Source organism: Sturnira hondurensis, unplaced genomic scaffold, assembly GCF_014824575.4.
Source record: "Sturnira hondurensis isolate 20B ecotype Veracruz unplaced genomic scaffold, ASM1482457v3 Scaffold0001020, whole genome shotgun sequence".
NCBI classification, from domain to species: Eukaryota; Metazoa; Chordata; class Mammalia; order Chiroptera; family Phyllostomidae; genus Sturnira; species Sturnira hondurensis.
Genome location: NW_028073651.1, coordinates 1,071,362 through 1,141,583, shown reverse-complemented (window position 1 = coordinate 1,141,583; position 70,222 = coordinate 1,071,362). Strand labels below are relative to the sequence as shown.

Here is a 70,222-nt window from a genome sequence, read left to right as displayed (position 1 = left end):
TCCCAGCAGGGGATGCACAAAAGGCAACCATACATTGACGTTTCTCTCCCTCTCTCCTTCCCCTCTAAAGATAAATAAATAAATAAAATCTTTTTAAAAAAATTCTATGGGAATTTAAAAAAAAAAAAAGGACCCGGTGGAAATGGATACACTAACTAGAATGAAGAATAATCTACAGGGATGAACAGTAAAGTAGAATGAAGCCACATCACATCTATGATTTGGAATATAAGGAAGCAAAAGACATCCAAACAGAACAGCAAAAAGATAAAACTCCAAAAAAAAAAAAGAAAAGAAAAGAGAGAGAATATTGTAAGGAGCCTCTGAGACAACTTCAAGTACGCCAACATCTGGGTCATGGGAATGCCAGAAGAAGAAGAGAGAAAGCAAGAAGTTGAAAACCTATGGGAAAATAAGGGCAGAAAACTTCCCTAACCTGGTGAAGGAAGTAGACGTACAAATCTAGGAAATACAGAGAGTTCCAAACAAGATGAACCCAAAAGGCTCTCACCAAGACACATTGTAATTAAAATGCCAAAAGCTAAAGACAAAGAGAGAATCTTAAAATCAGCAAGAGAAATGCAGTTAGTTGCCTACAACAAGGTCCCATAAGACTATCAGCTGATTTCTCAACAGGAACTTTTCAGGGCAGAAGGGATTGGCAAGGGATTGGCAAGGAAATATTCAAAGTGATGAAAAGCAAGAACCTCCAACCAAGATCACTCTACCCAGCGAAGCTATCATTTAGAATCAAAGGACAGATAAAGAGCTTCCCAAACAAGAAAAAGCTGTCGTTCATCACCACCAAACTAGTATTACATGAAATATTAAAGGGTCTTGAAGAAGGAGGAGGAGGAAGAGAAAAAGAAGGAGAAGCAGTAGTTAAAATTTTGCACAATAAAATGGCAATATATGCATATCTATCAATGACCAAATCTAAAAAAAAAAAAAAAAACAAGCAGAACAGAAAAAAGGTCATGTTTGATAGTTGCCAGATGGAAGGGGGGGTAGAGGAATCAGGACTTGTAAAATTAAACTCTGAAAACAGTTAAAATACTTTGAAACTCTTGGAGGTGATTTTTTAAAAATCAGAATGTAGAAAGAATAGGCCTCATTCTCTATAATCAAGAACCCTCAGTGTTGAAACCATAGCAGATATATGTGGCTGTGCTCAGGAGTCCTGCCTGAGTAAAGAAGTGTAGGAACGCTCACTGAACTCTCTTGGTTATTGAGCCGGAGAAGCAGAAGCCGCATTTCGTTCTCAGCCTTCAGGTCTGGTTAGTCAACTCACAGCACTGTTCACTAATTAGACGAAGCAAGACTCAGTACGTTTAATCCCATAGGAAAACTTGTGTTTTTATTTTATCCCATGGAACATTTCAACTAAAAGAACACAAATATTTATTCTACATAACACAGGAATTTTATTTTCATCATCTAATCCCAAGTGATAAGAGGTTGAAATAGGAAAACTAAGCAGGTAACTTTGGAAACAGGTCATGGTAACAGTTTCTAAAGGTTCAAAATATATATAAACACCCACTTTGTGAAAACAATAGTCTTGGACAGACTATACTGTTGACAAAGGAGATTACTATTAACATCCATCAGTCTTCATAGAAATCTCCATTGCTCACGGGATAAAAACAGTGATAATCTTCTGGCATGCTTACTTTCACCTTACCAAAACAGAATCTTTGATAAAAATTATATTGTAGAATTATATATTTTCCCATGGACTCATCTCCTTTATGGCCTCCTTCAAGACGTGTTAAAATCTGAAGACTGTTCTTTTAAGGTTCAATGCTATCATTTAACTAGGTAGCTTTAAGTGCCAAAAATAAGCATGTGGAAATCAGTTTCACTGGTGGACATGGAGAAAAGATAGCCACAATTTTACCTCATTACCCTGGAAAAGGAGAAGTTGGTATTAACCTTCCACACACCTCATTCAGACTAAAGACAGCCCCAAATTCAGAATTCTATACACAGGTGATTGCTCTCCCCTCAAGTCCTGCTGCCCTGGTACTTCCCTTTGTTTCTCCAACTTCTCAACAATGTGTTTGTTTCTAAGTTGTCGTAGGATGTCTTCTTCCCCTTTCATTGAAACTTGGACAAGTGTGTACTGTTCTAGCTGCTTCAGGGGCTTTCCTCCAGCTGAAGATGTGCCATTGGCCTGCTTCCACTTGGTAACTTACTCAAACACCGCGTGGCCCTGGCAGGTGCGGCTCCGCTGGTTGGAGCATCGTCCCACACCCGAAAGGTTATGGGTGGCGTTCCCACTCAGGGCACACACCTAGGTTCCACACTTGATCCCATTTCAAGCCTATAGGGGAAGGAACCACTCAATGTTTTTCTCTCTCCCTTCCTCGTTCCCTTCCACTCTTGCTTCCTCTGTCTCCAAAAAAAAGCAATGAAAAAATGTTCCTGGTGAGGATAAAAAGTACATTACCTTGCTCAGAGGTGCCCTGCATTTTAAGCCAATCTAAGCCAACTTTCTCATGCAACTCATTGTTCATTATGTCAATCACAGGAAACATCAGAAAAATTTGATACATGGCTATCTCCCACAAGGACACTACCAAGGTTAAATTACAGCAACCTCAGACCATAATATACCACACAGACAAGCAGCCACACTAAATACACTTTTTCAAGAAATCAGTAGGCTTTTAAAAAAATAGCCATTTTAGGCTTATAAGAAATTGAGCAGAAAAGAGTCACATTCTGTGACCTTTCAGGCGCTTTTTCTCTGACCAGCACCTCCCATAAGAGGTGCCACCCCCGAGGCGGATGTTCCAGACGCACGTTTCCCTCACTCTCACTGTTGACTCAGCCAGAAAACTTATTTCCCAAGGGCTGCACACAGGACGATGTACTGATCTCTCCTGAGCATCCTCTGTACAGGAGAGAGCTGTGAGCTGTACTACGTAGATCTTCATACTCTGTACTTGCAGGAGTGGGGACCCTTCCCCATGTGTCCTCACTGACTTGAAGCACAATGAACTCCGCAGCTAGGAGGTGCCCAATGAGGCCTGCTGGCATCCGTCACGTCTCTTAAGTCAGGACACCTTAGAGAAGTTTCAGCAAAATCTAACACATGCTGGAAATTCTTCCCTGGGTAAGTAGATGCTGGAAAATGTATTATTTGAGCGACAAAATTTCATCAACGTTTAATAACAAGTTAACCCATGGAGCAGAAGAATTATGGGTAACCACAGTCTACGGTACCTCCCTGAGACCCTTGGGTAAAACTTACAAGCAAGAGTGGTAAATGAGGTTGGAGTGACAGAAAGCCCAGGGAGGAATGAATAAGAGCCTGGGCGGACCACACAGTGAAGGACTTTGGGGAAATCAGTGGGCAATCAGCTTACGTCCCTCTGAGGTGTTAATGGAACAGAATGAAACGCTGCTCTGCCCGACTCTTCCTTCTAGCCCGCATTCCCCCANGTTTAATAACAAGTTAACCCATGGAGCAGAAGAATTATGGGTAACCACAGTCTACGGTACCTCCCTGAGACCCTTGGGTAAAACTTACAAGCAAGAGTGGTAAATGAGGTTGGAGTGACAGAAAGCCCAGGGAGGAATGAATAAGAGCCTGGGCGGACCACACAGTGAAGGACTTTGGGGAAATCAGTGGGCAATCAGCTTACGTCCCTCTGAAGTGTTAATGGAACAGAATGAAACGCTGCTCTACCCGACTCTTCCTTCTAGCCCGCATTCCCCCACGGCCCGCAGGCCAACAGCTCCTGCCGTAGATGTGCCAATTTTGCTTAACGCTGGAGCTTCTGGCCAAGATTTGCAGCAGCCTCAAGTGGAGGGGCTCAGACCCGCAGGGGCCAAAGGACTGGGAACAAAGAGGTTTAGAGATCTCTCTCTCTCTCTCTCTCCCTTCCTTGGACCCCTGTTGGTGCCTGTGTGTCCGTGGTCATCACACACCTCTTGCCCCGCCCACTCTCCTTGCCCTTGACATGAAAGAAGCCTGCATTCTGGGCCCTCTGAAGATGGATTTGAGGAAGCCCCTCAGGCCCTCCCTCTTCTCCAGCCTGGGTGTCTTACTCCATCAACAAAACTTTCCTTACTCCACACTCTGCATTTTGAATGTTGGACTTGGGAGCATCGGGCACAAGGACCTTGAACCCATATCACGAATCCCCAGCTTCCTTATCCCCTACACTCAGATTCTGAGGCCTGTTCTGTGCCAGTCTCGCCCTATCGACAGCCAGTGTTGTGACTGCACCCGCCCTCGGGGTCCTTACTACGATTGCAAGATGCCTTCAGTAATAACCACCCGGGAACGTTACAAAGATACAGGCATTTACAGTATTTACAAGACCTGGCAGCACACAGCGCCCCTGGGGCCCAGAGTGAGGTCACTGGGAGAGAGAGCGAGCGGGCTTGGGCTTGTTGCTGGCTGAGGTCTACGGTGGGGGCCTAGGCTGTTGAGGGTTCACTCTTCGTTGGTGAATCTAGAACATAAGAGCAAAAAGAATGTGTAGAGACAGACAACACTGTGGTAATTTCCAGAGGGAAGGGAGGGTGGGGGAGGTAGAAGAAAGTAAAGAGGGATAAATGGTGGTGAAGGGAGACTTGACTTGGGAGAGTGAACACGCCGTACAGTGCAGGGGAGACGTGTTATGGAGTTGCACACCTAAAGCCTATGTAATTGTATTTACCAGGGTTGCCCCCCAGAAGTTCAATAAAAAGGAAAAGAAGAGCAGGAATTGAAAGGGAGGAAGGAGAGGAAAACGACTGGTCCAAATGCTCATTAACACAAACAAGGGGTGGGGTGGGAGGCTGGCTGTTTATCTCGCCTGTGGCTGGTGATGTTGTCCAGTCCAGATAGCCCTCTCTGAAGTGGGTGCCTCTGGGATCAAAGCTAAGGTCACAGGCACCGGCCTTACAAGAAAGAAAAGCCAATGTCAGGCCTTGCACTACACTGCCCCGGCCTCTCGGACCAAGCTGCCTTGGTCAAAGTTCATTTTCTTGGATATCCATCTTCAATTTCCTCCAGGTTTGCACTGAGAAAACATCTTTCTGCTGCAAGGGGAGACCAGGAAATTCTGAAACATAGACCAGAGGACGAATAGGATTTGAATAACTACTAGAAATTAGGCTGCAGGGAGTGACCTGGACTTCCAGACTCCCCTTCTCATTTCTGTCACCTCCACCACCCCCTCTCCACAACCAGGGGCAGGGGATGCACCTAAGTGACCTGTCGGGGGTCCACCAGGGGCGCCGCAGAGGGCCCGACTCCCCAGACGGTTCCTAACACCCAATGAGGCGGCAGCAGCAGCTTGACGCAGCTTCAGAACCACGGGGCAGAGCCATTGAGGAGGACCTCAGATCCACACAAACTCAGCTGCGGTCCAAGTTTTCGGACACCCGATAGTGGCACTAGCCACTGAATGGTGACATGGACACAACCACTGGGACAGAAACTTTTGGGCCTGTACCGCCGCCTCCTGCTCTGCTGGAGGCATCCAGCACTCAATTTACTAATTACTAAAATTCTGCAGTCACCAAAAAATATATTTTTGCCGATCTTACAATAAAAATAGGTATAATCTTGATTCATCCACACATTGTTGTCTTGGCTATTGTCATTTTCGATTTGACAAACCTAAGGGAGGTGAGGCCAGGGCCCCCGACAAAACACTCGGGTACGGCATGTTCTCAAAATTCGCGTGGCACACGAGTTTGAAATCTCTGGGCTCGTGTTGACTACTGGGAATAGGGTCTCAAAAAACAAGGAGGTGGTCAACAGGCTTTTTTAGAAACACTATAAAAGTAATGCTGTGTAAATATCGAGTTCATTTTGAATGTTATTATTTTAAAAAGGAATTTTCTAAAAAAACAAGACCCGTTGAACTCCATGGAAGTCATTTCGTAGGACAGGTCCTGTGACGCCTCATTTGATAAGACAGGTCCTAATGGTCTCTATCAAAGTTGTTGGCTCTGGCTGGTGTAGCTCAGTGGATTGAGAACAGGCTGCAGACCCAAGGGTCACTGGTTCGATTCCTAGTCAGGGCACCTGCCTGGGTTGTGGGCCAGTTCCCAGCAAGGGACACACAAGAAGCAACCACACATTGATATTTCTCTCCTTCTCTCTCTCTTCCTTCCCCTCTCTCTAAAAATAAATCATAATAAATCTTTTGAAAAATAAATAAATAAAATAAAGTTGTTAAACCTCCCTGGCTGGTGTGGCTCAATGGATTGAGCACTGGCCTGCGGACCAAACAGTCACCAATTTGATTCCCCGTCAGGGCACAGGCCAGGTTCCCAGTTAGGGGCACATGAGAGGCAACCACACATTGACGTTTCTCTTCCTCTTTCTCCTTCCCTTCCCCTCTCTAGAAATTAAATAAAATCTTTTAAAAATAAAATAAATAAAGCCCTGGCTGGCGTAGCTCAGTGGATTGAGCACAGGCCTGCGAACCAGAGGATCGCGGTTCGATTCCCAGTCAGGGCACATGCCTGGGTTGCAGGCCAGTTCCCTGCAGGCCAACTCCCAGCAGGGGACGCACGAAAGGCAACCATACATTGATATTTCTCTCCCTCTCTCCTTCCCCTCTAAAGATAAATAAATAAATAAAATCTTTAAAAAAAGAATACCTTTTAAAAAAAATAAAAGTAAAAATAAATAAAGTTGTTAAACCAAATCCATGATAGTTTGAGGGGAAAGGGCTTCACAATAAGTAGTAGCCCCTCGTCCATGGTAAAGTGGCCTCATGTGACCTTCTCAGCTGCCAGGCTGTGAGGAAGCCCAACTAGCCCTGTGGAGAGGAGCGAAGGCCCCTGGCCGAATGCCTGGCTGTAGCTCCCACGGGACACCCAGCTCCAGCTTCCCAGGCACATGAACGAGTCATTCCAGAAGCAAATCTCCCGGGCCAAGTCAAGCCAACCCAGCTAGCTCTGTGTGATGGAGAAATGAGCCTGCCCAAATTATACATGACTGTGAGAAAAATAACAGTTGCTGTTTTTTAAGCCATGAAAAAAAAAAAGAATGAAGATGCTTTGTAGTTATGTTCTGGGGATCAAGCTTTTTTAGAAAAATTACTTTATTTAAGTGGGACCATCTCACTTCTCACTGCAGAAAGTGCTTGCAGCCATTCCGAATAAATCTTGGTCCAGAAAAAAAGTAGAGATCATGCCCCTGTGATCCATGATTTAGGATCCTGGGTGTAGACAGAAGAGCGGTAGCAGAGTGCTCGGACACTTGCCAAATGTCCGACACAGAGGTCCCAACATGAGTCTCTCTCGGGCAAGTTTCCGTCGGCAGGGACTGGGTGGAGAATGGCTCTCAGGGCCACGAGTTGCTTTGATCTCTGGCACTTCTTCTGAGCCGGATACGGTGGGTGAGAGCTATGCCACCCTGTGCTTTCATGAGCACGTGCATCGTGTTCTGGGAATCCGTCTGCCTTTGCACTTGGATTTGGCCTAAAACCCGGGCAGCTGTCTTTGGGTGGCATAGTTCGGTTTCTTGTGATACTTGTCTGTATGTAGCGCAGCCACACAGCCAGGGCCACGCCAAAGCTCAGGAGCCTGGATACATGGTATCGACAGAGGAGGAGCTTCCATCTGTGATCGGAGAGAACAAAGATGCCCATCAGGTACCCTGATTGCAACTCTAACGAGTGGTATTGTCAATATGGTCAATTGTCAATAATTCCCTGTACATATCATTGAAAACACTTTCTGACTTGCTATTCTGAAATATTTTAGACTCACAAAAATGTTAGAAAGACAGTGAGATCTTCTATCGTTCACCAGCTCCCCTGGTGAAAGGAGAGTAAATAAAATTCCATTGTCTGTATGTTATTTTTCAAAACATAGAAGTAAATCATCTCTCTATGTTACTTTGCAAACGTTGGCATCTTACATGGATCAAATACAATTATTGCAACCAGGAAACTCAGGTTGGCATGATACTAGTGACTCATCTACAGACCTTATTTTAATTTTCCCTTAAAATAAGGGAAAATGTCCACTGCCTGTTCAGGATCCAGTCCAACGTCCCACAATGCATTTGGTCACTGTGCCTCCTTTGTGCCCTTCCATCTGGGACAGCGCTCTAACGATGTTTTCTTAGAGTCCGTATTTATTTATTTAGGATCCACTAATTATAGGCCCAAATGAACCACCAAAGTTGCCTACATCTCCCCTGTAATCCAGTGTCCATGCTCTAAAACACTCCCTTTAGCCCTGGCTGGTGTAGCTCAGTGGATTGAGCGGGGGCCTGTGAACCACACGATAGCAGTTAGATTCCCAGTCAGGGAAAATGCCTGGGTTGCAGGCCAGTTCCCAGCAGGGGACTCATGAGAGGCAACCATACATGGTTGTTTCTCTCCTTCTCTCCTTCCCTTCCCCTCCAAGAATAAATAAAATCTTTAAAATAAAAAAAAAATTTAAAAATGAAACACTCCCTTTAGCTACNTATCGACAGAGGAGGAGCTTCCATCTGTGATCGGAGAGAACAAAGATGCCCATCAGGTACCCTGATTGCAACTCTAACGAGTGGTATTGTCAATATGGTCAATTGTCAATAATTCCCTGTACATATCATTGAAAACACTTTCTGACTTGCTATTCTGAAATATTTTAGACTCACAAAAATGTTAGAAAGACAGTGAGATCTTCTATCGTTCACCAGCTCCCCTGATGAAAGGAGAGTAAATAAAATTCCATTGTCTGTATGTTATTTTTCAAAACATAGAAGTAAATCATCTCTCTATGTTACTTTGCAAACGTTGGCATCTTACATGGATCAAATACAATTATTGCAACCAGGAAACTCAGGTTGGCATGATACTAGTGACCCATCTACAGACCTTATTTTAATTTTCCCTTAATGTCCACTGCCTGTTCAGGATCCAGTCCAATGTCCCACAGTGTATTTGGTCACTGTGCCTCCTTTGTGCCCTTCCATCTGGGACAGCGCTCTAACGATGTTTTCTTAGAGTCTGTATTTATTTATTTAGGATCCACTAATTATAGGCCCAAACAAACCACCAAAGTTGCCTACATCTCCCCTGTAATCCAGTGTCCATGCTCTAAAACACTCCCTTTAGCCCTGGCTGGTGTAGCTCAGTGGATTGAGCGCAGGCCTGTGAACCACACGATCGCAGTTCGATTCCCAGTCAGGGCACATGCCTGGGTTGCAGGCCAGTTCCCAGCAGGGGACTCATGAGAGGCAACCATACATGGTTGTTTCTCTCCTTCTCTCCTTCCCTTCCCCTCTAAGAATAAATAAAATCTTTAAAATAAAAAAAATAAAACACTCCCTTTAGCTTCTCTACACACCAAGCCAATATTTCTTTCCCCTGCTCTGGGAACGTCCACCAGAGCCAGAGCCAGGTGCCAGACAACCGGAAATCACCCCGAAGCCCAGAGCCACCAGCACTGTTCGGAATAGCTGATCCCCAGCTGCTTCCCCTGCCCTGCCTTGCCTCTTCCTGAGAACACGCGATAAGGGCTCTCGCCTATGATTTCCTCTCCTTCCTGCTCCTGCCTCCTGACCAAAGCTGTCACCTGCCCAGGTGGCCCTGCATGGTGTGCCTCGCCTTTCCAGGGAAACTGTGAGTAACATCAGACTTCTTTTCATTGCATTGGCCTCTCTGTGTGATCACTCAGTCACCTCCATAAATTAAAAGCCCATGAGCACAGTTCGTTCTTCCCTGTTGCTCACTCTTCTACTCAGCTTTGGGAGACCTTGCCTGTGCGTGTGCAGCCTGGTCCTCAGCCAGGAGCTTTGCACAAACACACCACATGGACTTCCAGGGCTCCCCCTGCGCATTTGTTCTTTGATGCCGCACCTACGAGATACCAGCTCCATCCAGGGCCATGAACAAAGGACTTTCTGAAGGACTGCTGTGCTCCACCTGGTCTCAGCTGGAAAACTGTCTCCAGGAGAAAGCTCAATTGTCTAGCGGCTCACTTGTGATGTTCTCCCCTTTCCCCCAAGGTCAGGGTCTTATGTTGCTTTATCCATGAAAACAGTGGCCTCAGCTTTGCAGTTGTTATTATCAGGAAAATGAGTCTGGTGCTCACAGGACCGTAAGTGGGTGAATCTTCGCATCACTTTGGTCAGCTATTTTAGCAGGGTATACAATTTTAGCGTAACTGCCGTTTTCTTTTACCCCTTTAAAAACGTCATACTACCCCTTGTCTGTTTCAGTAGGAAACTCCCAATCAGTTCAGTTCGTATCCTTGGTCAACAGACCCTCTTGAACATTCAGGACTCCGGATGTCACACCACCTTCTCTCATGCAAGTCACCATTATCTTTTTCTTCTACTTCCCTGTCCACAATTTGACCGAGGTTGTTTCTTTCCTTGCATGTTTCTTTATTTGGTTTGAAAGTCCCCCAGGTCCCTCGGTGGGAAAGGAGCTGAACCAACTGGACAGAAAAAGGGAACTGGAACCTGGAAAGGCGGTGGTTTGGGGGGAAGAATATTGTTTTTCTAGAGACACTGTAACTTCTCTTCTTTCCCGCATGGTGGAGGGGAGAGGCAAAGTGACCGGGGCACAGGTCAGTCATACTGAGCCCGTGAACATGTGGACGTGCTCATGTGCCACTGGAGTGAGAGAAGGCACCCTGGGGAGGAATGCAGGACTGATGGAGACAGGTAGGGAAGGAACCAAGGTCGTGTCCTTGACTCCTGGTTCCCAGGGGTCATGGAGCCAGATCCCATCTGTGCCAACAGACCCCAGAGTCGGGACGGGAAAGAAGAGGCCACATGGAGGGCGGCAGGATTGTTGGGGACTGCACTTTGCTGGACAAATATCACGACCTCAGGCGAGGGCAGTGTAAAGCCACCACCCGAGTGAGCGCCACCTGGGAGATGTAGGTGATTTAACCCATGGAGGATGACTTTTTTCTCCCCAACATACAAAAACATGGAAAAAACACCTTAACACAAAGCACACCCCCCAAATACACCGAGTCCAGCTGTCCGATAGGAGCACTTCAGGCTCACCCTTGTAAGAAGGGAGCCGGAGCGGCGGTCCCTAGTCCCTTGGCGGCTACTGCGCCTCCACTGCTGAGAGGAGGTTGGTTTGGATAAAATGCAGGAGAGCAGGTGGGTGAGCCTAAGGATGTGACTCTCCGCGGTGTGAGTTAGCGAGGGTGCGTCTCCCCCACAAAGTCTGCACAGTAAGGTCTCTTCCCCTGGAAGGGACTGGGCGTTCTCACCCGGGCGAGGGGCCATGAAATCAGAACGGCAGGCCGAGCTGCACGACTCTGGGAAATCTCTCCAGAAGCAAAACCTCCGATGGAGACGTTGGCATCAGTGCCAAGTTTGTCATCAGCAATCCGAAAGTCTGCGTTCTGCTCACACATTGCTCAGTGCATCCTACACACCCTGCTTCCCAGCTCACCGCCCCCCTGCCCCCCAGCGCTGCCCCTGATGAACTGTCTCAAATACACACGCGCTTATGTGCAGGAGTATTTACCGCAGCATTTTTAGGGGAAGACCGAAAAACTGGGAACAACCCAAGTGACTTTAAAAAGAAAACAAAATAAATTACCATTTATTCATAAAATGAAATCTAGGCAATCATAAGAAATATTGGTGAGCTTTTAGAATTTCAAAGGGGTATGTATACTATTAACCTATTTTTTAAATACATTTTTTACAGACTTTATTTATTTATTTATCTTTAGAGGGGAAGGAGAGCGGGAGAGAAACACCAATGTATGGTTGCCTTTCATGAGTCCCCTGCTGGGAACTGGCCTGCAGGGAACCGGCCTGCAACCCAGGCATGTGCCCTGACTGGGAATCGAACTGTGATCCTTTGCTTCGCAGGCCCGCGCTCAATCCACTGAGCTACACCAGCCAGGGCTATTAATCTATTTTTATAAAGAGAAAAGTGTGGCATATATGTACACATATTCATAAGTACATAGATACTTAAAATTTACTTTAAAATATGAATGATATGTTGTGAACAGTTACCAACAGAGAGGGAAAGAGTTGTAATGACTCTTTTTGGCTCTCATTGTATAATCTCTAGCTCTCACCAGACGGAACCATTTTAGTGAATATATTTCTGTTGTCTGTAACATTATTTTAAGTGATGTCTGAAGATGGAGAAAGATAGGGCAAAGGTAGACTGAGAAAGGTGAGAGGAGAAGTCACAGAGGGCGGGAAGAGACAGAGCAACAGCAACCTCAGTGACAGAAAACCCAGGTGGACAGGTCAGGGGCAATGGCCGGTATTTTGTTATTGTCATTGGCAGTGGCTGGTCTGCCTCTGAACCAGCCCTGGAACGAAGCTCACCAATCCCCCTCTGGCCTGGGGACAGACCATGGCAACAGGTTTTCTCAGTCCAGAAGGCTTGTCCCCCGACCCCCTGATCTGGGCAGAGGTAAGCAGACAGCTCTCTTGCTTCCCACCTGCAACCTGGAGCTGAGACTCTGCGCCGTCCCTCCAGCCAGAATCTGAGAGCAGACGGGCAATGCGTTCTTCCATCACGCTCACCGGTGAGATCGTCCCTGAGGTGAGGACCTGGCTTGAGTGGAACTTCAGCCAGTTGGACAGAGAGATGCGGCTCCCAGTCCTGGGATGAACTTTGTGCTGACAGATGAATAGGGCCCCGAGGCTCAGAGGGTGAGAGATGCCCGAGTCATCAGAAATCCCCTTGACGACACCCAATGGCTCAGAACACAGTCTCGACAGACTGGCTTGCCTGGGGTTTTTCCCAACAATTCTTCAAAAGGAAATTGCGGGTGTCAGGAGTGCCTAACCAGGAAGAAAGGGTGAGAGCACTCACACAGACAATTCTATCTCTCCTAACATCACCCTCCCACAGGCTCCAAATCCCTCGGGCCCTAAGAGCACACCCCACCTTCGTGTAGGGCCCACCAAAGCAGGAGGACAAAGTAAGGAACAGGTTAGGTCTGATTACCTTCGATCAAAACGTGCAAGCAAATCCATCCAGAAAAACAACTCTTTTGTTTAGCCGAGCACACAGTTCAGCCTGGTGTGTGCACTCGGCATCGCTTCCTTTGGAACTGCGTCGTGAGGAGGTGGGACACACAGAGCCGGGGTCTCCAGGCCATCAGAGCGCCCTGCAGCCCTCCCCCGCCCCGGCATCCCAGGGCCAGGTCGGCCCCCAGCTCCTCTCCAGGCTGCTCGGGAGCCACCAGCTCTGGTCCCTCTGGCGGGTCTCTCTTCAACTAGAAACAGCGAGAGATTTGTCAGACTGGGGCTGGGCGAGACACAGATGGCGAGCAGGTAGATGAGAATCTGGGACCAGAGGTGGAGAGACAGAGGACGCAGGACAGAGCAGGGTGCCCTGCCAGGGGGACCCAGAGGTGGGAACCGTCCCCTGCCCACCCCACACTCCCTCCTCCAGCCTGGAGCACAGCAGCCCCCCCTCCCCCCGCCCTGAGGCATCCCTTCCTGACTGGAGCAGAGGAGCAGTGAGACGTCACTCTGGCACCTTCTGCCTCAAGGTCACCTTCTGGAAACCAGAGGGTTGGAGGCAGCACAGCGGGAGGCAGGGCCAATAGGTGCAGTTCTCTGTTCACACAGGTGACTCTGGACAAAGGGCACCACGGTCTCTTCCACCCAGAAGTTCTCCGTGGAGTCACAGATCTGACTACCACACCTGGCGGCTGGCTGGACAGGCAGGACCCAGAGTCTGAGGAGGATCCTGGGACGAGGAGCAGGTGTGGGACCCCGGGAGCCACAGACTTGGTTCCCACCCTGGGGAGATGCAGGAGCCCACCCCACCCCTCCGTGAGTGGCCTCCTCGCCCCTCTCTGTCCTCACCTGAAACTCCCTCTGGGTCTGAGCACAGGTGCGTGAGGATGCAGGCCAGCCCTGGGGGAAAGTCGTGGGGTTGGCGAGGGGACCAATTTGCAGTCACGTTTCCCGCCTGGGGTACGCTCTCAGGCTACTTCGGGTTCTAGCTACAGCTCAGTGCTGGTTTGGGGATGCTTCTTTGGGGTCAGGTTGGTGGACTGGGTTGGGGGCAGGGTCCCAGAGCTGGTCCTGGGCTCTCTGGGGCCCTGGAAGGGGAAGGAGGCAGGGATGCTCTACAAGGGCCCAGATGGGTGCCCAGGGAAGGGACTGAGTGTGCTGGTTGGTGGGAGGTGGTGCGGGGCTGCGGGGCTGCAGGGAACATGGGGGCAGAGGCGGGGCTGGGCTGGCAGTGGACGTTTGGAGAGTTAGGGGCAGGGGTGCGGTGTGTTGGGCTGAGGAGGTGGCTGGGGTCCTCCCTACCCCACACACAGCTTCTGGTCCCCATGGCTTTGCAGCAGCCTCCGTGAAGTGGGTGGGAGAGCATTCAAGGTGCCGAAACAGCTCCTTTAATGCAGCTGAAGGGCCTACATGGGACTCTGGGGGTGTCTCTGGTTAGCCTCAGACAGATCAGAGAATTTCCAGCTCTCAGGTCACTCCGATGAGGGTTGGACTGGACATGAGGAAACCTCACATGAGCTCTCCACTGGGCGGGGGGGGACATGCATTCAATCATGCTATGCCTGGTGAAGGCACAACTTGGGTGGGGGGGACACTGAGTGTTCAGGGGACTGAGTCCACTCAGCTCCCTCTCCCTTGGTATGTGAGCCCGCCCCAGGAAGCCCTGTTGTATGTACTGACACTGCGTGGTGCTGCTGGCGCTTCTGTCCACAAGCGTGTAAGAGGACACGTGTTTCCACATGTGAGATACTTAGCACAGTGCCTTTCTCTTGGTAAAGTCCTGTGAGTGATTGCCAAGTAATAGGAAACAGTCTCTTCACAGCTAGAACTTTCAAACATTTTAAATTCCACCCCAATACGCTCTTCGTCAGCGAGGTGTCTACATTGCGATCAGGACAGACGCACTCTGGGTGATGTAGTTAGAAAAGGCATTGATTGCAGGGACACGGGGGAGCCTGAGGATGGATTGGAGAACGCAGAAATGACACACAGCTGAGCAGTCTGGACTCTTTCCAAACTAAGTTGTTGATCACAGAGGGAGAAACTGTTGTCAGTATTATATGTGCCAGAAATGGGGTCTTCCTGCAGGTGTCCCCACCTGCAGCTCCGGGTCCTCTGGCCCTGGGTGCCACCCTGAAGCCACCATTAAGTCTGCGCCTGCAGCGTGGGAGTGAGACCTCTCCCACTGCAGCCGTAGCCTCCCAGCCACAGGCAGACGGGGTGCATCTGGTCGGCTGAGCTGGAGTCACCTGCCAGCACCCCAGCCGCAAGGAGCCTGGGAAACGGGATTCGGGTGTTGCACCTGCAATACTGGTGACACCTTTGGGCTCACCAACCCTCATGACCTCAGGTATCTCCAGATGCAGGAAAGTGTTCAGATCCTTCCTGGGGTCTTGTGCTCCAGGGAGCGGAAGGTGGTAGGGACAGGTGCTCATGCAGCAGATGCCAGAGTCCCCAAGATTGGATCCCCAGGGCCATTGCTTCCTGTGAGCAGATGGGCAGCGTGCATGCAGGTGGCAGAGGCGGCCTGTTTTCCAGTGGCTCGGAGGAGGAGAGAGGTCCTTGTTCCGTGGAAGGGGGAGTAGAGCTGCGATGTGTGAGTGAGGGTAAGAGTCACGCATGTTAGGTCTGTTCTCCATCCAGCACGCAGAGGGTCCTTTACGTGGGTCACTGCCCTCTTCAAATATAGCCCCCGTGTCTTCCCATCACACTGGGGCCTAGAGTCCCAGATCCTCCTCATGGCTTACATGACCCTGTGTGACTTCACCCCTGGAAGCTTTCATCACCTGGTCCCTTCTTCATAGCCCCTTCCTCCCCTTCGCTCTCTTCTTCCCGTCTCGAGCACATGGATCCGACTTCCTTCAGGATTTCTCACTCACCTTCTCCTCCTCCTACCCTGTCCTTCCCCCAGAGGTCTGCACTCCTCTCTGCCCCGTTGCGTTCCAGCCTCCTCTCAGATGTCAGCTCTGCAGACTGGCCTTCGCTGACCACTGTGTCTGAAATAGCCCCAGTCCACATCTGTCCTGATGCCTCCTGTAGCTCTGATGTACACGTGTCTGTTGTACTTGTTTCGGCCGCATAATATGTATGGGTTTGCCTGTTTCTGCTCTGTTTACACCCAGAGCTAACGTTCCACGATGGCAGGACTTGGTTTGGTTCCCAGCTGTGTCCTCAGCACCATGGACAGTGTCCAGCACAGCGGGGACTTCCCTAATTTTCTGCTGAAATAAGTTTGGACAGAAATGAATGAATGTGACTGGACCTAACGTCCCTGGCTGCCGTCAAAGGGAGCCCTGTCTGTTGTGAAATAGCACTTGGCTTAGAGGCTTGACCACGAGGGGCCACCTGCCACTTTCTGACTGCAACTCCCTTCAGGGGTCTTCCTCCCTGGAGAAGAAACCAGCAGGAGCTGGAGAGCGAAGAGGCTTCCTTGGAGAGAGGTACACAAGAAATAAAAATGGAACATTATCGCGAATGCATAGGGTTCTTCCCAGGGTGCCAGTGTGTGCAGCCGCACGTCAGGACCATTTTCTCTGGTGCCCGAAACCACAGTACCACGCTGCTCTGCCAAGGAGCGGGAGACTGGGCCCTTCCTCCAGGCACACGCCCACCCGTGCGAGCCCTTCCAAAGGGAGGGGCTTTCTGCTTTCTGCTTTCCCTCCGCCCTCGTCTGGGCTTCTCCTACTCCCCAGAGACAACCTCTGCACTCAGCTGGTTTCTGTGACACATTTTCTTCAAAACAACATGAAATATGGGATCTCTGAGTTGTGATCTCCAAAACGTGATTTGGCAAGGAGTCATTAAGAGCAGAAAAAGCCTCACTTAAGGTTCTGCAGTGAAGTACACGTGAAAGTGTTGACATAGGAAAAAAACATCAGTAAAGAACATGGAACTCTGTGAGGAATTAAATATAAGATGTACCAGATGAGATCTTCATTGCACAACTAAGGGTGTGTACGCAAATCTATCAGGAGAAAGTGATGAATTTTATAGATCATATCTCAAGAAAATTAATTAGAATGTGTGTTTTTCTATTAAGAAGGAAAATAACACCTAAGTAACACAGTTTGTTAGAGATATTGAGATTCCAAAAGAAAACATTGGCAAGAAAATGCTAGCATTTTTCTGACATGCACAAACATTAAATAGACACTTGAAGAATTCACGTGTGAATAACCACCACTCACGTCTGGAGACGGGCCATTTACACGTTTCAGAAATGCTTTCTCATTCCCCGTGCTAGTCAGTAACTCCACCGAGATTTCATACTGTGCAATTTTTATGTATCTTTTCAGGTTTACTTCTGTGCACTACCTATGTGCGTTTACTTTTTCAAACGTACAGTCACACTGTGAACACCATCTCTGTTGTTATCTGGTGCCACTTGGATCTGCAGCTTCCCTGGTGTGCCCATAGGCCTGTTACAACTGTGCAGTTTTCCACTGGACATATACACCGAAATTTATGAAATTCTCTGTAGCTATATATTTTTGTTTGCTAATATTTACGCATTCTAAAAAACACCTTTGTACCTCTCTCTGGTATAATTATTTTCTTAGGATAACACCCTGAAAATGGAACGCAAGGTCTAAGAGGTTATGAGCAAGTTCAAGGCTTCCTGGCATTGCTCTGGAAGAGGCTCTGCTACATCCGGCTCCCAGAGAAACCGCCGCGCGCGTAGCCCGTGCCCCGCCTGCAGCTTTCCGCACCGGTGAAGCGGCCAGGACGCCCCACTCAACACGCCTGCCCAGTCGGGGGCCTTTGGGTCGTTGGGCAGCTGAGGCAGGACCTGGAGTTTAAGTGTCCTCTTGGCACCACAGGGGCAATATGCACTAGCCTTTCCTTGAGGGAACTGTCACCAGGGATCCAGATGGGGGCAATCCCTCTGCCGGTAGCGTCTCTTCTGGTTCCAGGGCTATTTGAACGTGAAACTTCTGGAAGATTGTGTCTTCCCTGGACTCATGATTTGCCATGGAACCCAGTCCTTCCTCGTGTGCTTCACCCACATTCCCGATAGACAATCTCTGATTCATCTTCTGTTTGAAAAACCTCAGGTGTAATCTCATCTTCTGTTTCGATGACGATTTCAAATCATGGAAAGAGGAAGTTGCGGACTGGAACTGTGTTGTCCAAATTATCTGATTGTGTACAGCCCTGCTTATGTATGGTCTGCGGTGCGCATCCTGGTGCCCGTTACTGCGGTAACGCGCCTGGCGGCACCCAGAGCATGTCTGGGGCCCAAGCAGCCGCCAACCCCGCAGAGAGGAGCCCCAGACCTGAGCTGGGGGCCCGTGGATTCTCCCATCTCTGCAGGGTGGGGCCTGAGAGGGAGGCTCACCTGAGTAAAAGTCCTTTTTCCTGGGTTGCTGATTTCTAAAAATGTTCAGGACTGCTTTGCAGGTGGCGCGGGGAAGTGGAAGCCGGAAGTTCTTAGAGGCGAGGCTGAGCCCGGGCGGGTACAACCCTGCTGGGCGCGGGCCAGTCCTGCAGGCGGGTTAGCCAAGCAGCAATCAGATAACCTGTCTGGGAACTGCCGGAGGCTGGGTTCCCAGCCCGCCCTCCCCCAACTCCGCCCCTGGCCAGATTTATTGTGTTCTAAATACTGTATTTGTTGTATTAGAAATACTCTAACCTAAAAGCCATGAGATCATCAGGCATTTTCACTATTTTCAATGGTCCTAAAAGTATCAGTGTTGGCAAATTTCTGCTACTATATAAAGAATTACTTTTCCCCCCACATTCCATAAGAGTTTGCCCCTGTCCACCCAGGTTTTATCAAGAGTGTGCTTAAGGCCCTTCTAGTTTTCTAGAACGTTCTCTAGGTTCTTTCAGTGTCTGCCCAACCCCCAGTCCCAAGCCCCTACCATATGGTTCTATCTCTTTGTTTTCGCAGATCCTCATGGCCACGTACCAACTTCTGTTCTAGCGACAAGTAGTTTCATAAGAAACCATCACTGATGCAGTGACGTCACTGTTTTCATGGATTCTGTGGATCAGGAGTTTGGACGGGGCACGGAGGGAGAAGGGGCGCCTCTGCCCCTTCATCTCTGGGCCTCAGCTGGGAAGACCTGAAGGCCGGGTGACCCACGGCTGGGTCCGAAATTATCTGGAGGCCACTGTGCAGATGTCTGGCCTCTGGATACGTGGACTGAAACGCTTGGTGCGGCTGGGGCTCCAGCAGAATTCGGAGACATGGCCTCTGCATGGGCTCTGGGTGCTCTGGGTGCTTACCCACCAGAGGTGGGGCTCAGGGTGGGACCCCTCAAGAAGCAGCCCTGGAGGGAGAGAGAGGGACAGGATGTGATCTTTACTTGGCCACACCCCTTCGGCCACTTCTTGGGGACTGTGAGTCATTAGGGGTGACCCAGCATCAGTGGCAGGGGCGTCGGGCTCCATCTGCTGATGGGGAAGTGGCCAGGTCTCGCTGCCGCAGAGACCGTGGGAGAGGAAACACACTGTCCACCTTTGGAAAACACGGTCTGAGAAACACACTAAGGTAGCACTTGTGCCCTAGGGTTCCTCCAGGTACGTCTGCCACCTGCATCTTCACCAGGAATCCCAGCTGTATATCACAGAGAATATTGAGCACGAAAGACTCCGGTGGGTGCTGACGACCCCAATATCGCAAGCAGCGTTTACTTAATGGAGGGAGGGATCGAGCTTCCACCGTATTTATCATTTCAGATAAATACGCTGGGCGTGGTTAACCCCTCAATAGGAGCTAAATTCCGAATTCCAGGTCAGCAGGTCAGGACCTAGGGTGACAGCTGGTATCTGCGAGTTCAGCAGGACAAACTGATTACATCACACCACCGGACCCCACGAAATGGCTGCAGATGTTTACGCCCCACCAGCACCGCGACCGTGCACGACTCCCACTCAGGGGGCGCGTCCACCCCCAGCACTACCTGAAAGAACGCTGGCTTCTGCTTGTCCAGGGCTCCACCCCTCAGACAGAAACCAAAGCCCAGAACCACCCTAATCCCGGCAACACGCAGCCCGTGACAGAAGGAAGTCGCACCTGTCTGATCCATCACTGCGCCCATTCTACAGGTGAGTGAGGCGATCCAGGCTCGCAGCACCCTGCAGTCCGGTTTACTTCACAGGCCCAGGTGTGTTTGCCGCTTTCCTATTTTCTGAAGACGCTGTCTACTGAAAAATAAAGCAAGGCAAAAAAAAAAAAGAGATCAAAATCTTGGTTTATTTTAAATACTCCCATTTTAAAATTGATGCAATTGGCGCACCGCTATCCTACCATATTGCAGCTGTTCAGAGGGTTTACAAAATTATGATAACAGTGCCCTGCAGGGAGAGTTAGACAGGACAAGGGCACAGTTGTAGGATGGATTTGGCCCATCTCTCTGTGGTGGCATGAGTCACCTCCTAAGAGAAGGAAACCAGTGAGCCCCTTCGAGGGTGTGAGGTCTGAGCCAGGTGCACCTCACGCTTGGACTACCTGGGACAGGTTCAGCTGCAGCTTAGCAACAAGACACCCAGGAAGAGCCAGAGCGATGGGAACCGGGAGGGAGTTCCCGGACCCCAGAGCTCCCCTGACTTGAGGCCCTGGCTCAGGAATGTGCTCCGGGGGAGAGGAGGTCCTGGAGCACCTCGGGGACGGCTCGGCAGCCTGGAGGTTCTCTCCGAAGCAGCCGCTTAGTGAACCTGTGCTGTCCAGTACTGCAGGCACTGGACACACACTGCTATTTAACTTAGTTACAATTAAATGAAATTAGCCCTGGCTGGTGTAGCTCAGTGGATTGAGTGTGGGCCTGCGAACCAGGCGATCGAGGTTCAATTCCCAGTCAGGGCCCATGCCTGGGTTGCAGGCCAGTTCCCAGCGGGGGACCCACGAGAGGCAACCACACATTGATGTTTCTCTCCCTCTCTCCTTCCTTTCCTCTCTAAATATAAATAAATAAAATCTTAAAAAAAATGAAATTAATAACTCAGTACCTCAGTTTCACTGACCCCATCTCGAGTGTTTGACATCCTCGTGTGCTGGTGGCCCCCACCCTGGACAGTGCGGGCATAGAGCATGTCCATCAGGGCAGCAAGTTCTGCTGGACGGTCTAGTCTAGATGCCTTCAGGGGTGGATGCATATCTTATTAGGGATTGCACCAAAGCTGTCACGATGAAGTGTTTCTCCTGCAATGACACCCACAGTGTGTGCGCAATTGTCACCTGGGCGGACGACCTCTCATCACCTGTTTACCCTGCCGGTGTCACCGTCCTGGTTATTGGCCTAACCTGGATTTGCATAAATTTTTTAAAAAGTGTACAGACGAAAACTTCCAGCACGTTTTTTTGCCCCAAATGAAAAATAAAAGTCTTCCACTCCTATTTGACCTCCATCCCACTTATACTCCAGAGTCCAGTGCTGTCACCATCTTCTAGCTGTGGCAACTTGTAGTTGTTGGGGTTTTGGGGGTAATCCTTACCTGAGAATGTTTATTGATTTTATAGAGAGAGAAACATTGAGATGCAAATGTAACATCGGTCCGTTGTCCCCCATACGCGCTCTACCGGGGATTGAACTTGCAACCTAGGTGTGTGCCCTGGCCAGGGATCAAACCTGCAGACCTTTTGATGTAGGGCACGATGCTCTAACCAACTGAGCACCTGGCCAGAGCAGCACCTTCACAGTGTTAACTAACATGCTCACAATTCCCTGCCATGACTTCAGGGGTCCAACTGCACCACCTACAAGCTGTGGGATGTTGTCAAAACACGTAACACCTCACAGCTGCAGCGCCCTCTTCAAACACAGAGAAATAACAGCGCCCCGATGTTGGGACATGCAAGTATCCAAGCAAGTGAACACAGGTCAATCCGTAGATGCCATGGAATCGGGGGGCTCCGGGCGTATTCCTCAGAATCCAAACTGAGTCTCTTCTGGCACCATGTTAGATAGAAATGTTTCAGAACACAGGACTTGGATTCGACGATATTACTTTAATTGGCAAAAAAAAATAATGATTCATTTCTAGCTGAGTTAGCAGCCTCCAGTAATGGCCCCAAAATATCTCCAAAATACTCGTTAAAAGCCTAACGGGCCATCAAACGTTGCCACGAGGCACAAAGCAGGGGAAACAGCGACTGTGATTAGATGTCAGCCTTTAATTCCACACTGACTGCGGGCACCTAGAGTGAGAACAACACTGTGTGAGAGCAGAAACCACACCGCCTTTCCCTCTGACACACAAACAGTATGGGAAGATCTCCAGAGGTACTACGCGGCCCCCCTGAAGGCAGAGGAAGCCAAAGATGGAGCCCAGCAGCTGGAGAAGCTAAGGACACGCATTCTGCCTTGGAGCCTCCAGAAGGAATTGGCCCTGCGGACACCTGCCCTCCAGTCCAGTGAGACGGATCCCGGGACTGTCACCTGCAGGGCAGTGAGGCAGTCAGAGAGTGTTGTCTGAGGCGGTGAGCTGGTGTCGCAGCTGCCAGAGAAAACGAATGTAGGTCGCCGACCCTGAAAAAATTAAAAAGAAACCAGGTGTGTGGTAATGGAAAATGTATGCGAATGAAATGCGTTACAGTTACTGAAGATGATTTCTAGATTGGACCTGAGTAATTAGTGTTGGCAGGTATGACAGGTGCTCTAGGGGACTCATGCCAGGCCAACCCCTCAGGGAGGGGCAGGGAAGATGAGGGATAAAGCTCACCATGTACAGACAAGCCCGACTCCTTCCATTGAGGGGAACAGCTGACACAGGACTCACCTCCCTCCACCCCGGGCTCCTGGCTAACTTCCCAGTGCCTGCCCTTGTACATATCAACAGTTTTTTTTTAAAGATTTTTATGTATTTATCTTTAGAGGGGAAGGGAAGGAGAGAAGGAGAGAAATATCAATGTAGGGTTGCCTCTTGTGAGTCCCCTGCTGGGAACTGGCCTGCAACCCAGGCATGTGCCCTGACCGGGAATCCAACCGAGATCATGTGGTTCACAGGCTGATGCTCAATCCACTGAGCCACACCAGCCAGGGCTCACCAGTTTTGATTCAGGTTTCATTTCTTGGTTGAGTCTACTCAACTCCGTCTACCAAATGTATTCATAATACAAATTACATAATAAAGAATACCTGTACCTTGCAAAATCAAAGAGAATGTCATTTAACTTCATAAAGGCACTGGTTGTGTGAGGTTTCTAGGTAGAAGGTGTGGAGTGACCACTGATGCCAATAACAATCTCCCACGCTCCCAAAGTCCCTCTGGTCTGTCAGCACTAGAGTTCTTGTCTCTTCTCAGAACAGTTCCTCACACACACACACACACACACACACAGGCCTCGTGAAGCCCCTTCGTGGTCACACCTTCCCCCCACACCTGACTTCTGGCAACAACAATGTATTCTCCACCTTCATAGGTTTTTCCCAGATGTTACCTGAATGGAGTGACTCGTATGTAATCTCTGAGACCAGCTTCTCTCAGACCTAATGCCTCTGTGACCCAGCCACCTCCTCGGGCGCATCAGCGGCTCCTTGCTCCGGTTGCTGAGCAGCGTTCCATTGTCAGCAAGTTTCTCACAACTCGTCCATCAACTCACCTGATGGTGGACATTAGGGTTGGTTCCAGTTTGGGGCTATTACAAATAAAACAGCTGTAAACGTTCATGTAATTTTCATGTCAGACCATAAGGTTTTTGCTTCTCTGGGATAAATGCCCAAGAGAGTGAATGCCAAGTCATAGGATAAGTGAATATTCAGTTTTATAAGAAACTGCCAAAGTGTTTTCCAGACTGCTGGCCCACTCTGCATGTCCTCCCGTCATGTGTGGGAGATCTGGTTGCTCGGCATCCTTGTCAGCACTTAGTACTGTCCGCATTCTCTGTGTTTGAACCTCTCCTAGACGGGAGGTGATTTCCCTGTGGTCCTCTCTAGTCGCAGATCCCTAATGGCTAATGACACTGGGCATCTTTTCCTGAGTTTGTCTGCCATCTGCGCTTCCTCTTTGTAAAGTGCTGCTCCTCCTTCCCCATCTGTCCTCATTCTGTGTTGGCTTACTCTTTACTTTTTCCTGAAATCCTCACCTGAGGATGTATCTACTTGATTTTAGGATAGAAGTAGAGGGAAAGGGAGAGGGGGAGGGGAGGGGAGGGAGAGAGACAGAGAGAGACAGAGAGAGACGTCAACAGGTTGCCTCCCCTACACACCTAGACCAGGGACTGAACCCACGACCTCTGATGTAAGGGAAGGACATTCCAACCAACTGAGCAATCCCACCAGGGCTCTTACTGTTTACTTTTGAGAGATTTTCATGTTCTTCTTTAGAAGACCTATGAATCTCTCAAAAGTAAAGGTTTAGAAGACCTATGGTTTTAGGTTTTACATTTAGATCCATTTTTAATTAAATGTTATATAAAATGGGAGGTATCGTGTAGATTCTTTTTCCCCTTGGCATGTGAATGCCTAATTCTTTTACTGCTATTTACTAACTCTATCCCCCCCTCCTTTAATTGCTTCTATGTCCTTGTCACAAATGCAATGACCACATTCGTGTGGGTCTATCTCTAGTCTGAATTCTGTCCTACTGGTCTGTGTCTATTCATTGGTCATTACCGCACCATCCTCATTACTGTGGCTGTATAGAAACGCTTATACTTGTGTAACACGTCTTCCAACATTTTTTTTCTTTTCAAAATTATTTTGGCTATTGTAGTTTTCTTTGCCTTTCTATAGCATTTCCATTTAATTTATTGGGTGACATGGGCTCATAAAGTCACACAGGTTTCACGTGGACACGTCAATAAAACATCACCTGCACACTGCATCCTGCACCCATCTTCCCAGGCAAAGTCTCCTTCCAACCCAATCTCCCCGGGGCTGACCTCTACCTACCCCCTATAGGGGACCAATCCATTTGGCACGGCAAATGTAGCCCAGCCCTTTTGGAATACCAACAGGGGTGAGTCGGCACACAGGAGCCAAACCCACGGATCGGCTTTCCCGTAGAGAATCGGACCTGCATTATCCCTAGGCTGCTATGAGTCTTGCTCTTGCTAAAACTTCCTCACCCTGAGTTGCAGCTGCAAATGCTTCTTGCATATCTTTAAAGTAACTTCCTGAAGTCTGTGCTAATCCTCCCAAGGATGGAGTGTAACCAGACCACTTACTCTTATTGTTCCCTTGTGTTGCAACGTTTTTTCCTTGCTAATCTGTAAAAAGTCATCAGTAGCATCCTTTCCTTTGTTATCCGTAAAAAGTAATCACCTAAAGCAAACCTGAGCATAAGGAATGAGAACCTCCTTTGATGTATGCTATCAGAAAGCAATAAAAGCCTGTCCAGGCGCTCTCTCACTCAGAGAGTGCCATTCCTTTTCCTCCATAGGACTTCTGCAGTTTGCGTGAATCTGTTCCTTGTATCCACACCACCACTGGCCGGAGTCTGCGTCCACCTCCCACCCTCCTTTCCCTCAGAATTAGCTTGTCTGTATCTTCACAAATTCCTACTGGGATCTTGATTGCAATTGTGTTAAACCTGGAGATCAACTTAGGGAAAGCTGACATCTTAATATTGACACAGCGTCTTCCAAATTACGATGTAAGGTCTCGCATTTATTCAGTTGGTCTTTGATTTCTTTCATTCTCTGTAATTTCCTCGTATGCATCATGTACACATTTTATGACACATATGCATGTAAATATTTCAGTGGAGAGGTCAATGGCACTGGTGTTTAAATTCCCATTTCCCGCTGTTAACGCTGGTGCATTAACAAAGGAACATGGTTTTTGTGTGTTGACTTTGATCCTACAACCTTTCCAGCTTCAATGGTTGGTTCTGGGAAGTTTTTTGCTTTTGTTTGTCTTTTTTGCTGCTGGTGTTGTTAGGTGTAGGGTGATGGCTTCAGCCCCCTGGTACATTCTTGTGTCCACATGGGCACATAAGCAAGAATTGGATGCAGCTACCTTCCCCTTTTCCTTGGTGAAACAGTCCAATCCTCCCCGGACAGGAGAGCCTGGGAGGCTTAGGAAGAGCTGTGGTAACGCTGTTCTCACTGCTTCCCCGTCTTTCAGGAACGCTGTCCTAAGAACGCTGCTCCTTGCCGTCTGCCAATGGGGATGAGGTCTGAGGCTCCACCCTCACCCCCGAGGGGCTGAGCTGCAGGCTGTAAAACTGCTCAGATGCAGCCTGGCCTTCCCTACTCAGCAACACGGCACCCTGCCACCCTTGCGGTTGTCACCTGGATCCCTTTGCTTGAGTGTCACGCTGTGTAAGGGACACAGGCAGCTGGCACCCGTGGCTAGTCATACTTTCTCTGCCCATGCGAGTAATAAACTGTCTGAATCTAAAAAGGGCTTGTCGTCTTGTGACTGCTGATCTTTCAGCCTTGGTTCTGGCTGAACTGTAATTTTCGTGAATTTTTTATGTAGACAGTTTAATTACACCCACACCAAGTCCTCACGTGTTCCCCTTTATGATATTGCTTCACAGCCAGTTGTACTGTTTATTGAGGGCTTTCTGTTTTAGTCAGGAATTCATAGCCTGTAGGATGGGAATTATGATTGATGTGCCAGTGAATTTAGGAGAGGGGAATGCAGTTCCTCCAGGTCTGTGCTGGCAGCAGCTGTGCAGGGTAAGTGGGAGGGGAGTCCACAGGGGGCACACCTGTCAGGGGCACAGGCAGTAAGACACATTATGGAAACCTGCCGACACAGAGAGCAGCCCTCGCAGACACCCGCCAGACGAAAAGAGGAGGGCTAACACACATGCGCGCATCCACCACTCGTGGGGAAGGATTGCACCTACTGTCAAAGGGGAGAGGAAGGAGTTGGTCCATGAGCCGTGAGCTTTACAAGGCCTGAACGTTTGTGCTTTCTCTCTCTCACCCCTTCCCAGGCTGTTCACTGTGACCTGGGAGGAAGCCAGCAGAGCACAGAGGGTCCACCTAATCCCAACCCACATGTTATCTCCGCCCAATTACAGTGATGGCGACACCAAATCATAGTGGGAAGCACGGGTGGAGGCTTTGTTTGGACAAGGCGCTCTGCAAGTTGCTCTTTTCTGTGTTGTGCTTCCCAGAGGTCTCTCCTGTGTCTGTCTGGCCCCTTTTCTTTCCCCCTAGTGGGGTTTCTGTGGGCCCTGCCCTTCTGGGTCATGCTGCAACTTCATCATTTCCTCTGAACAATTCCGAAGAATTGTAGACAGTGCAGGTCTGGAGGTGGATTGTGGGTGGGACTAGAGAGGCTTTGAAATACCCAGAGTGGAGAAGAATGGGCACGTTGAGGATGAGCCAGTCAGTGTTGGGTGGGTGACGTACCAACGGGTCTGTTCCCACTGGGCTTTCCCCTCAGCGGTGTTCGTGGGAAGACATGTCATCACTCGGAGAGGCATGAAGGTGGCATTTGCCCTGAGGTTTATGATATCTGGGCAGGTAGCAGCCGTTGAAACTGGGCCAAGAACAATTCATTACATTTTTCACGCGTTTTTTTTCTTGCATGTAACTACGACTCTTCATGCCCCTCCCATTCTGGCAGCCCTGCCCTTCTGTTGTGATACGTGTGAGTAGGCGAGTATATAAAGTCACAGGATGCAAGTGCTGCGGCTGCTCCACCATCAGCTACTGTGGAGCGTAATCCAGACCCATGCTGCCCAGGATCTTCGGTAAGACGGCGCCAGCCCCAAGTCTCGCTGATGTGTTATCATATCCTAATGTACCTCTGAACCTCAAACCGAATTCTCTTTCCTTTTTTTTTAAGATTTTATTTTATTTATTTTTAGAGAGAGGGGAAGGGAGGGGGAAAGACAGGGAGAGAAACGTCAATGTGTGGTTGCCTCTCGCGCGCCCCCTACTGGGGACCTGGCCCACAACCCAGGCCTGTGCCCTGACTGGGAATCGAACTGGCGACCTTTTCATTCACAGGCTGGCCCTCAATTCACTCAGCCACACCAACCAGAGCTGAATTCTCTTTCCTATTCCATTCTTGACTTCCCACTCTGTAACCGCCCCTGTGATAACTCTGACTGTACTGCAAACTCTCCCCCAACCTACAAATTTCAGAACCTTTGCTCTTCCCAGAGCCCTCCCCACCACCCAGAGTCAGTCTCAAAATGTACTCTGAGCTGTCACCTACAATGAAAGAAGCTCATCACATTACCTTGAGCCGCATAACAGCAACCAGAAGGCTACTCTCCAGTATTATTCTCACTCCCCTTCTGCCTCTCAGTTGCTGTCCTCATTTTCGGACTCCTGGGCTCACACTCAAAAGGAGTCTCAGGTAAGAACGGGGAACTATGGATGGGACGGGGGTCCCCAAGGGCCTTAGCCTGGTCCTGGGGCCCATTCTGCTCTGAGTCCTCTAGACACTGAACCATGGATATGCCAGCCAGCACCCAGGTGTGGGGATGAGATCTACAACCCCTTGGAGCAGTGCTGTCATGACGGGACCGTCCTGCCCTTGAACCAGACCCGCCTGTGTGCCCCCAACTGTACTTTCTGGCCCTGCTTCCAGCACTGCTGCCTTGAGACCTTGGGCTCCTGGAGTCAGGCTGTTGTGAGGTTTAAGGTCCCGGGCATGAAGTCCAAGTGCACGTCCGCCCCCCTCACCAGGATCTGTGCTCAGGTGAGAGTCAGGTTCTGACTGGGGAATGGGCACAGGGGATGGAATTTTGTCGTGTGTGTTTGTTTCCCCCAGATGTGTAGTCCCTGCTGAGTTCTCCATCGCCCCGTCTCTGCATGAGCCTGTGGTCTGTCTGTCTGTCTGTTTCTCTCTCTCTCTCACCTGATCTCATCTCTCTATCTCTATTTCTGTAAAGAAATACCTGCCCAGCAAGCCCTCAACCAGAGCTGGACTTACCTGGACCATCCTGAGGAGCAAAGACACAGGACACTCAAGATTGTGATATTTATGAGATTTCTCCACATGATCACTTGACAAGTGACATAATGTCCCATCTCTGGAGTGTGCCCCTGAAACTAATATGATGTACCTGGACTGTGTGTTGGTGGAAGCGTCACACCTCGACGGAAAAACTTTGGGTTTGATCCCTGGCGAGAGCACGTGCCTGGGTTGCAGGTTCGGTTCAACCTTCACTGTTTCTCACTCTCCTTTTCTCTCTCTCTAAAAGCAATGAATAAAAATGTCTTCAGGTAAAGGTAAAAATAATTTAGTTAAATGATTTCAATAAAGAAAAATTATATTTAAAATGATTGTGATATTTGCTGTGATATCAGCAGTCCTATAACAGAAGATTTTTAACCATAAACATAACTCTTGTTTTCCACTTTGAAGACCATCATACCAGCTTCCAAGCCTCCACAGAACCTGTGGTTAATTCCTATCCCCCACACACTTTTTTCGCATTTGATTTTGAGAATCTTATTCGCTTGAGAGACAGAAGATGAGGAATAGTTTTATTTTCCAATCTAGCAAGTTCTAGGCTCTCTGTATTTCATCCAGAATTTTTTGTAAGCCGGACAGTTCTCTCTTTAGCATATTTCTTACGGTACTTTTTTTTTACATTTGCTAACCGTGTTTACATATCCTTCAATACTTATATCCAGTTTGCTGGATAAATAGTGGTATACTTACGACTTGATTTAGACAGTCCAGCTTTAACCAGAGAAGGTAGTAGTAGATTTAATTTTATTTCTTTTTTTCTCAAAATTCCAAACAGCTTTTGTGCATATGTATGTATACCAGTCTTTTTTATTGAACTTTTGGGGAAGACATTGGTTAATAAAATTGTAGATGATTTTTGCTTGTGTGTGGAATGTAATGAACAAAATAAACTAGCAAACAAAATAGGAAAAGACTCATAGATCCAGAGAACAGACTGATAGCTGTCAGAGGAGAGGGGGGTTGGAGGGCTGGGTGAAAAAGGTAAGGGACTGAGAAAAAAACTCATGGACACAGACAACAGTATGGTGATTACCAGGAGAAAGGGGGGTGGGGGAGATAGAAGAGGGAAAAGGAGGAGTAAATGGTGATGGAAGGAGACCTGACTTGGGGTGGTGAACGCAATACAATATACAGATGATGTTTCCCAGTCTTAATAGGAAGATTACACATTAATTAATGTGCTTTTACAGATGAGGATGTGAAGACTTAGTGGATAAAATGTGTGTTTTTGTTTTGTTTTGAGCAACTCACCACCTTTTAAAAATATTTTTTTATAGAGAGGGGAAGGGAAGGAGAAAGAGAGGGAGAGAAATATCAATGTGTGGTTGCCTCCCATGCGCCCCCTATGGGGACCTGGCCTGCAACCCAGGCATGTGCCTTGACTGGGAATCGAACCTATGACCTTTCGGTTCTCAGGCCAGCAATCAATCCACTGAGCCCCACCAGCCAGGGCAGAAAATTGTTTTTAATGTTTTTTTAAAATTTGAGTTCTAACTTGCTCTGTAATAAATTTAACAGTTTATTTATTACACTTTGCCTTATGCAAGAGTGCATCCGACAAAAGATTTTTGGAGATCATTTTTACTTAATTGTGTTATGAGTTTAATGTGAGTTAATTGGTGATAAAAATATACATTCATATGTTTGTATATAAGAGCTGAAACGCACATATACAACCTATCGGCAAGGCCATCTGAGCAGCCTTTCTCTCAATAAAGATCACTTCTTAACCTTTAAAATTTTTATAAACGGAAAACAGAAAGCCCACAATTGCTGAAATTTTACTGCCTTACTTTTAGGGGTTTATTTTTAAGCTAAAAAGCGTTGGATAGTTGTCTTTCTCTGTCTGACGCACTTCACTTAGCATAATATCCCTTAGGTCTCACCAAGAGATGCAGTCGAAAAAGCCAGCAACTCAGAAACACCAATGCGAGACCAACAGAGCCTGCTCCCCCGCCCAAGTCTGCTCTCTGACTAAAGAACCGGGAAAGGGGCACCCTAGAAACACATGCACTTTTAGACAACAATTTCTCTACTCCAGGCAAATATCACCCAAAACTGTGGCCCTACCCCAGCCCACCAGCAAAACCCAGTGAAGAACCCAGACGTCCACCCTCACCTGCCTCTAAGGAAAAGCCCTGGCTCCCCCTCGGGGATGCGGTTGGAGAGGACCAAGGGGAAGGACCCACCTCCAGCACTGGGATGTCAAGTTCTTCTAATGTAACCAAAACATTGTTTTATTCATGTGACATCTTGGGGTGCATGCAGGCGGCAACTGATCAGTCTTTCTCTCCCTCCGTTTCTCCTTCCTTTCACCTCTTTTTAGAATCCATACAAGAAAAAACGAACAAGATACTGAAAAGTACGAAACACTTTTGAAAGACATTAAAGCCAGTCATGGATTGGAAGATTTAATATTGTAGAGATAATGATATTCCCCAAAATGGCCTACAGGTTTGATATCAGCCCTATCCAAATACTAACACCTTTTTGCAGAAATCTACAATCTGATCCTAAAATTCCTATGGAATTGCACAAGACCCCCAAAAGACAAAATAATCTTAAAAAAAAAAAAAGACCCAAGTTGGAGAGTTTACATATCTTGATTTCAAAACTGATTTCATCTTACAGAATTGTTTCCAGTGTTAAGTTTCTGTTATACTTAATGTCAATATAACCTTAGGCTTTAATCTATATATTTTGGGTTATAGTGGGGTGCAGGAACTTCTGTTTTGTTCCCGGCTAAATCCCTAGCATCTAGAAGCAGCTGGTGGGGCACACAGTAGGTGCTCAGTAAGTTACGTGGAATGGAATTGGCATCCATCCAGCCCTTAGCCTCAGGCCTGAGTCTCTCCCCACAGGACAAGGGATCCCCAAGAGCCACATGGGCCCCTTGTTCTGGATGTGCTCTGGGGCCCTGAGAACCCAGAAGTCCCTGGACAGGCAGCCCTGAGCCCCCTTCCAGAACCTGCGTGAGCTTCTTCCCTGAGTCAGTGATGCAAGGGGGTCAGACATGCACCCCTAAACCCAAGGGGGCCCCTGTTTCAGGGGCCGTGGACAGATGTGGGGCAAGCAAGGAGGGGTGCACAGGAGGCCCTACGATAGGATGAGAAGGAGGGGCGGGCTGCAAGTTGGGAGCCAGGACCCTGCTCTCCAGAGCCTCCTGGGCAGAATTCCAATGAGTGCTAAGTTCCAGCGGAGTCGTCCAGCCTCCACTTCCGCTGAGGAACTTACTAGGGTGTTGCCTGCAGGTCTGCAGGCTGGGAGCACCTTGTGGACTGAAATCACCCAAGTTCACCCAGGTGAGGCAGGAGACGCCCATGAGAAGTCCTGGGTGAGGATGAGGACAGGGGCCAAAGGGGAGCGGCCCCCTCCCCCAATAGAAAGGAAGGGAAAATGAGTATTTATGACACGAGTTTCCCAATTCACCAAAGAGGAACTGAGTCAATAAATGTAGGAGAAAGCTGCCTGCCCCCCTCCTCCCACCCAGCTCCCCAGAGTGAACCAGGGTTTCCCAAGGAAGAGGAAATCCATTTTGACACCGCTGTGTGCACAGTCATTTGGACTATCGCTTTGCACACATCATTCAACCTTGCTTTTTTGCAGGTGTTTTGGTGAGGAGGGTAAATCATATTTTGTTTCGCAGTAGTTAGCTTGACTATATGTAACTTTTATTGAGCAAGAGGAACACACATCTGAGGGGCAGACTGAAGCTTACTACAGCCCTCTGAGAAACTGGCTGTCTTTAAGCCCACTCTGCAGATGGGATCAAACCAGAAACCCAGACATGTGTCCTGACCAGGAATCAAACCCAGAACCTTTCCGTTGTAGGATGACACTCCAGCCATCTGAGCCACACTGGCCGGGGCCCTTTCCTTCTCTTCAGACAGGGATTACCCAGGACAGTCCACGTGCACCTATGGACCCAGCATAGTTAGCAGGTCCCCCTTTTCCCCCTCAAGTGCTGTGGCTTGGATGATAAAGCTCATCACAACCCTACTTACAGGCCTCGCTGTACAGTACGAGAGACAGAAATTAATTTAAAAAAAACCCATTGCACAGGCAAGTTAATAACTACAGTTACGATAAATACAAAGAAGTGGAAATGATATGGGGAAAGCAAATAAAGGGATTTGTCACCTCCTGAGAGCTGACACCAAAGGAACAGTAAGTGACAATTAGGATGGGGAAAATGAGGGGGTTGAGCATCCCAGGCTCGGGGACATCAAGGAAACCAGTGAAAGTTCTGCCTTGTGTTTTAAACTTGTCCTCCTGATAATGACCTTTAATTTGATGTCTGTGTTTGTTGATACAACAAAGGAACAAGTATTCTCTGCTAACTGCAAGAGAATTGGGTGAGCTTTTATAGCAGCTGAATTAATGAGAACAACACTAAACAAAGGCAGTAGGTGAGTCAAATAGTTTAAATTTTAACTTCCTAAAGCATCCAGGGAGTGACTCTAGTATAATTTCCTGTTAGGAAAAACCCCAAGACTAAAGGCAATGAAGCAATTGCCCATTGACTAACATTTCCATAAATTCTCACAAGGGCATGTTGCAATTTTAGGCAATTTCAGGGCACATGCCTGGGTTGTGGGCTAGGTCCCCATTTGGGGGTAACGCAAGAGGCAACCATACACAGATATTTCTCTCCCTCTCTCTCTCTTCCCCTCTCTCTAAAAATAAATAAATAAATGCTTAAAAAATTAATAAATAGGCCCCAGCTGGTGTAGCTCAGTGGATTGGGCGTGGGCCTGCGAACCAAACAACCTTGGTTCCATTCCCAGTCAGGGCACGGGCTTGGGTTGCAGGCCAGTTCCCAGTGGGGTACACACAAGAGGCAACCACACCTTGATATTTCTCTCCCTCTCTCCTTCCCTTCCCCTCTAAAGATAAATAAATAAAATATTTAAAAATAAAAAATAAAAATAAATAAATAAACAAAACGTGCGCATAGTGTGTAAACAGCCCCCTTGGGGGGCAGGATAGGCAAAGCATCTTCAAGGGCAGCGAGAAGGAGCCGGTGGCTGGGGGGCTCGGGGAGAGGGGGAGAGGGAGCGAGCGAGGTGAGACGGGGCAAAGGCAGTCTGTAGGGGCAGCCGTGGTGAGGGCTTGGAGACTCTTCCTATGAGTCATGAGAAGCCACAAAAAAATTTGACTCATTTTTTTGGGGTGACCTTCAGGAAACACCTGATCAGATCTGAGGTTTGGCCTCTCAGGCCAGGGTGCATGCTGGGAAGTCGCTGGGCCGGTGTGAGCAAACTCCAGGTGTCAAGAAATGGTGGCCGAACCAGGGCGAAGACAGCGGGAATAGACAGGAGAGGTCTAATTTGTAAGATATTCGGGACGTAACAGCAACAGGGCTGAGGGGCGAACTGAATATTCGTTCAACCATTTGGCATTTATAGGGCACCTGCTATGAGCTGGGGTTCGTTTTGGGTGCCGGAAACAAGAAGGAAGAGAGCAGAGGTTGGTCAAGGATGGCGCTCAGATGCTCAGCATGTGTATCGGGGAGACCGTGGAATGAGCCCTCTGACAGGAACTCAGGAAAGAGAACCCCCTTTGGAAGAACAAATCAGGAGCCGCTTGGGGAATCTTGCATTGGAAGGGCCTGCAGGGCACCCAAGGTTTCGAAAAGGCAGGTGGACCCACAGATCCAGAATTCAGACGAAAGCTCTGGGTCGGACACAAAACATCAGGAAATTATCTGCATTTCAGGGGTGGCTGAAGCCATTATCAGGACAAGGCCACCTGGCAGAAAAGGGTAGAACAGTCCAAGAGGGAGGAACAAGTCCGAAAGGGGGAAGCAAAGGCCGGCCGGAGAAGCAGAAGGACAATCCGTCTGACGACACAAAAGCCAAGGGAAGGGAGTCTTTCAGGGAAAAGGAAGTGGTTGGTTGTGTCAGCTGGTGCCCAGTTGCCCAAGAGCACCCAGCTAGTGAGTGGTAGGGCTAACTTCTAAAACCAGGTCTAAGCATGGAAGAAGGGATATTTTTTAAATAGACCAAATGTTATCACCTTGGTGTGGAAAAACCTTAATTAGAGAGAACATAGAGACTATAACAGGAAAAAAATAGGTTTTGTGAATAGACTTGAGAAAAAGGTCGGCAGCACCTTAAACACCCAGGGTTACCACCGGCCATATTCAACAACCCAGCAGGCAAAACGGTTTTCAAAGGTGAACAGACCGTTCATAGAAGGTGGGTACAGTCCTCAGTGTGTAAAAAGAGAGTCGCCTCTCTTATGGTCAAGAAAATGCAAATAAAACGCTAATGATATACCACTCCGTGGGTTGGTAAAGCATTTTAAAACTGATCACATTGCTGCGGGAAGGAAATACCTAAACTTTTTGAAATGGTTTTGGCAATATTTATTAATATTTTTAATGTAGCCCTATGTCCTGACCTGGGTACTGGATACATGGGCATGTTCGTGGCATGAAAATAGAGCCCTTCACCCTGTTAATTCTATTAACTGTATAAATGAGTTCTATTCACTCCATTAAAAAGTACATTTGACTGGCTGGTGTAGCTCAGTGGATTGAGCACTGGCCTGTGAAGCAAAGGGTCGCCTGTTCGATTCCCAGTCAGGGCACATGCCTGGGTTGCAGGCCAGGTCCCCAGTAGGAGACACATGAGAGGCAACCACACATTGATGTTTCTCTCCCACTCTTCCTCCTTCCCTTCCCCTCTCTAAAAAAGTACATTCGAACACTTTCTTGATATATATGTTCTTCTTCAGTGCTTTCAAAATTAGAACCGAGACACAAAACATACATACCCAACAACTCAGCACTAGTTATGGCATTGTTTTCTCCATTCTGAACATTGATACCAAAATGGCAAATGCCCCATTTGGTCGTTTTTGGTTTTTGGTTTGTTTGTTTTTTTTCCATCTTTAGAGGGGAAGGGAATGAGAGAGAGAGAGAAATATCAATGTATGGTTACCTCTCATGCATCTCCTGCTGGGAACTGGCCCACAATCAAGGCATGTGTCCTGACTGGGAATCAAACCACGATCCTTTGGTTCACAGGCCTGCGCTCAATCCACTGAGCTACACCAGGCAGGGCCCCCAGTTGGTTTTTAAAGTGGGCAATGGAACCCTGGCTGGGTGGCCCAGTAGGCTGGAGCATCGTCCACATGCTGAAAAGAGCAGGCTTCGAGGCCCAGTCAGGGCACGAATGTGAGGCAACTGACTGATGTTTCTGTCTCACATTGATGCTTCTCTCTCTCTCTCAAAAAAAAAATCAGTAAACATATCCTCAGATGAAGATTTTTAAAATAGAAAAATGGGCAATGGAGATGAATAGGCAATTGACAAAAGGCAGATCCAGATGGTCAGTCCAAATGGGCAGCAAACACGGAAAGACGCTCATTCTCCTGTGTGGTCATAAAAGTGCCAACTAAAGTTACAAAGACACATCAATTCATACGCACACAGTTAAGAAGTGCTAACCCCCACTTCTGGGGTAAGTGAGGGCTCCGTTACATTACTGGTGGAAGCACGAATTGTTAACAGCCATTTGGGAAAAACAAGCTTGAAATATCTATTAAATAATGTACAGTCTTCAGTCAAGAACCTCTATATAAGCCCTGGCTGATGTAGCTCAGTGGATTGAGTGCTGGCCTGCAAACCAAAAGGTCGCCAGTTCGATTCCTGGTCAGGGCACATGCCTGGGTTGCGGGCTAGGTCTCTGGTAGTGAGAGCGTGAGAGGCAATATCTCTCATGCGCCGATGTTTCTCTCCCTTCCTCCCCTGCTTTCTAAAAATAAATAAATAACTTCACAATAAATATATAATAAATAAATAATTTTTTAAGTTCCCTTTGTACATAACAAGCTGAGGGAGGCACTATGTAAAAGACCTGTTTCTGCCCTGGCTGGTGTAGCTCAGTGGATTGAGCGCAGGCCTGCGAACCACATGATCGCGGTTCGATTCCCAGTCAGGGCACATGCCTGGGTTGCAGGCCATTTCCCAGCAGGGGACGTGTGAAAGGCAACCACACATTGATATTTCTCTCCCTCTCTCCTTCCCTTCCCCTCTAAAGATAAATAAATAAATAAAAATATTTTTTAAAAAAGAGCCTCTATTTATAATGTATAATGGTGTCCCCGTGTAGGGCTATATGCATGTCTGGTAATATTCTGTGCAGCATTGGAGGGGGGACAGGAAAGCCCCTGAAAGATTACCACAATGGTAAACCCAGATCATATTTTGCAAGTACAATAAAGAATAAATTAGAGGCACTGACCTGGAGAGATGCGTGTGAAATACTAAGTGACAAAAGGTAAGGTGATATGCATGGTTTTGATTCTTTAATATATGTCCTTATATGTGTGCAGGTAGTGGAATATGTGGTTTAAAATTTAATCTCTGACCCTGGCTGGTGTAGCTCAGTGGGTTGAGCGCAGGCCTGGGAACCAGAGTATCGTGGTTCGATTCCCAGTCAGGGCACATGCCTGGGTTGCGGGCCAGTTCCCAGCATGAGAGACAACCATACATTGATATTTCTCTCCCTCTCTCCTTTCCTTCTCCTTTAAACATAAATACATAAAATCTTTTAAAAAATAAATGAAATAAAATAAAATTTAATCTCTGGAGCCAGGAGGCCTGTGGCTAAACCCTGACCTCATCATCTTCCTTTGCCTACATGGAGATAACCCCTCTGGGCTCGTTCCCTTGCTCTAAAAGGGGGCTAATAATAAAATTCATCTTACAAGCCTGCTGGGAGCATATGCTGAGATCATTCATGAAAAGTACTTAGCGACACCTGCCGCGCCATTGGGTGATATCCTGCGTATAAGCGTAATCCACCTGAGCACGGAAAATCTGGTGGGAGAAAACACACCTACTGTTCTCCTCGGCGGCCTCAGGGGGGCGGAGCTGGAGGAAGTGGGACACGGGTGATTGACATTTCGGATCAGCTCAACTAGGTACAGCTCCCGTGTGACTTCGGTCACTTTTGTTTTTTTATTTCATGGCGCTTTATTTGTGTTTCCTTTATTACATATTGGTTTGGGTGGTTAGCTTAGTGGCTAGAAAATCGTATGCTTCCCCTAGTGTTCCCCTCCCTAGGTCCGGTACCCTACTGGCTCCATACAGAGTTATCACAATATTATTGACTATATTTTCTATGCTTTACTCGCGTTCCCGTGACTACGTCGTGACGACCCGTTTGCGTTTCTCAGTCCCTTCACCTCTTTCCCCCCGTGCCCCAAACCTTTGGTCATCTTTTTAATCCCCAAAAGTAGCCTGAAATGAGGAAGAGCAAGCCAGGGCATGCTCGCTGATCTCACCACGTGATGTAGGAGGGAGTGGGAAAGGGGGCCCGGACGGAGCAGAGGCCCCCGGAGAGCCTTCTGCCCCAACAGGTGAGCCCAAGCCACGCCTCTGCTCGGCAGAATGCAGCTGCCAGCGGCACCCGAGGAAAGCACGATGCTCACGACCAGCGGTGGATTTGAACCCAAGTCCCAGGGGTGCTTGGTAGGCACCATGAGCCAGGCATCTTCTGTGGGTTCCACCCTGTCTACCCACTGAATCTCCCATGGCCCCTATTATTATTCATTGTCATCCCCATTCTGCAGGTGGGGAAACTGGGGCACGGAAAGGTTAGGTCGCCTGCCCGAGCCCACACACTGGAAAACGGCCAGAATTCAAATGCAGGCAACCTGCCTCTGAACTTGGGCCCTGGGCCACCAGGCTCTACTATGTAGTAGGTCCCAGCACCGTGACTTTCCTTCTCCCAGCCTCAGTTTACTCGGCTGTGAAAGGGACTTCTCCACGGCCACCTCTGGGGTTTGCTGAAAGGGTTCAATGGCATTGGGCTTGGGCCCTGGGAGAAGCGGCTAAAAAGTGGTGGTCTTTGTTGCCTCCTTCTCCGCTGGAAGAAGGAGGAGGCCCCAGGCGTCTCCCTGGGGTCCAGCTCCTGGTGATTTGTTCCATGGCCCGCTGAGAGGAGAGAGAAAGCAGGGCAAGGATCCAGGCCCCGAGTCTTCCAGAAAGTACAGCCAAAGTGCCCAAGGGCCTGCGCGCCTCTCCCCGCCCCACTCTCTGCCTGACCAGCGAGGGATCCCTTGACTGTGGCATAGGCTCCCTTCCTTGCTTCCCTCAGCCCGGACCACAGGGCATCGTGTGGCAGCCCGGCCAGAAGAGGAAGCAGAGTCGGGGTCTGATGTAACCTGCTAAGGAAGGCCCCCCAGAGTGTGATGCAAGGCTTCCCCTCCCCTCCCCATCACCCCTCCCGCCCCCCGCCACCCCTCCACCCCTCCACCCCTCCACCCTTAGGCCCCAGCAGATAAAGGCGGCGGAGGAGCCCACCTCCTCGCCAACGCTGCGCGCCTGCCCACCATGTCCCGGCTCGGCGCGCCGCTCGCCTGGGCCCTCCTCGCCCTCCTTGGACTCGCAGCGGCGCAGGAAGGAAACGAGACGTGCTGCGGGCCCATCGTGCCGCGGAGAGAGTGGAACGCGCTGCCCTCCGCGTGCGAGACGAAACTGCGCCTGCCGGTGGACTACGTGGTGGTGTCGCACACGGCGGGCAGCCACTGTGACACCCCGGCGTTGTGCCGGCAGCAGGCCCAGAACGTGCAGCACTACCACGCGCGGACGCTGGACTTCTGCGATGTGGCCTACAAGTGAGTGAGGGGGAGGGCGTGCCGGCCTGGAGGACAGCGGGGGTCGGACCCGTCCGGTCCCGGAGTCACCGTGCAGGCTGGGCAGCTCGGAGATGCCAGGAGCGGGAAGGGGCTGGCGTCCAGGTCTGCTGCCCCGAGGAAGGGACGGACTTTGCCGACACACGCCAGTGTCCGGGGCCGGGCTGGCTAAGCGTGGGTTCCAGGTTCCAGCTCTGCTCGTGGCTGGGTTCCAGCCCCCAGCTCTGCTCATGGCTGCCTGAGACCCAGGCCAAGGGTCGCCCACTCTCAGCCTCCGCCTCTGAGGTCTGTGGGGTTATGGTCCCCCGATCGTTAATACCATAGGTGCAAAGCAGCACTCAGTCTCCCACCCAGAATGTGGTGGGAGCCCCGAATCCGTGGACTTCTGCCATGAGGCACCTGCTAAATCTCACCGGCCAGATGCTGGGGTGGGGACACAGCCGTGAGCAGTGGGCATCTAGCCCGACCAGAGGTGAAGCGCAGCAAGGAGAAACAAAGTCAGCACCCTGAGTTCAGACACTCACAGAAGCCACGGGCAAGAGTGAGGACGGGCAACCCACACAGGGTCCTTCGGGAGGGCAGGGGGAGGGGATGTCACCCTGTGACATGGCTCTGAGGTGGCTCTGGGAGGAGGTGTAATAAGCTAGGCCACCGCAGGCACGGGGAGGCTCTGAGGGGGAATGAGCTGGGTGGGGCAGGGGAAGGAGCAGGGAGAAGCTGGGTGACACAGGGCCTCGTGGTCACCAGGAGGGTGGCAGGAGCCACAGCAGGGGTGTGAGGCTCCCCTTAGCTCCGCCCCAGGCGCCAGGGCCCACCAGCTCCCTTTCCAGGGTGACAGGCTGGGGTCCAGCTCCAGAGCACCTTTGGCCCCTACGGGTTCTCAGTCACTGGTGAGAACCAGAATCACCTCACTGAAAATGCAGGCTCCCAGGCGCCTCACTTAGAGGGTTTGGCAGGGGGTGGGGGTGCTGTGGTTAGGCCCGGGAACCTGGGAACATCACTTGGGGGATTTTAGAAGCCTCCAACGGTATCCCCTAGCTGTTCTGGTTCATGAGTTTACAATTCAAAGCTTCCAACGTCAAGGTTTGGTCTCCAGGTGTTCCGATTCCAAGTGTTCCCATGAAGTGAGGAAGGCCAGGGCCTGGCCCCACAGGCTTCGGCCTTGGTCAGCACTCAGAAAAGCCAGCTGAAGTCTGCCCCTCAGTGTAGGATTCAGAGCCTGGTTCAGAGCTCTGAACCCTCCTTCCTCACCCTGCCATGCCCTCCCTCAGGCCTCCTGGTGGTGGCGGGGGAGGTTTGCAGCCGCTGCGCCCACTGAACAGATACACGCAAGGAGCGCCCATTGCCTGTGCCCGGTGCTGGGCACCTCGCAGGGCCATAGCTGGCCCCGTCCTGAGGGTCACCGTGACATTTCTAGTCTCTTGGGAGCCAGATTCTGAAAGTCTGATATCCTAAGTGGCAGATTCAGGACCTGAGATCCGGAAGTTCCAACATGCTGTGCATCACTGGCACCTGGGGGGGTGGGGGCCACCGGGCAGAGGCGACAGACACTGCTCCTCCGAAGGTGCCCGTCTGGTTGGTTCCAACGTGCCAGGCCAGACTCGCCCAGTCGAGACGTGTGGAATGAGAGTCTTCAGGACCTGCCAGGACTGGGGACTCAAGAGCTGGGGCTGAGGGTCCACATCTGATCATGGCCCCAGCCCTTCAGGCCCTGACCCTGACGCCCATCAGGGAGCAGGGAGCCAGGAGGCAGGCTGGGCTGAGGGCATTGGAGCTCCTCCATGGAGACTTCTGAGCAGGGGCCTCGGGGACATGAGCTGGGGCGAATCACCTAAGTCTGCTTCCTCAGCTTCGAGTAAGGACGCCAACGGCGCCCACCTAGGTGGCTGACCGTGCATGAGGCCTCAGCAGACGGGAGCCGGACAAATCCTCCAGGGAGGCAGGAGGGAGCAAGGAATCAGACCCCAGGGGTGGGAGTCACAGGAACCTGGGTGAGCTCCCTGGCTCTGCCCCCTCCCCCCAACTGTGTGACCATGGACAGGTGTCTCCACCAGCTGATTATCTACAGAACAGGGGGAGCGGTGCCCCGAGTCGCTGCAAGGATGAAAACAGGTGCATGCGGAGCTGTGCCTGGCAGTTTAGGGGCCACTGCCATTGTTGTTATTGAGGAAGGCTGGGGAATGGGGGGGTGGTGACTGTGACTGGCAGGAACAGGGGCAGGGCAAGTGGAGGAGGCAGAAGGAGCCCTCTTCCTGGAAGCCCTCCCTCCCTCACCAACCTCCCTCACACCCAACGCAGCTTCCTGATCGGAGAAGATGGGCTTGTGTATGAGGGCCGGGGCTGGGACATCCAGGGTGACCACGCAAGTCGCTGGAACAACAAAGCCATCGGCATCACCTTCATGGGCAACTTCATGGGTGAGTGTTTGGTCACGCGGGAGAGGGGCTGCCTCCGGGCCAGGGGGGTCGGCAGGGCGTGGTGTGTGACTGTGAAGAGGCTCTGCCACCCTCGAGCTCTGTGACCCTGGACAAGCGACTCTGCTTTCCTGAGCCTCCGTTCCTCCTTTCTGGATAATGACCATTTTCAACCGCGTGGTTGGGATGATTAGCAACTCTGTAGAAAGGTTCCTAGGCCAGCCAGAATGGGCACCTGGGAAGCACTTGGTAGCAGCATTGCTGTGGGTGGGACCCACAGGCCCGGGGCCCAGGGAGACTGGGCAGTGACGACAGCCCGCATCAGCTGTGCCAGGCACCGTTCCGTGGGCTTGACGCGAAGTAGCTTATTTGATGACCCCGCAGCCCTGCGACGGGGGCCATTATTCTCTCGCATGTGAGGAAAAGCTGAGGCGCAGAGAAACTGAGGCACAGCTAGGGAGCCTGGGTTCTGGGGATGCCTGAGTGGAACCACTACCCCATCCGACTGCTGCCCCGAGGAAGCTCCAGCTTACTAACTCCCGCCTCGGTCCCCACCGCAGAGCGCTCGCCTGCTCCCCGGGCCCTCCGGGCGGCCCAGAGTCTGTTAGCCTGCGGAGTGGCTCTGAACGCTCTGTCCGAGGAGTACCAGCTCAAAGGTCACCGGAACGTGCAGCGGACCCTGTCTCCAGGCGATCGGCTCTACGAAATCATCCGCCAGTGGCCACACTTCCATGTGTGAGGCCTTCTCTCCACCATCCCCGCCCCTCATCGGAACCCCATGGCCTCCCCTCCAATAAAGGCACCGCTCAAACTGTGCTCCTGTGTCTGCCGATGGCCTCCCACCCCCGCCTCCCTCCCACAGACACCTCAGGCACCTCCAGCACTCCGTCCTCGCTGATGCTCAGAACCCAGGGGCTCCGACCCTGAACCAAGGCCCCAGAAATCCCAGCTCCAGAGCAACAGCACAGCTTGGAACCCAGAGGTCAGCGTGGAGTCAGCACCAGGCCAGCTGGGTGTCACTGGCAGCAGCTCTGTGTGCGTGTGTGTGTGTGTGTGTGTGTGTGTGGTGGGGGGGAGGGGCAGGCAGAGCATCATGCTGTGAGACACCCCTCTCCACCACATGGCCACAGGCATCCTGTGCAGAATCTCTGCTTGGACCCCTCTGGAGACAGGTGGTTCACTACCACTCTTCAGGTCCCCAGATTTCACTGCTTCAGGGAATGCCAGATTTTCCCTGAGCCAGACCCCTAATCACAGAAATGCCCAGAAATGCACACAGGTCCCAAAGAAACCTCCTCCCAGTCCTGGGATCTCCCCCCACCCCCACCACTCCTACCATCCAGTTGCAAGCTGAGGCATCCCAAGGACAAATACGTTTATTTACAAAAGGCACAGACCCTCCCTCCCAGCCTGCAATGCCAGAGGGAGCTGGAGGGGTGTGTGAGGGCCTCACACACCTGAGACCCCCCCCCAAGAGCACCTGGAGGGGCGGGGCCTGGGCGGCACTGGAAGGACACGCCGGCCCTGCCTCCAACGCACCAAATCCAGGGTGGACAGGGGCTGAAGGGACAGTGATCCCTCTACCAGGTCAGGACCGTGTGTCCAGTTGGTTCATGTATTCCTGCAAGGCCTTCAAACGGGCGTCTATTTCGGCCATGTCAGCGGCCTGGTGGTCGGAGCTGTACTCTGTGAAAGCAGGCGTCAGTGTGGTGGGCTGTGTGGGGCCTTAGGCCACGGGGAGTGCCGATGTCCTCAGTGCCACCCCAGCAGGCTCTGGGCATATGAGGGGGAGACCTGGAGTACTGGGCTCACCTTTGATGGGGACCCAGCCCCCAGAATTGGCCAGGCGTCTCTGATGGCGCCCACATTCCACGGGGGTGGACTTCTGCAGCTGGGGGAGGAAAGAGAGGTCAACACCTTCCCTCTAGTCCTGCCCCCCCAAATCCCATCAGAAATTCTGAACCTAAGGACCTCAGGAAAAAAAAAAAAACAAGAGCTGACACCCACCAGGCACCCAAGTTACAAATATATAACTTTGTATAAAGTTATTTTATATAAAATAACTTTGTATCTTCATCAAAACCTGAGATGAATCATCTGAAATGAATCCTATTACCATCCCCATTTAACTGATGGACAAACTGAGGCAGAGGCTGAGTAACTAATGACCCTGGAGTCACACCGGTGGTAGGAGGCAATTTGCAGTGCTCTTAACCAGCATCCTCTGCCCGCGCCCAGCGCCCATTCTCCCCTGCAGTCCAGTGGTCTCAAAACACTCTCCCTCCAGGGACATTCCACAGGCGCCTTGGCAACCTGCTCTCCAGAATGGAATCAGGGAGAAACGCATCGGCTTCTGGTGGCTTGCTGCTGCCCCTGCCTCCCCCAAGGCCTGAGGAATGACACTCACCGTACTGGATCCACTCAGGGTCTTGGGACTGGGGGGCTTCCCGAGGCGACGACGAGAACTAAGGAGGGAGGAATTGAGGACCAATGGGAGGAGCCTTTGGCACCTCCCACCTCACCCTCCTCTGCGGTTTCAAAGCTCCATCACTCAATTTGCTTGCGGCAGACTTGTTCCCAGTCTCCCCAGACGCCTGTATGTTGGGGGTCCCTTCCGCCAGCCCAAGTTTTACCCTCTAGGAAGGGATTCGGGGAAATCCTCGAACTCGCTGCAGGAGCTGGCAGACGAGCAGCGGCTGCGGAAACTGTCCACTAGAGGGAGGAGGAGATGGTGAGCCTCCCGCGCTCGCTCGCCCGCCCCCCGCCCGGCCCTCGAGCCGGCCCAGCACGCTCCAGCCCTCCAGCCCGTTACCCGAGGAGCTGCGGTTTCGAGAGCGGTTAGCCGCGTCCCCTCGGCCGGTCCTAGAGGCAGGGGGACGAGCCTGACGAGCCCAGGAGACGGACGGCCCGTCCCCACTTCCTCCGCTGCCCAGTCGGTTCCGCTGACGCTGCTGCCTGGGGAACCGAAATGAAATGCATGCCTGTACGCCCGGCTAATTCGGGGAAGGACCTCGCTGCGCCCCTGTGGGTCATAGCCAGGCCCGGTGACCCGCCTGAGGTCACGCGAGGGAAGGGAAGAGATGGAGCGGGTGACAGGTGATGGAGACAGAATGGGTGACCGGGAGAGATGAGGGTTCGGGTCAGAGGGCCAGGTAAAGGGGCAGGGAAGGATATGGGCAGGTGGGAAGGAAATGGATGCTAACTTCATCTTGATCTCTCTCAGCTTCTTCTCCTTGGCTTTCACAAAGGCTGTGGGGTCAAAACGGGGCAGGCGGCCACCTAGGATGGAGTAGAAGGATGTGGACAGAAGAGGCTGCGGTCACAGGACAATGCCCCCATTATCCTGGGGGACGCTCTAGTCCGTCCCACCCCCTTCCACGGGCAGGGCAGGGCTGGCACAGACCTGTGGGCGAGGGCGAGGGGCAGGCCGGGCGGCCTCGACCCCGGGCCCCGCGGCCACTCTCTCGGGATGAGGAGCGGGCGGCCCCGCGGCCACGGGACGCGGAGCGCTCCCGGGACGACGAAGTGCGGTCCTCCCGGGCTGGGTGCCGCACCACTGGCGGAGTCCGTCTCCTGGGGGCACAGGTCCCATTGTCAGTCTCCCGCGGGCTGTGACAACTCTATCCCAGCCCTCTTCTCAGACTTCACCATCTTCTAACCTTCAGGTCCATCAGTTTCAAGACATTCACCCCCTCGCATATCTATACGGCCCTCCAGGAACCCTCTCCCAGGCTCTGCCCTTCGCGGAGCCCCATTACCCCTTCCAAAAAGCACCACCTGTCACTTCCCTACATTCTGACCACCTTCTTCACCTGACCCTTCTCCCCTGAGGTTTCCCATAGTTCCCTGGTTTTCCCTCATCAATTCTCCACCCCTCTCCCCTATAAAAACCTGCAGAAATCACCCAGATTCCCACCTGTTGGGCCACGCCCTTCTCGTCCCGCCAGACCTTTAAACCCTGCCCCTTTCCCCTTCGTCCAACATCAACCTTCTGATTGCAACCTTAAGCTCTGCCCGTCTTTCCAGACCCCACTCACCTTTCCCAACTCTCCTCCACTTCGAACTCGGTCCATTAGGCCCCTCCCACCCCACCATCCCCGCCCACTCTCGGGTTCCACCTTTCCACTCAGTCCAGCACGGGTCCCGCCCAACTTCCCTCAGACTCCGCCCCGCCTGCCCCTGGCCCACCCACAGGCGGGTCCGCGGCTCCGAGGCCCCGCCCCCAGGGCCACGCCCCTCACCCCGTCCGGTAAGTGGCCAGCTCGCCGTTCAGCGTCCTCAGCCGGGCGCGCAGGCTCCGCTCTGACGCCTTCACCTCCTCCAGCTGCGGGAATGGACAGGGGCGCAGAGGTCCCGTCTGTGGCCCAGGTCTGCGTCCCCGAAGGCCGCCCCTGCCAGCCGCCGCGCTCCCTCACCTCCTTGGCCAGGCGGCGGCAGTCCTGGCTGCGGCGGCCGGACCCACGGTACCCGAGACCGCGCTCCTGCCGCAGCTCCAGCTCCAGGCTGCGCACGAGCCCACGCAGCGCCTCGGCCTCTTGGCACGCCGCCCGCCCCGCCAGAGCCTCCTCGCGCGATCGGCCCAGCTGTGCTTCCAGCTCTCGCTTCTCAGAAGCCAGGCGCGACACCCTGGGCGGAGGGGATAAAGAGAAGAAAGCGAGAGCTGGAGAGCCAGGGTGAGGGGAGTAGAGGGGCATGGTCTCTTCGCCCCCATTCCTCCACGGAAGTGGGCACACACCATCGTTTCACCTCCCCCACAAAGGGGGGGACCCACCACAATCCCGGCTGCCTCCATGGTCCCATCACCTCCCCTCCTCCACCTCTCACGCGACAAGAAACACGGCCACATCACCCCCATTCAGACCATGGGCGGACACAGCTGTGTTGAGTTCTAATTACGTATCACTGATCTGTCCTCTATAATCTCAAAGCCTGATCTTGAGATGCTGACCCCGGCCCAGCCTCCCCTTGACCCCTTAGCAGGGTCTCATTGCTCCCATTCACCAGAGGCCTTTCTAAAATGCAGATGCAATCAGGTCACCACAGTGCTTGAAACCCTTCTTTGAGAAAAGGATGCACACGCAAGGCTATTTCTTGCAGCACTATTTGTGATTGCAAAAGAGCGGCAATAACCCAAATGTACACCAACAAAGAACCAGTTGGGTTTATGTGGTACAGGCACTAAAGTGAGTACCACACAACTAGAGGAAGGAACAGGGAAAGTTGCTATTTCTTGTCACCAAGTGACAGCCAAGCTATGTTTAAACACAGTACAGAAGAATGTTTAGTATGTCCGTTTACATAAAATAAAAAGGGGAATTATAATGATATGTGTTCATATATATATATATTCAAAAATATATGAGGATAAATCAAAAATTTTAAAAACAGAGGTGGCAACAGGGATACGATCCTCTGAATGTACCCTCTTTTTTCGTTTTGAATTTGGAACTATGAAAATAATTTATGTAAGTAAACTTGAAGAAAAGCAATCCCTAAAATTTTTTAAAGAAACTGGCTCAAACACATCTAACTATATCAGAATTAGTGGCATATTGGAGAATGGTGTCAAGTGACAAAAAAAGAACTTTATTTTAGCAAGCAGGAAATAGCCTAAGGACAAAAAGAACTGCAAAAAAAATCCTGAACCTCATTCAGTACCCTTATTATTAGTAACTATATTGGTATTATTAGGATAAAGAAAGTAAGTAATTTTATTACTGTTACTAGAAACTAAGACTGTCAGTATGAGAAAAAGACATACAAATAAAAGAGGTTACATCAACACGGACATCATTTTTCTTTTTCTAAAAATGTATCTACTTTCTTGTTCTTTCCACTAAAAAGGTGTGAAAGCAATGTCCACCCAATGGGAAAGAGTACCCTAGCAACCAAACTGTGATCTCTAAATCCAATTGCCCACTAAAAGACACCAGAGCTCCTTGGAAAAATTCCTTATACCAACTCTGAGACTAGAAAGGTGCAAGAAAGTCCAAGACGGCTTGACAGGCCAGAGAACAAGGAGGCCATCAAAGATTACTGGGGTCATTTCAACACCATGTAGGAGCCAAAATGAGGGTGTTCCTACTGGCCAAAGACAATATGAGCATCAAAAAGAATACCTGCAGCCCTGGCTGGTGTGGCTCAGCGGACTGAGTGACTGCCTGCGAACCAAAAGGTCACCAGTTCAATTCCCAGTCAGGGCACATGCCTGGGTTGCAGGCCCGGTCCCCAGCTGGGTGTGTACAAGCAGTAACCTGCAGCCCTGGCCAGATGGCTCAGTTGGTTGGAGTGTCATCCCATGCATTAGAAGGTTGCAGGTTCAATTCCCAGTCAGGGCATATTCCTAGGTTGTAGGTTCAATTCCCTAGTTGGGTTTGGGGCACATGCAGCACAAAACCAATACATGATGTTCTCTCTCACACTGATGTTTCTCAAAAGACACTATATTAAGAGAGTGAACAGACTAGAGGAAGGAGGGGAGGAGGGTTTCTCAAACACATGTAAATTAACAAAGGGCTCACATCTAGTCTATATGAAGAACTCCTGGAAATCCAACATGAAATAGATGACCAGACATGACAAGTGAATAGGCAACTCACACAAGGGGAAACCCAAGAGACTACTAAACACAAGAAGAAGTGCTCAGCCTCACCAGTAAGTAGGGAAATGCAAATGAGAACAACCAAGAGGTGCTGGTGGAAGGGAACTTCATAAGAGAAGGATCCAGCTCTCCACATCGGACTGCATCAGTCCCAGCAGGCCCCAACAGGAGGCAGGGACACAGCCCCCGCCACCAAAGGTGTCTTTCAAAACCCTGAACCTCATTAGCCTGTAGGCTGAATAACCACTTCACCAGAGATATGAAAAACAGGGCAATACATTAACCATGAAGACAAAATGGACAAAATCGACACTGTAGGACGCTCCATAGGTCAAATACCTGCCTTCTTCCACAAATAAGTAGCATGGAAAAGGGGGAGACTAATAAATGAAGAGATTTAAGAAGCGTATCACACATTGCAAAGTGTAGCTGTATTCCGGGTTAATCCACACAAGCCAATTACAAGGGACATTTGTGAGATGATCAGAGAAGTGTCAACCCATACACAGAGTGAAGAATCTTTAATTTCATCATATGTAATAACACTGCGTTTGTCTTTTAAATGCCCTTGTATGATAAAGATACATACTGAGCGTTTACAGAAGAGAAATGTCTAGCATTCGCTTCTTTGGCAGGGGTGGGACACACGTCAAACAGGATGGGCAAAATGTTACAACCGTTGGAGCCGGGGCACAAGTACGTGCTATTATACTACTGTCTGTTTTTGAACAGACAGTTCAAAACACACAGTATACTACTGTGTGTGTTTGAAATTTTTCCTAATGAAATATTTTTGAAAATCTGTGGCTCCCCCAATTCTCCAAGGAGCTTCCCACTCAGCCCCTTCCCCCCACCTCCCACCTGTCTTCTGGGGGCTCCAGAAGCCTCTCTTGGCAAAAGTAGGTCCCTCCTCCTAGAACTCTCCTCCTCCTTCTCCAGGCGGGAATGAGTCCATCCATCCTTCAAACATCACCTCCCAGGGAAGCCTGACCGTCCCCGCCACCTGACCCGGGCTAGTCATATTCCTGTTCTCGGCTCTCCTGGCTGTCTGTACATTCCTTCCTAGCTTCCTAGCTGGTGTTTATCAGTGTTTCCTGTCTGGATCCTCCCCTCATGAGGACGGTCACCAGGTGTCTGGCCACTAGGTGGGCTCTGATGATCAGGCTGCCCACATCCATTACAAGCTGAGTGACCTAGGGCAATGTCACTTCAGGTCTATGTAGGACTCTCAGAAGACCGCTAGACCAGGACTGGCACTAAGAGCTCAACAGTGCCGGGTGGCGTGCCCAGCACACAGCATGAACTCGGTAAGTGTTGGATGAATGAACGAATAAATGCTGGCGTCTTCCCAAACTTCCTAACTCCAAACTGCGAAGGAAAAATGAGAAGCCACTGTCAAGCCGAGGGATGGCAGTGCAGAGGGCGCCACCTCGTGGCCACCCTGGGAATCACACGCACGCAGGCCTGCACCCACCAGGCCCGAGGGCGGTTACTGAGGATGAATGGAAGGCAAAGTTCATGCTGCTGCAGGCACTGCACAGCCAAGCTCCTCCTCCAGGAGGACCTGCAGGATCCTGCAGCCCCCTAAGCTCTCACACCGGGGAGGGGAGAGGCCTGGTTCTCCCCGTCAGCACTGAGGGCTCCCTCAGTCCTGGCCCAGCAGCTGCCAACAGTACACAGTGGCTGGGGAACCCAAGGGGGCTTGGCGCTGGCTGCGTAGATTCAAGTCTAGCTTGGCCACATTACTCACTGTGTGACCTTGGGCAAGTTCTCTAACCTCTCTGGTCCTCAGTTTCCTCCTCTGTAAAATAGGGACAATAGGGACAATGCCTACTTTGTGAGCATTAAATGCATCAAAATCACGAAGCACTGAGCTGAGTCCCAGGCACCCAGTTAAATGCTCAGAAACATTCACGACTGGAACTACTACTACGACCACTATTATTACTATTATTGCTACTCCTACTATTGAAAATACCAGCCATCCCCAACGTGTGGGGCCTCCTCCAGGTGGAGACCAAGCCCCCAGTTCAGCTGCCCTCAGCCCAGAGCACACGGCAGGCACTCGATATGTCAAAGCCTTTGCTCGCTTCACTTCGCTCTTCCAGCCCCCTTGTTCTCACCACATGCCCACCTAACACAAGGCCTTTGCATATACTGTTCCCTCTGCCCAGAATGCTCTTCCCCACCGGGTTCTCTGACCCTCCCCAAGACCCCATCCGGTTCCTGTTACGGCCTTCTGGGGCACAGGCTGCCTTCCCTAACTCTACCTGCACTCACAGTGACGTACTCAGGTGGTTATGTGGTCAACATCCACCTGCCCCTGTCTCCGTCACTCACATCAGGGTGAGGGAGGGGATCAAAATGAAAGAGGAACTGGGTACAGCCCTTCCTCCCACCCTGTCTTCACCCATGTCGTCCCCTTGGTCTAGAATTAGCCAGCAGGGTCAGGCACCCTTTCCGAGACCCCCAACCCTGCCCACTGCATCTGCACAGATCTGTCTCGCCCATGGGTCTGACAGTCCCAGGACAGCAGGGCCAGGACTGTCTCAGTCACCACTGTGTCCCCAGCACCACTCAGCACAAGGAGGGCACAGAGGAGAGCTTAGAATATTTGATGAATGAGGGACCAGCGTCCTCCCAACAGTTAGGAGCATAGGACCCCACAGTGCATGATGGGATTTGCCACCCCCCCCCACCAGCCCCAACTGCCCACCCTTCCCAGACTCACTGCTCCCGCAGGTGCCAGATCTCAGAATCCCTGGTGTCCCGAGGACCCTGGCCATCCATCCCTCGCAGGCGGCCCAGCTCCTCCTTCAGTGAGCGGATGATGCCCTGAAGGACCACGGGGTCCGGCTTGCCCTGGTACGGGAGGGGCAGCGGGTAGTGAATCCTGAGGAGGATTAGAACCAGGGCATCTCAGAGGCCAAGAATCCCCGAGGGTATCTACCTGCCCCTGAGCACCTTAGGATAGGAAAACACACAGTTCCAGAAGCCTCACATTCCTAGAGGCTTCAATTCCAAAGGCAGCTTTGAGCTCCCTCGTTGCCCCCTTTGCACCCGTCAGCCTCCCCCAGACCCTCTCACATAACAATCGTGGAAGCGCTGGGCCATGTTACTTGCAGCCAAGCACAGTCCTAACTGAGATTCCACAGTAGGAGACTCAGGATGACCTGACCTGGGTTCCCACCAGCTGGAGGAAGGCAGGGCACCTTGATGAACTGCCCCACCAGGGGCTATTCAGAGGAGATTAATAACTTCCCACCAGAACATCCAGGAGCTACAAACAAAGGGAGCAGATGCTCTCCCCAGCTGCCCAACTGCCATTCCCAATGGGCTTCTCCCTTGCTGACTCCTACCATAAAGACAGACAGCCAGACATTCATTTTCCCAGCATCCCTTTCATGTGACCACTTCGGGCCAAATATTATGGGAAAAGCCATGTGACCACTTCTGGCCAAACATAATAGGAGATCTGTTGGGAGTCTGCTGGGAACACTTTTCTTTTCCTGATTAAAAAGAGTAGATGCCACTAGCAAGTGCAGCCCTGCTCCTCTTCCTCCTGCTTTGATACACATGCAATGCCAGGAGGTCCAGCAGCTACTTTGTGACCATGAAGAGATACGGATGAAATCAAAAAGCAAACACGTTGAGGATGACAAAAGAAAACCAACAAACAAAACAAAACACAGAATCCCATAAGGAGCCAGGCTCCTTATAAAACTGTTGAGTTGCTACCACCTACCTAGACATCTTGTTAAGCGTTAAATTTATTTGTTTAAGGCACTGGTAACAGCTATCCTGCTACTTGCAGCTGAACACTATACTAAATGATACAAACCTCAACACTGAAGATTACAAAAGCCGGGTTTAAGCAATGTCGCTACCTTGCCCTGGGCATGGGGGTTCCTGAGGTCTAACCACATCCCCTCCCGCTGGCCCACTAGCCTGGACCTAGACCCAGCCCCCTGTCCCACCTGTCAAACTCCACCGAGTAGATGAGGATCAGGTAGCGCTTGGAGTTGAGCTGGGCCGACCTTGAGGCCAAGGGGCCTGGGCGGCCCCCCATCTTGCGGTTCCGCAGGGACTCCAGATCTGTGTAGGTCAGCAGGTCAAGGGTCACTGACTCACTGCTCTGTTGGGAGAGGGTGGGCGGAGCTGCCACAAGACCCAACATGGCCATGCCCGGAGCACACAACCCACACACCTGGGCTGTATTCTCTGGGCTATTTCCCACACTGCACCTGAGGCACACCATGGCCCTGTCCAAGGTGCTGGCACTGGGACCTCATCAGAGGGACAAACTAGAAAGAACCTAAATGCTCAGCCATGGGGGACAGCTTAGGACTGTGACTGTCTGTGTACTGTCCACAAACCCTGGGGGTCCCTGAGACCCCTTCAGGGAGTCCAAGAGGTTAACACAATTTGCATAATGATATGAAGATGTCATTGCTCTTTTCGCTGTGTTGACATTTGCACTAATGGTGCAAAAAAAAAAAAAAAGTTACGGTGGGTAAATATGCCAGTGCCCATTGACAGAAGTTCAGCCAGTGGCACAAGCGTACTAGTGGTCGCTGTATTCTCCGGTGCCACGCAGTCTCAGGGGCAAGGTGGGCAGGAGGGATGGGAGAGAGAGATGACAGGAAAGGAACCCTGGGAATGTTCTTACAATACTGTAAAAATCATTAATTTCACTGCAGCTCCACACTCGCGTACACGGCTTTGCACGACTCTGTGACACACTCGGAAGTGTGCCTCCTGCGGCACACCCAAGTGCAACTGCTGTCTCAGGAAAAGCACCTGTGCCCTCGCGCTTGCAGCGGAGGCAGCCGCTTCCCCACGGAACGCTGTCTGTGCCTGACGGAACGGGGGCTATTTGGCCTTGGGTGTCCGGCAGGCATTTTCTCACAAATGAACGTGGTGAGCCTGCCACATCCAGAAAAACAGCTGACAGTGTTCGTGGACAATGGTAACACTCAAATGTCAGAGCAAAAACTGGGATTTGGGGAACCTCGTGTCTGCCACCGTGTGCTTGACGGCCTCTGGATACTGACACTTTCCCGATGAGACCAGTGAGGACACTGAGAAACGCGACTTCCTGACATTGTGTAATGAAACGTGGTGACACTTGGAAGAGCTGCACAACCCATGCCCCGGTGTTTCCAAATGACCATCATGCGATGTTACAAAACGGGGAAGACATCGGGGCAAAGTGCGAGACACCCCAGTAGGTTTCATTGCAGAATACGGAGAGCTCATCGCTGTGGTTTCAGATTCCACACTGCAGCCCACCTGTCCAGTTTTAACGTGTGAGCTGAGACGGATGCACACAACTATCTGAAAAAGCTATTAGAGGACTCCCTTTCCAACTACATATCTACTGAAGGCAGTTTTCTTCTGCATACACTTCAGCCAAAACCTATCACAACAGACTGAATGCAAGAACACATAGGAGAATCCAGAAGTTTTCTAGGAAGCCAGACCTTAAAGAGATTTGCCAACATGTAAAACAGTGCTACATTCCTTCCTATTTTGTTTTAGAAATTATATTTTTCATAAACATGTTATTGAGGTTAACATATAACAGTTTTATTATTGTTATTTTTAAATACATTCATAGATATGTTTAAATTGTTCCGTTTTAATGTATAATGTGACAACAAATATTGATAAATTCTGCATAAATAAAAGCTCAGTGGCATCCTCAATCATTTTTCAACTATGTCAAGTATAACGGGATCTTGAAACCAAAGTTTTTTAGAACCACAAGGTTCGAGAAATCATGGCGAATGGACACAATGGAACGCTGAGCAACCGCTAACAAAGATGACAAACTCCAACGTCGTTAATAATAAAAACAGACAATACCTATGTAGCTCTTGTTATAAGCCAGGCATTATTCTAAGCTTTTTCATATAAGTCATCTAATTTTCACAAGACTATGGAACAGGGGCTACTGTCACCCCACATTACAGATGGAGAAACTTGAGGGGCAGTAGCTGGCCCAGGCTCTGGCTAGTAAGTGGCACCGACAGGCCTGAATTCGACTCCCTGCTCCTGGGGATTGAGCTATCACGTCTGTAGATACTGAAATGTTAACAGTCTGGGCTGGGAGGGGGCTTATGAGGGACCCTCACTTTCTAAGTCACACACTACCACTGTTGCGATTATAGGGGTGCCTATTTTACTTGCAGTCAGAGAAATAAGGTAGTTCCCAGTTTTGAAATGACAGCCGGATAACACTCTCGGGCACTCCAAGTTTCAACCTGCTTTTTCCCCCCCATTACTACTTTTAACCACTTGACGGGATTTGATTTTCCATTGTCTGTCTCTCCCACTAGAATGTCAGCTCCACGCAGACCGGGATCTTCGTCTCCTCGTTCGCTGCTGTATCTCCGTGCCAACAACAGTGCGATAAAACGAATGACACCATGTGCACGGATGTGACCACATTGTTTGAAATACTGTTCAATCTTTCAAAGGCGGGTTATAGAATAGCTCGGGAAATACAACCACTATACATAGGAGGGGCAGAAGTGAGTTCACAGTCATTCGTGTGCAAAATAACACAATAATTAATAAATATTAATACGAGAGTAAACTGTTTCATATACGCACAACTGTAAATCTACTTCAGCCTCACCCTGGATAATTGTAGATCTAAATGCACGCGCACGTGCACACTCTCACAGAAGTTCACAAATAAATAAAGAAATGGAGAAACGACCAGAGTGCTTTTCACCAAAATATCACCAGGAGTGAGTATTAGCAGCGAAGTGATTTTTCCAGTCTTCTTTATATTTCTCTGTGACCTGAATTTTCTTCATGAGAATAATGAATAATGCTCATCAGAATCAATAAGCCATTTAATTTTGGGAAAGAAGAAAAGGGATAGCCCCGCCCCTTCGATGAAGGAGAGAGAAGGTCTCGAATACGTCATCAGATGGGTATCTACCCCTCAGGCACCCGGGGGACAGAAACCTCCCCCCCGCCCCCAGCCCCAGCCACGGTCCCTACCTGGGTCAGGGCTGACTCCAGCATGTTACAGAAGATGTTGAACTGTTTGAAGTTCCCTGTCTTGTGAGTCAGATCTTCGATGACTGAGTGGGGAGGAAAGTTCTTCCTGAGGTCTGACCACTCGCCCCATCCAAGGGCCATGCCCGCAAACTTTCCGACCTTCTCTGCCCCCAGTGCCTCTGGCTTGAGGAATGAGCCCTATACCCCACCCCCCGACCTTAGAACTTCTCTGGTCAGGCAGAAGAGGCTGGGGGGCGGATCCCAGGTGGGCTCATCTTCTTGGAGAAGCTGACCCCGAGGAAGAACAGGCAAGCCCCCCCCCCCCCCCCCNCCCGCACCCCCCCCCCCCCCCGAGGGCAGGCACACTCACAGCTGGCATCGAACTCGCCCCGCCACTGGTCAGCCGTCATCCGGTCCTCCACCTCCAGCTCTAGCACCTGCCCAGACACCAACACCCGCACGGCGTGCTCAACACCCCGGAAGACGTAGTCCACCTGCAGGCCGGCTGGCTGGTCCATGACCAGTGTCACTGGAGGAGGGGATGAGACAGAGAGCCCAGGCTCAGGGGCTGGAAGGCAAGATTTCATTTCCTGGCTCCACCATTTACCAGCGGTGGCACCTTAGGAAAGATGGTGCCTCGGTTTCCTCATCTGGAAAATGGGTATAACAATGGCACCGACCTCATAGTGTTGCCATAAGGATTAAATTGGACAGTGTACATAAAAGCACTCAGAACTGTGTCCTGCACATGACTATGCTGGCTGATAGCATGTATAATTTCCGAAAAGAGAAGCATGATTAAGCCCTGGCTGGTATGGTTCACTGGGTTGAGCACTGGACTGTGAACCGAAGTGTTACTGGTTTAATTCCCAGTCAGGGCACATGCCTGGGTTGCAGGCCAGGTTTCCAGAAGGGGGCACACGAGAGGCAACTACACATGGATGTTTCTCTCCCCCTCCCTTCCCCTCTGTCTGAAAATAAAATCTTAAAAAAAGACAATCATGATTAATACTATTATTTATTAATCCCTATACTTGTTATATACTTATTATTATTCACCCATTGATCAGCAAACATTTGCAGAGAAAGATCCAGCTGGAGAGAGGACAGAGAGCACTGGGGTGAGGTGAGACAGATTTTAAAGAGGGGGCAGGGCAGGCTCTGTGAGAAGCTGACATCTGAGCAGAGAACTGGAGGAGGCCAGGGAGCGACCACATGACTGACCATCCGGGGAAAATGGTCCACATTGAGAGAACACCCTGTGCTATATATTATCAATGACACACGTAAATCACTCACGCTGAATTAAAATTGATTTTATTAATTAGTCTGTCATAAGCGTAAGAATTTCCCTCAGCCAGCAGAGCCATGACTCACTGTCAGCTCTTCGACTGGAGGAGCTGGACACGAGTCAGGGCTCCACCTCAGCCCGGAGTCCAGGAGCTGAGTCGGGATGGGAGCCACAGGCTGCCTGGGGTCATGTCCAGGTTCAGCTATATGTGCAGACACGAGCAGGTTACTTAACCTCTCCTGGAGCCAGATTCCTTATCTTTATTTTTGTTTATTTTCTTAAATATGGGACGCTTCACAAATTGGCATGTCACCCTTGCTCGGGGCGATGCTATATTTATTGTTCCGATTTTAGTTCGGGTGCTGAGATCCCTTATCTTTAAACCGCAGGCCGCCCTGGGTGCTGGGGATCGGGGATCAGATTACAGTCCCACCCTTAGCGAGGATGGCAACCCGTCAGAGGCACAAAAATGTCAAGTAGCGGGGAAAGGGAATGCTGGGAGGTAGGGGTTGTTCTTTTGGCTAAGGTGGCCAGGGAAGGCGCCTCTGCTCAGAGGCCTGGAGGGAGGGAGGGAGGGAGCCAGGTGAGTGCCTGGGGAAGAGCGTCCAGGCAGAGGGAACAGCCAGGTAAAGGCCCCACAGTGAGTAGTTCCCAGTCTCTTCTAAGCACAGCAAGGAGGGCCGAGAGGAGGTGGGAGGTGGAAAGTGAAGCACCGGAGGTGTGCCGGACAACTAGGTAGGAGAACAGTGCCCATCTCCTCAGACAGGTGCGAGGACTAAATGAACTAATCACGTGAAAACCCTCAGAGAAACTGAGCCACGCAACAGTTTTAGCCCCGAAGTTTTAGTCCCGGCATACAGCAAGCACTCAATACCTACCAGCATCGTCCCCGTTATTATTACTTTGTTGTTTCTGAGCTTGACAGGGACTGCAGGGATGAGGCAAGCCCATTCCCTCCCCAGTGTGCAGACAGGGAAACTGAGGCTCAGGAAGACGAAGAGCCCGGCCCAGAGCCACCCAGGGCTGCCCGCGACGCCGGTCATGGGGCCTCTCCAATGTCTGATCTCCTCCACCTCCTTGCATCCCCCCACGGGGCCAAGGCAGCCCCTCCTGAAGTCTGATATCAGAAAACATCAGCTCTAGATGGTATAGCTCAGTGGATTGAGTGCGGGCCTGCGAACCAGAGGATCTCGGTTCGATTCCCAATCAGGGCACATGCCTGGGTTGCAGGCCAGTCCCCTGCAGGCCAACTCCCAGCAGGGGATGCAAGAAAGGCAACCATACATTGATGTTTCTCTCCCTCTCCTTCCCCTCTAAAGATAAATAAATAAATAAATAATCTTTTAAAAAAATAATACATCATGTTGTCAGGGAGAAAGAATGAGCCCCGAAGTTTTAGTCCGTGATTTTAGTCATTTTCGAGTCATTGCGGACTTGAGAATCTAATGAGATTTCTAAACGCTCCCCAGATAAATGAATGGACTCGTATATTTCTGCAATTAATTTCAGGGGCTCCCCAAGTACCACCGCCAGGGTCATCTACAGGTCCCCTTGCTCAAAGACCCGATGACAACCGTCTAAGCCCTGCGCGTCAGGGCACCTGTCCCTAGACCCAAGCAATTGTTGAGGCGCTCACTTTGACTTTATTTGATGGAGGGGTCTCTCTGGTCTTGGAGGGGCTCATAAAATCTGGAGACACTTTCCTTTGAAAATTCACACTCTTACAATTATGCTTTCATTCCCTGAGAAGTTCAGAGGTCTGTGCAGCTACACATTTCAACATATCCCTCATCCCCTGGTCCCCAAAGCCGGCGCCGGGCAACGCTGGACCTGCCCAGCAGGTGCACTAGACCCCGCCCACTGACCTGCCCTCAGACTCCACCAGCCAATCAGCGGTGGCGCCATCTCAGTTACCAAGGCATTGGAAGCAGCCGCGAAACACACCCCGGGGAACCGCGCTACTTCTGAGTTCCGTTACCACCCCACCTGTGGCACCTAACTCCCGGCAGGGCACAGAGGAGCAAGGGGGCCCGCCCCACCCCATCCCTGCTGCAACCTTCCAGCTCTCCTCCTCCCCCACTCCCCCACATAAGCCCCCCATTCTCACCCCAAAGATGGCAGCCCTTCACTGGATAATAAGGGCCTTTCCAAATCCGGGTGCCCTGAAACATTAGCTTCCCCTCAGTCACCAGCTATAAGCCCCTGAATGTTCTCCCCGAATTCAACCCTTCCCTTAACACACCTGCCTCCCTCACCTCCACGAACTTCGCCCACTCCCTCCCCATCCCCTCTTCTAGGCACGTGGTGAGCGCTCAACAATTGCTGATGGAGTAAATCTCACACCCGGCAAGCCCGACCCCAGCCCCGCATGGCTCACTCCCCAGACGGCCGGGAGGTCAGGCGCTCCCCTCCCCTCCGCCCTCCACACTCCGGTCCCGACCCTCTTCGGCTAGTTCCCAAGACCACCGCTCCCCTTCCCTCCCTCCCCAAGTCCCTTCCTTCCATCCCGCCCTCCCGGATTTGGCGAGAGTAGGAGGCAGGGAGGTGGGGGGACACATTTCCCTTCTTGCAGCAGCCCCCATGCTATCCTGGGGTTCCTCCGCACAGTACCTGAAGTTTGCTCTCTGCCCCCATTAATCCGCCAGGGCTCTGCCTGCATATCCCAAGGTTCTACCCCTCACACGCCCCATTTTCAGTCTGTATTCCATCATTCACATATTTTACCTGGATTGTGTTCCCTCCCAAATCCTGTGTGAACTCCTCTCCCCCACGCTCACATTTCCCACCTCTCTCCCCTTTGGAGAGACCCTCCTGAACACCACCAGCGCCTCCTCCCCTATCCTGGAATTCCCTAAGCCTGGAGTCCCTCCCTCCCTTCTGCTCCCCCTCTCCCCAGCTCCCCAGACCACCAGCTGACCCTGTCCTTCTACCTGCATCCTCCATCCCTTCCCTGTGACCAGTGGCCCCCCCTGGTGGCTGGTTGTGTTCTAGTCCCAGGTCTCTCCTAGCTCCTCTTCCCCGCCTCAGCTTCTAGAGGCCACTCCCAGCATCCCAGCTTCGTCTTTAAGGCTCCGCCCCGGTCAACCCCAAAGTCAGCGCCTCAACCTTGCGCACTGCGTGTGGGCACCCCAGAGCCCCACTCTGGTCCACATACCCCATTTCTGGGGCCTCATGACATCATGGCTTCTGCACACACACACACACTTTCCCAGCCCCAGCCTCCCCGACCGGTCTTTAACTCGGGTGACCCCCTCTGGGTTCCAGTGTTACAGATCGGCCCCTGGCTCCTCCTCCCAAATTACACTCCCCAGGATGTTTCAGACTTCCCAGCCCTCACCCCAGGGCCAGAGCTGACAATCCTCCACCCTGGACTCCCCGAAGACAACTCCACGGCACCATCTCCCACACCAGACAGGGGTACTTCCCCACCCCTGGCGACCCCCACCCCATGCTGTTTCCCACTCTCTGCAGCCCCACCCCCCCACCACGTATTTCAGCCCAGCCATGACCTAGTGTGACTCTTCCATTCAACATACACACACACACACAGCCTGGCCCCTATTCTGACATCACATACCACCGTGTGGGTAAATCTGAGCTGGACAGAATCCCCTCCTCACCTTGCCTGGTACTCCCCAGAAGAGACCAAAGCCTTCCACAATGGCCCCCGGAATGTACAGGTCCAAAAGCCCCTTGGGACACCCCACATTCCAGACCTCCATAGTGCACACTGCAGCCCACCAAAACCCTGTGGGGTGTCCAGGCCCCCTACCCACACTTTCCCTAAAAAGCTTTTACCTTAAATAAGGACCGGGCACATTTACCAAAGACTCACCCTTACTTCTGCTCTCTGGAAGGTGTTGTAACCACCCCCATTTCACAGAGGCTAAAACTGAGGCTTGCCCAGCACCCCACAGAAGACTGGAATGTTTGTCCCCCTAGTCATTACCCAGGTGCCCTTCCCGGGCCACCTTCCATGTCCCCATATAACTCTCTGTCCCTTTCCCTCCCAGCACTAAGCTAAAAGTGGCTTCACACCTTACACACGGCACACACTATGGGCTTGAGACTCCGGGTTTGGAATCCAGCTCCACCACCTGCCCACAGTGTGGCCCTGGCCACAGCACACACCCTCTCTGGGCCTCTCTCCGTCAGTAAAGCGGGGATCCCACCTTATAGGACTGCTGTGGGGATTCACTAAACACATGTAAGGAGCTTCAAACAGTGTCTCACACACAGTCAGCTGTGACCACATGTACAACTACTGGATCATTCGTTGCCAGACCTGAAGCCGTGAGAAAGCCATTTTGATCATTCTCACTTGTTCAGCACCCGGGGCCAAGCACAGGTCAGGGGCAGCTTGTGAATTAATGGATGACGCCGGGGAGTGGGGGCCTGGACACTGGAGATACAGCCAAGGGCTTCTCTGCTCTCAGCTCACTCCTTGTCACCCTGCATGTCTCGGCTCCATCGTCTCCCCCTGCAGGAAGCCGCCCCAACTGCCAGGCTAGGTGAGGGGCTGTCTCAATCACAGTGTCTCCAGCAGAGGGCCAGCCACAGAGGAGGGGTTCAAGGATGAGAGAGCTCCAGCCGGGGCTCTGGAACGGCCTACTTGGCTCAGTGAGGGCCACAGATCTTCACATCACCTCGGATTTTCCATCCTTTAATGGAAATGAGGGCTCCTGGGCGTGGTCCCAAACCTGGAGAAGCAAGACCTCCCGGGGCAATTTGCAGAATCCGCATTTCCTACACACTCCCCCAGCACTAACTAGAGCTGAGATCTTCTGCCCTTGGCCGCCACAATCTGCCTAGTTTATAATCACCATCTAGACCCACGCAAGACCCTCCCAGCTCAACAACCCTGCCCTGTGAGACAGAGAGACAACACCCCTCCCCCCCAAGAAATGCCAAAAACAGTGCTATATATAGTACAAGGAACACCTTGTAAGCACCGATGTGCACTTCTGGGTGCCAAGTTCTAAATCCACATGGAGCCGGCCCTCTAGTGGGAGGAGTCTAAGAATCCCAGTGGACTGAGTGGACAAGAAAAGAAGGCCCTCATATATGCCATGTACAGGAGACCCACCTCAGAATGAAAGATACACACAGACTAAAAGTGAAGGGACAGATGAGATGGAAAAGGGAAAAAAGGATGGGGTTGCAATACTTATATCTGGCAAAATACGTTCAAACGAAGAATATAGTCACAGACAAAGAAGAACACTACATTAGTGATAAAGGGAGCAATCCAACAAGAGGCGATAACTCTTGTAAACATAATGAGCCCAACATAGGAGCACCTAAATATATAAAGCAAATCTTAATGGAAAAAAGGAAGAGATTGACAGTAATGCAGTCATGGTGAGGGATTTCGACACCCCATTAACTTCAATGGATACATCTTCCAGTCAGAAAATCGACAAGGAGACAGGGGTCTTAAATAACACACTAGATCAGAAGGATTTAATTGATATCTTCAGAGCATTTCATCCCAAAGCAGCAGAATATACATACTTTTCAAGTGCACCTGGAATATTTTCTAGGGCAGACCACATGTTAGGACACAAAACAAGTCTTGATAAGCTTAAGAAGACTGAAACCATATGAAGCATCTTCTCTGACCACAATGGTGTGGAACTAGAAATCAATCACAAGAAAAAAACTGAAAAACACATAAAGACATTGAGGCTAAATATCATGTTACTAAACAATGTATGGGTTAACAATGAGATTCAGGAAGAAATCAAAAGATACCTTGAAACAAATGAAAATGAGAACACTACAATCCAAAATCTATGAGACCAGCAAAAGCAGTCCTAAGAGGCAAATTCATAGCATTACAGGCCTATCTCAAGAAACAAGTTAAAGCTCAAATAAACTATCTAACTCTAAACCTAAAGGAACTTGAAAAAGAACAATAAACAAAGCCCAAAGTGAGTAGAAGGAAGAAAATATTAAAGATCAGAGCAGAAATAAATAGTCTTAAGAAAAAAAACACAAAAGATCAATGAAACTAAGAGCTGGTTCTTTGAAATGACAAACAAGATTATCAAACCTTTAACCAGACTCGTCAAGAAAAAAAGAGGACCCAAATAGCCCAGGCTGGTGTAGCTCAGTGGATTGAGTGCAGGCCTACGAACCAGAGGATGGCGATTCTATTCCCAGTTAGGGCACATGCCTGGGCTGCAGACTAGTTCCCAGCAGGGAATGCACGAGAAGCAGCCATACATTGATATTTCTCTCCCTCTCTCCTTCCCTTCCCCTCTAAAGGTAAATAAATAAAATCTTCAAAAAAAGGACCCAAATAAATAAAATCAGAAATGAAAGAGAAGTAACACTGACACCAAAGAAATACAAAGGACTGCAAGAAAATATCATGACCAATGTCCTGGCTGGTGTAGCTCAGTGGATTGAGCACGGGCCTGCGAACAAGAGGATCACGGTTCGATTCCCAGTCAGGGCACATGCTTGGGTTGCGGGCCACTTCCCGGCAAGGGACACACGGTACGTTGTGTGTCCTCGGCAGAGGCAACCATACATTGATATTTCTCTCCCTCTCTCCTTCCCTTCCCCTCTAAAGATAAATAAAATAAAATAAAAATACTTTGAATCAGAACTCTTTTAAAAAAAAAGAAAAGAAAATATCAGGACCAACTACATGCCAGCAAATGGGAACACCTGGGCTAAATGGAGACATTCCTAGAAACATATAATCTTCCAAAACTGAAACAGGAAGAATCAGAGAATCTGAATCTGAAGTGTTTCCCTTAAGATCAGGAACAAGACAGGGCTATCTGCTTTCACCACTCTATTCTACATAGTACTGGAATTCTAGCCACAGCAATCAGACAAGAAGAAATAAAAGGCACCCAAATTAGAAAGGAAGAAATAGAACTGCCATTATTTACAGATGACATGACATTGTATACAGAGAACCCTAAAGATTCTACCAAAAAACTACTACAACTGATAAATGAATTCAATAAACAAGATAAAAAATAAATATCCAAAAATCAATTGTATTTGTATATACAGATAATGAACTATCACAAAGGAAAACTAAGAAAACATTCCCATTTATAATTGCGTCAAAAAATTAAATACCTAGGAATAAATTTAACCAAGGATGTGAAAGACCTGTCCTCGGAAAATTATAAGACACTGAAGGCAGAAACTGAAGGAGCTACAAATAAGTGGAAGCACATACCATGTTCATGGATAGAATGAATTAGCATCATTAAAATGTCCATACTACCCAAAGCAATATATAGACTCAATGCAACTCCTATCAAAATACCAATGGTGTATTTCACAAAATACCAATGGCATATTTAGAACAGATATTTCAAAAATTTATATGGAACCCAAAAGACCCCAAATAGCCACAGAAATCTTGAGAAAGAAGAACGAAGTTGGAGAAATCATGCTACCTGATATCAAACAATACTACAAGGCCATAGCAATCAAAACAGCATGGTACTGGCATAAAAACAGACATATAAATCACTGGAACAGAATAGAGAGTCCAGAAATAAACCCATACCTTTACAGTCAATTAATATTTGACAAAGGAGACAAGAACATACAATGGGGTAAAAATAGTCTATTTAGTGAATGGCATTGAGAAAAATTGGACAGATACATACAAGAAAAAAAAACTAGACCACCTTCTTAAATCATACACAAGAATACACTGAAAATGTATTAAATATTAAATGTCAGGCTCAAAACCATAAAAACCCTAGAAGAAAACATAGGCAGTAAAATCTCAAACATTTCTGATAGCAATATTTTTTTTCTGAGTTATCTCCTTGGGCAAGGGAATCAAAAGAAAAAAATAAACAAATGGGACCACATCAAACAAAAAGTCTTTGCCAGCAAAGGAAACCATCAACAAAATGAAGACACAATCTTTTGAATGGGAGAACCTATTCACCAATGACACATCTGATAAGAAGTTAACAGCTAAAATTTATAAAGAATTTATATAATTGAACATCAAAAAACCCAAACAATCCAATTTTATTTTATTTTATTTTATTTATTTATTTATTTATCTTTAGAGGGGAAGGAGAGAGGGAGAGAAACATCCATGTATGGTTGCCTTTTGTGCGTCCCCTGCTGGGAGTTGGCCTGCAAGGAACCGGCCTGCAACCCAGGCATGTGCCCTGACTGGGAATTGAACCGCGATCCTCTGGTTCGCAGGCCCGCGCTCAATCCACTGAGCTACACCAGCCAGGGCCCCAAACAATCCAATTTTAAAAATGGGCAATTGACCTGAATAGACACTTCTCCAAAAAGGACACACAGATGGTCAACAGACATATGAAAAGATGCTCAATGTCACTAATCAACAGAGAAACTCAAAGTAAAACCCAAATGAAAGTATCACTTCACACCTGTCAGAATGGCTGCCATCAATAAACCAACAAACGACAAGTGCTGGCAAGGATGTGGGGAAAGGGAACTCTCCTGCACGGTTGGTGGGAATGCAGACTGGTGCAGCCACTGGGGAAATCAGTATGGAGTTACCTCAAAAAATTACAAATGGAACTGCTTTATGACCTAGTGATTCCACTTCTGGAAATACATCCAGAGAAACCCAAAACACTCATTTGAAAGAATATACGCACCCTTGTGTAGCATTATTTACAACAGCCAAGATTTGGAAGCAGCTTAAGTGCCCATCAGTAAATGAGTGGATAAACAAGCTGTGGTGCATTTACACAATGGAATAGTAAGCGTCTATAAAAAAGAAGGAACTCCTACCCTTTGAGACTGCATAGATGGATCTAGAGAGTATTATGCTAAGTGAAATAAGCCAGTCAGAGAAAGACAAGTACCATATGCTTTCACTCATATATGGAATCTAATGAACAATATAAGCTAATAGAATAGACTAGATACAGAAAGCGGACTGACAGCTGTCAGAGGAAAGAGGGGGTGGGGGTCTGGGTGGAAATGATGAAGGGATCAAGGAATAAAAACTCATGGATACAGACAACAGTATGGTGACTACCAGGGGGGAGGGGGTGGGCAGAGGTAGAAGAGAGTAAAAGGGGATAAATGGTGATGGAAGGAGACTTGACTTGGGGAGTTGAACACACAGCACAATATACAGATGATGTTTCATAGAATTGTACACCTGTAGCATATAATTTCATTAATCAATGCCCCCAATAAATTCAATTAAAAATGGAAATAAATAATAACTCAAATAGAAAAGAAGAATCCCAGTGCACAAAAACACACACTGACATATGTCATGTGGTGGTCGTATGAAGAAAACTAAAACCAAGTGGCAAGGGGCCAGGGAGTGACAGAAGGTACTTTAGCTTGGGTGGTCAGCAAGAACCTGTCTGTGAGGTTGATATTTGAGAAGAGACCTGAAGGTGGTGAGGGAGAAGTGATCTAGCTAGACATTTGGGAGGAATGTAATCCAGGAGGGACTACAAGTACATTCTCCAGGTAGGATGTAGTTACTATGTCTGAGTGACAAGAGGAAGCCAAAGTGGCTGAAGCAAGGTGAGCAAGGGGGATGGGCGGGAATTAAGGGCAGGGAGGGGGAGGAACTGGATCAGGTGGGGCCTCCTGGGCTTGCTGAGGACTTCTGCATGAGGTGAGAGATGGGAGGATCTGAACAGGGCAACAACACCACCTGACTTGTTTAAACAAGATCCTCCTGTATGTGGGGTCAAGGGCACAGGCAGGGATCCCAGTGAGGAGCTCACTGCAAAGACCAAGGGGAGGCAAGGGCTTAGATCAGACCAGGTAGTGAGGGAGGTGGTGAGACGCGGCTGGATTCCGGGTATGTTTGACTAACAAGGCACTTGTGATGAGAGAAAAAGGAGGAGTAAAGAACAATTCCAAGGTTTTCGTCCCGAGTTCCTGGAAGAATGAATGTGCCATCATCTGGATTTGGGGTTGAAGGGGGGAAACCACAGTTTGATTTGGGATAAGTTTTTAAGGTCTGAATGTCAGCTGAACTTGCAAATGGAGAAGCGTCAGTCATTGGGTACTTGACTCTGGAGTTCACGGGGGAGTACATGGAAATATCGCTATGTGAAGACTATCCGAGGCCCCAAAGCGACGTGAGGCCACTGCTAAGTGAGCGGTATAGTCAGAGAAGAGGTCGTTCTACCCATGCTGAAGCAGAAGCACAAGGGGTAAAGAACTCACCCAAGCCACCTTGACATTCAATGGAAAGGCCAGTGGCAAAGCCAAGATTCAAACTCAAGGATCCCAAGGGCACAGCCTATTATTTTCTTAATAACAGGTTTGTTAGGAAGTTTAAGAGGTAATTCACATAACACTTGATAGATGTTCTTTGCACATAGTAAACCCTCAGTAAAGGCTACGCCTTCCACCTCGTTAAAGCACACCCTTATCTCCAGAGGCCTCACTCCCTCCCTCCTCAATATTGCTTCTACACGTCCTCCATCCAAACCAAAGCTTATAACTCATAGCAGAGACACCCCCCCCATACTGCGCTATATTAATTCTCTGCCTTAAAACTTCCCATTAGATCGCTATATTACAAGTGCATTTCTACATTTTATCACCTGCTGTGTCCTGCTTTACACACTTTCTTCATTAAAGAACCTCCTGAGAAATACAAAACCCCCTACGACTCAGTCTGCTCTCTGCTTGAAAAACCCTCATTAAAGGACCCACCCGTATTGAAAAGCACGCCCCCTCCCGAATCCCACACTGCAGGGTCTGCTGCCCGCTGCAGCCCACTCTCCCCAAGAGCACCCCCTCCCCCCCCCGCCCCGGGATCGCCAAACCACCCCGCGCACCCGCGGCTCTCTCCGCCGCTCACCTTCTTCACTGCCACCCCTCCTCGCGAGCGGTTCAACTGCCGAAGCTCCAGCCCCGCCCCAAGATCCGGTTTTCTCACTTCTGATTGGCTCTGCGTTACTTATAGCCAAGTTCCTATTAGTGAAACAGACGCCCGTCACTCTGTCCTGCCCCACAGAAGAACCCGCCCTCCAAAGCTTGCAATTGGCCAACTCGGAAGAGAAGTTCCAAAATGGGTCGGGTCATCGTATCTTTTTTCCAATCACTACGAACTAATTATTACGGCCCCAGTCACAGGAAAAGGGCTGTTCCTCGGAGAGGGGAGGAAATCCGGGAAAAAGCCACTTGACTCCGCCCATTACCCCCTGCGACAGAGTAGGCATAGCCCACGGGAAGAAAAGGCCGAGGGGAAAGTGGGAGTGTCGGACGCGCATGCGCACAGGAAGATATTGGCCGTTGTCGGAAAGCTGCAGAAGTGCTATTAGCATAAAAAAGACAGGTTGATATCTGTCAGCGCTCAGAGCGTCCCAGCCTGCTCTAAGTACTTTGTAGGCCTTGGTTTATTTAAAGTTAACAACCCTGCAATGTAGGCGCTGTTATGATCCCCATTTTGCCCCTAAAGAAACAGACTCCAAGTGCAGCCGCTGGCCCCGCACCACAAAGCTTAAGAACGACACGTATTTTGTGCCAATGAGGCAGCAGCAGGGCGGATGGAGCTTATAGAATGAGGGGAGCGTTCTTTAAGAAAAGGAATACAAAATCACAAACACAAAATTGGGTATGAACATGAAAATTACTTCGCACATGAAACAACAACAAATTACGTATTTGAAAGAGCTGACAAATAGCGCAAACATTGCAAAATCCCAAAAGATGATAACGTAATGTTTTCATTAATCTACTGCCTGACCCACCTCTGTGATATGTTTCCTGCTCTTTTGGCTTCACGTACTTATTTCACAACATCCTTATCTCCAGAGAGAAAAGTAAATTATCCTTCCTCCTGCATGCTTAACGAAACTTTTTTCAGTCGTTAGAATTTTTTTTAACGTTTCAGCTTTACAAGTCAGTATTGGTGATGCCATCTGCACTTGGGGGGAATTTGTGAGAACTTTCATGCAGTTTAACTTACAGGTGAGTGGTAAGTTCTGGAAAATGTTTCCACAACTAGCTTCCGGCTCGGTCCCTTAAATTCCTGACCCATCTAACTCCCTTGTGCTGGTGCTCCTGGGGTGAGACGCGTAAAGGACAGTTCATGTCTCAGTAGACACTGGCCTTGCACGTAGTGAGTTAGCACCTTGGACAATAGGAGCATTCCTGGAAGTCGTTCCTACACCCTGACAACTAGGTAGGTAATTCAGGTATACCTGAGAGTGTCTATGAACCCCACTGAATATCCCCCACAGCCCAGTCTAAATGTAGCCTCAACTCCCAGTCCCCTCAGACGGGTCCCAGAAATGCCTGAGACTTCTCTAGCACCACTTCTCTAGCACCAATGGCAAGGAGAAGTGCAGCACGGGGGAGGGAAACGGAAAAAAACAGTGGTAGCAACCAATTGCATTTTAAATATCCTCCTTTAAACGTCAGCCCATAAGAACACATTGGTTAAGTCTTCGAAGGGCCTATGCAAATCACCAGCCCTGAAGGTTATCTGAGCCCTGAAGGTTATCTGAGCTTTACTATAAACCCGCCCGGAACACCAGTCATTCTGCATTTATTGAGTGACTACTGTGTGCCAGAGGCTAGTACCAGAAATCCTGTGGCAAAATAGCTGGTCTTGACACTGCCACCAGCTGGTTGGGGGGCCCCTTTCCTCTCTGGGTAGGAGTTTTCCTGCCTGAGAATTGAGTATTGCTAAAGGACTGACATTTGGGGTTATGGTGAGGCCTAAATATAAAGTTCCCAATACAGTCTGGTTAAAAACTAATGCTTTGCAGTCAGAGAGACCTGGATTAGAACCCAAGACTTCCTCTTACCAGCTGGGGGAACTCCCACGCATCATGCTTCTTCTGTGAGCCGCACTTTCTCTGTCTATAAATAGAGTTCAGTGCGTTCATGCATTCATCAAACATTATTTTTTAAATATTTTATTTATTTATCTTTAGAGGGGAAGGGAAGGAGAGAAATATCAATGTATGGTTGCGTCTCGTGAGTCCTCTGCTAGGGACTGCCCTGCAACCCAGGCATGTGCCCTGACTGGGAATCAAACCTCGATCATGTGGTTTGCAGGCCTGTGCTCAACCCACTGAGCTACACCAGCCAGGGCCATTCATCAAACATTATTGAGCACCTGCTATGTTCCGGGAACTTTCCAGGGTGCTGGATGTGAGCATGTCAAGTGAACAGACAGAAAAAGCTCCTGCCTCGGTGAAAGGGATACAAACCATAAAATATAAATAAATAAATGTCAGGTACAGATGCGTGCTGTGGAGAAAGTGAATCAGAGTGAAGGAGACAGGGTGGTCAGAGAATGTGTCTCAGAGAAGCTGGCTTAGAGCAGAGACCTGAAGTAAGTGAAGGAGCCAGTCTTGTGGGTACAGGGGTAGAGCATTCCAGGAAAAAGCAACAGTCAGTGCAATGGTCCTGAGGTGGGAACATGCTGATGCATTTAAAGAATACTGAGGAGGACCCGAACAGGTAGCTCAGGTGTTTACAGCCTCAATTCAATACACTGAGGTTGCA

The 70,222-nt window shown here is 49.9% G+C and overlaps 3 protein-coding genes and 1 pseudogene across 3 annotated transcripts; 2 read left to right on the top strand and 2 right to left on the bottom strand.

Moving 5' to 3' along the window:
• Nucleotides 1-17,572: 17,572 nt before the first annotated feature.
• LOC118996370 (programmed cell death protein 2-like) lies at nucleotides 17,573-23,488 on the bottom strand (annotated as a pseudogene).
• A 4,022-nt stretch (nucleotides 23,489-27,510) lies between these two features.
• IGFL4 (IGF like family member 4) lies at nucleotides 27,511-28,899 on the top strand. Its single transcript, XM_037059850.1, has 4 exons — nucleotides 27,511-27,529; nucleotides 28,093-28,143; nucleotides 28,229-28,488; nucleotides 28,682-28,899. The coding sequence occupies exons 1-4, from the start codon at nucleotides 27,511-27,513 to the stop codon at nucleotides 28,766-28,768; spliced, it is 417 nt and encodes a 138-aa protein (XP_036915745.1). The 3' UTR covers nucleotides 28,769-28,899.
• A 10,136-nt stretch (nucleotides 28,900-39,035) lies between these two features.
• PGLYRP1 (peptidoglycan recognition protein 1) lies at nucleotides 39,036-42,647 on the top strand. Its single transcript, XM_037059839.1, has 3 exons — nucleotides 39,036-39,399; nucleotides 41,716-41,834; nucleotides 42,392-42,647. Exons 1-3 carry the CDS (start codon nucleotides 39,116-39,118, stop codon nucleotides 42,568-42,570), a joined length of 582 nt encoding a protein of 193 aa, XP_036915734.1. The 5' UTR covers nucleotides 39,036-39,115; the 3' UTR covers nucleotides 42,571-42,647.
• A 544-nt stretch (nucleotides 42,648-43,191) lies between these two features.
• CCDC61 (coiled-coil domain containing 61) lies at nucleotides 43,192-67,607 on the bottom strand. Its single transcript, XM_037058981.1, has 14 exons — nucleotides 67,563-67,607; nucleotides 55,820-55,978; nucleotides 55,450-55,532; nucleotides 52,410-52,567; nucleotides 51,164-51,325; nucleotides 46,247-46,457; nucleotides 46,073-46,155; nucleotides 45,235-45,404; nucleotides 45,035-45,110; nucleotides 44,644-44,786; nucleotides 44,465-44,543; nucleotides 44,239-44,296; nucleotides 43,644-43,722; nucleotides 43,192-43,517 (listed from the first exon to the last, which is right to left on the bottom strand). Exons 2-14 carry the CDS (start codon nucleotides 55,965-55,967, stop codon nucleotides 43,420-43,422), a joined length of 1,548 nt encoding a protein of 515 aa, XP_036914876.1. The 5' UTR covers nucleotides 55,968-55,978; nucleotides 67,563-67,607; the 3' UTR covers nucleotides 43,192-43,419.
• Between the last annotated feature and the right edge of the window lie 2,615 nt (nucleotides 67,608-70,222).

What these genes read in the sequence shown, in the direction of transcription:
- IGFL4 (XM_037059850.1), top strand. An exon ending in ACACTCAAAAGGAGTCTCAG is followed by an intron (nt 28,144 to 28,228) that starts GTAAGAACGGGG and finishes TGAGTCCTCTAG; the next exon opens with ACACTGAACCATGGATATGC. An exon ending in TCACCAGGATCTGTGCTCAG is followed by an intron (nt 28,489 to 28,681) that starts GTGAGAGTCAGG and finishes ATTTCTGTAAAG; the next exon opens with AAATACCTGCCCAGCAAGCC.
- PGLYRP1 (XM_037059839.1), top strand. Translation starts at nt 39,116, where the DNA reads ATGTCCCGGCTCGGCGCGCCGCTCGCCTGGGCCCTCCTCGCCCTCCTT. An exon ending in TTCTGCGATGTGGCCTACAA is followed by an intron (nt 39,400 to 41,715) that starts GTGAGTGAGGGG and finishes CACCCAACGCAG; the next exon opens with CTTCCTGATCGGAGAAGATG. An exon ending in CTTCATGGGCAACTTCATGG is followed by an intron (nt 41,835 to 42,391) that starts GTGAGTGTTTGG and finishes TCCCCACCGCAG; the next exon opens with AGCGCTCGCCTGCTCCCCGG.
- CCDC61 (XM_037058981.1), bottom strand. Translation starts at nt 55,967, where the DNA reads ATGGACCAGCCAGCCGGCCTGCAGGTGGACTACGTCTTCCGGGGTGTT. An exon ending in GGGCGAGTTCGATGCCAGCT is followed by an intron (nt 55,533 to 55,819) that starts GTGAGTGTGCCT and finishes CTCCCCACTCAG; the next exon opens with TCATCGAAGATCTGACTCAC. An exon ending in GCCGCCGCCTGGCCAAGGAG is followed by an intron (nt 46,156 to 46,246) that starts GTGAGGGAGCGC and finishes CCATTCCCGCAG; the next exon opens with CTGGAGGAGGTGAAGGCGTC.